Here is a 72,089-nt window from a genome sequence, read left to right on the forward strand (position 1 = left end):
AAAGAGCGATGCGGGTCCACACTGCAATTCGCTGTTATTTTCGACTGAGAGGCCACACCTCCACAGCCCTATCGTTTGCTCGTCGGCATGGCCGTCTCGAATACAGTCGGCAGCATTCAAAGTAGTTCCAAACGTTTCATTAGACTTGACAACGCTGATTTTTTCTTCATTTTTTGTGTGTGTATTTACTGTGAATACAAGTATAGTCCCAGTGTAGCCGGCGCTGCTTGAACGGCAATAAGACTGCATTAGCGCGCTGCTTTTGCTCATTTTGGTCACGAATATAGGTCAAGCTTCTTTGGTCACGAATATAGCTCGACAGCTAATTGTGGGTACCATTTCTGAAAAAAAAGTCTACCTATATAAGAGTAGATACGGTACCTTTTTCACTCTGAACTATGCCTAGGAATTCTACTTAGTGATGTCCAAAACAATGTTTGTTTTTGTTTAGCTTTACATTCTCTTTACACCCATGTTGCCCACATGATCCATAAGTTCAGCAACTTATGATCATGCTCTTCTTTCTTTCCCAAAAAAACCTGAATGTCGTCAAATTGAAGATTGGTTTTCGAATATTCTTGCCATTTCTTTTTGAAAGATTACTGGGACAGATGTTATTTGAAACAGTAGTTAACAGTAGCAGCAATGAGCAGCAGGCACAATGAATTTAGTCAATTCGTGACAATTTTCGCGAAAGACAGATTTCATGAAGTCCAGCCCTGGCATCCAGCTTTGAGAAAGCCTTGCATTCACCAAGATGGCCTAAAACTCGTCTGACTGTAGGTGAGACATTCCATTCCCTAAGAACTTCCTTGTTGAGCATCGCCAGATTCATATAGAGGCGGTATCTACCAAAAGCTTTTAGAGAACCACGTTTAGGCTAGGACATCATGGTGTAAGTTTATCGATATTTTTCACAACTCCTTGTTTTTCAAGGATGTCAAGCTCTTCCTTCACCACATTACGAGAGGCTGGGATATGCTACAAGGTATGCTAATTGGGAAAGGCTTGGTATTTGGCTGGAGTCTGATAGTGTATTCTGCACCGAAAGTTCCTAGGCCATCAGATTTCTTGCATTTGCAACTGAGAGGGATAGGCACCCTGACTTCCTTGAGGAGAATGTTGAAGTGCATCTGCAAAATGAACAACTCCAATACCTGTTATGCTGAGTAACCAAGAAGTGGTGAGCGACGACAGCAGGACATAGATTCTCTGTTTCGAAGTGCTACTCTTCCATTTGAGAATAGGGAAAAATTGACCAGCAACCCTCAGCTGGCAGTTGTCTGGCCCGGTCAGAGTCCCCTTCAGCGTGCCCAGCAGCGACGGAAAGCCTGGAAAGGTGTCGGGAACTGCAGTCACTTCTGCACCTTGGTCCACTTCAAATTTGGGAGGAAGTCTGTTGACCTTCATGCGCACAAACTTCCTGTGAAGTCTTTTCCGCCTTGATGGGACAGACATTGCGTGCAAGTGTCTTGGAGATAAGCGTTGCTTGGCGAGACGGACAATTTTGCGGAGACGCTCTCATAAGGTCCTTTCTTTTTGCAAAACCTACATACAGCATTGTGCACAGGGCAGAAGGCATGCACATGAGCTTTGGGTCCACAAAAGTTGCAAAGCTTCATCTCTTTTTTGACGTGTGTCTGTTGGAATGCATTTGTGATGCACGTGCCTGCGTGCACAGTCAGAGACCCATCTTATGCCCTTTCCTTTCTTTCCTTCTGTGCGTCCTTGTGCAAGCAAGCATGCAAAAATGCTTTGTCAAGAGTCAGATCTGGCATGCGACACAGCTGTTCTGAAAGCTTGGCGTCGAGCAGGCCAACAACAAAGCCGTCAGTTTCCAGCCTGTCCTAGACAGTTAAAGGCCCAAAGTTACAGCTTCTTTACCATCGAACGCAGGGCAAAGTAGAATGCGTCTACGCTCTCGGATCGTTGCCGTATGTGCTTACGAAAGCGAAAATTTCTGTAATAAGCTGTGAAGTGTTGCTTGACTTGTGTGTACTCACACGTTCCACCTCTGAGTGCCGAAGTGAATTGAGGACATGGTGCACTTAAACTCCCGCACACTAGAGATGCATACGAACCTTGACTTCATTCATTGCCAAAGACACTGCCGTAGCAACAGAAAATCTTCAAATTGTTCCACCCGTGATGACCAGGAAGCCAGCTGATCGAAGTTGGATGCTGGTTGTGGTGCTAGGCCTACCAAACCGGTGAACTGAGATTACATGTCAGACCGACAGTGGAGTATAACGATGAAGCGTGAGCCTTCACTACGAAGAAGATGGTCTTGAATTAATGTAGCTTGAAGGAACTTGATCCTGGATTCCAAGCAATTGTGACGCCATGTGGAAATGGCAGTGTTACAGAATTCAGTTGGCCGCTAAACCTAGCCTTGATTTAGGCTAGCAGATGGAGCCACAGGAACCGAGACGCTCTCAACACCAGAATGCAAAAAGCATTTTAGCCAGCGTGAGTAAAAAGATTTTGCTTGGTGCACACGCAACTGGTGGAGATGAATTGAATGCGCTCCATACTTTGAGCAGGCACGACGTTTACAATGTAAAGTGCAATTTTCATATTGGATATGAAGAGCAGAAAGACGAAGATGAGTTTGTCAGCATGAGAATGTGGATTGATGAGTTTCAAGAAACCTCAGCTTTGCTGTATGCTGCTTATAAAGAGCTTGTTACAGAACAAAGCATAGGGAAGTTTAAAACAGCTCTTATGAATACCACACGGAGGGAATTCCTGCTCGATAATGGTAAGAAAAGTGTGTGCACAGGCTCTACTCATGGCAACCAATTCTCATTGCTGCAACTAACAACATTGCTGGTAATAAGCGACGACTGGTCAGGTATTCCACGTGCCTACCTGCTCTCAAAAAGTACTACGGAGGAAACTATGGTTGCTTTTTTCAGGCAATCAAAGACAGACTTGGTGAGGCACTTTGCACTGAGCTCTTCATGTCAAATGATGCACCAGCATATTACAATGCTTGGGCAAGGGTAATGGGGAGCCCCCAGAAACGCGTGCTCTGTACATCGCATGTGAAGCGTAATTGGAACTTGCATGTCAGTAAAGTGACCAAAATGACCTTCGTGCAAAAGGCCCAAAATTTCTTTCCTGCACGTGAGTGGGACAACAACACAGGCTGCGTAGAGTAGCAGATCGTCCTCTACTGTGGACTGTTGACGACGCTCGTAGAAGGATCTCACTTCAAGGGGTAAATCTCGTCGAGAAGGCCTTTCTTCTGAGCAGAGTTCTCGGAGATACAAGCACACACAATCTGATTTTTGGGATTCTTTCAGCCACTCAAGGCAGTGCTGCTTGATGGGAGTGGTTGTCCTCACCTTCCTTGTGACGACGCTGACAAAGGCTAGCACCTGCAAGTCTTTGATGGCGGGCTTGCCAAGTAAAGGAGTGCGGACATCTTGCAGGCATTTCTATTAATCAGGTGTGGCCGCTGCGGCAGACTATGACGCTTTTTATTGGGACAAAAACTCTGAATACAGACCCTGGTATTCTGTCTATACAAGCCACCTTCGATTGCTCCTCAATGTCCCTTTAAGAATTAGTAAACTAAATGGATAGAATGACCTAATAAAAAGGCTTGTTTTTGTGTGATCGCATGCACTACAGCTAAAAATAACATCTGTCATCATAACATCAAGTGTTCCTCAATGGCCTGTATTAGGACCTCTCTTCATAATCTATATTAATTATCGTGATGTCATAACATCATCTTAGTATGTTGCAACCATTGGCAAACAGCCTGAGACCTGTGCACCCCATCCCCCAACATTAATAACATTTCTGCTTTGTGCAACACTTGGCTTATGAAGCTTATTGTATTCATATGTAAAGCACATCGTGACATGAATGCCTCACGAAGCTAATATACATTTTTCATTTTTAAAGGGCTCTACAAGAGTGCTCTCAATAAAGGTGCAGTATGCCTTGGATGTTAAAGGTCGACACAATGAATATCCTGTAGTAAAAGTTTCGAAGTCCATGCTCCACTGCATGGGGCCGCATGCAAGAACAGTTCTTGCATTGACATTGCAGGCTGAATTAGACTTTATGGCCGCATCAGTTGTCGAGAAGGCATTCACCGACCACTTCGTACATCACCTCAAGCTATATGAATCTGCCTATTTCCACCGCCGGATGGAGCAGCTGGGCGAGACCGTTTTTTTTCAGTGCTGTCCATACAGTGGTTAAGCACTAAGAGTACGCACCATCTGCTACTGAAGATAGGCTTGTTCCGAGATTGCTTAATCATCGGTTTGCTTGACTACAATCTTTCAGACCAGCTCTGTTGGAGCCCGAAGTTGTGCGAGGCATTTGTACAGGGCGCTGCTCTGTCCCATTATTTTTTAAATTGGCTTGGTGTGTGATTTGAGAGGGAAAACACAGAGGTCGTTTTTAATTGCAGATACCTGTAGAGCTACACAGCTTATATCCTCTTTAGAGGCCAGTCTTGCAAGTGCAAGTGTCATGACGAAATATGCAAAAAGGAGTCGCGAATCACTGAGGCTGACAACCATGCATGAAAGTTACGTTTTTTAAAAAATATCGAAGTTTTGTTCTGAAAAACTGCTAATGCACCTTTATCATGCGGGGAATATGGTGAACAAGACATCCTGAATGTTGTAAGCCAAAGAAAGCCTGTAATTGGTTGCACAACAGGTGGCCAGCTGAGTTTCGGTACGTTTTGAGGTCCCTCGCGGCTATGCGCTTTGTGTGCCCACGTGGTTTCGTTTCACATTCCTCAGTTTACAAGGGTGGGGCAGCAGCGGACCTCCAACTGCCTCTCTAAGTGCTCCTTGGACGAAGTTCATGCACCATCAGGCACCTGCGACATGGAACACAGCTGCGGTTAGCTGATGTTGCAAACACCTCGATGTTTGCAAACACACCGCTCAGCACGTCTGCTTCGTCACCGTACCGAGATGCTGGATTGCATAACCAGCCCTACGAAGACCATTATAGCATGTGCCAGTTTTTACACATTTGTCATGGTAGTCGTGGCTACCGACTCCTCTGCTTGGAAAGCTCTGAAAGCCACTGCTAAGCCACTTGGGATGGGACTGCCCGTTCGATGACTCCCACCGTTTTGTTGCTATTTAATGTTTTATTGAAGGCCACGTAGCTTTCCTTGCGGACACTTATCACATAGATTTTCGGGCATACCATGCAACTCTGTCTTTCGACTGTACGGCTCCAACGGACGCAACGTCTCACTCTGGTAGCCATTGTTTTACTAGGGTTGTTAGATGTGGGGCTCCGACCCCATAGCAGGCCACTGGTGTTGGGGGATTGCGCTTTGATCCCACAACTGCCACCAGTGGTTAGGTGCGGGTCCCTGGTTCGCCTGTGCTGTCTCTCGCCAAGGTCGGTGTCCGCGGGTTCGGGATCGGGAGACTGCTGTTGTGGGAGTGACGAAGAGATGAGAGAGTCTTCTAGGTGAAGAACAGACTGAAAGGGTTTATTTACATTTTTACATAGTTCGAAAGAGTGAATCGGGAGCTGGCTGATCACACGCCAGATCGCTGCTTAAATAGGGTCCGCTGTCCCCAGGTCCCTAGTTGGGGAATTTAGTTCATTAAAAGTGCGTCCAATTACTGTGACGTAGGACACGTGTCCAGTCTTTAGGGTCCACCTTCCAGGACGCCCCCAACAACACACTCTTGCCACTTCTGGCAGATTATGGTCCGCGCTGTCCAGGCAACAGTGATGAATAGCCCGAAGGGGGTCCCATGGCAGCGTCGAAGGTCAGTCACCTGCACTTCACAGCGGTAGCATGGGGACTAAAGGTTGCCACTGCATTTTGCAGAAGCTTCCAAGTGTAGCGTGGGAACTAAAGGTTGCCACTGCAGTTTGCAGAAGGTTCCATGTATAAGGAAAAGCACTTAGTCTAAGACGAGGTTGTTTTCGAAGCACGAGGATCCGGCGTCGTTGGCTTAGTCAAACACGACCGCATTTGCCACGGCTCATTTGCTGCCCTGCGCCGCTCGCCGGTTCCCCCGCCGTCCCCTCCGGGAGAAAGACTTTATGTCCCGGGTGGGTCCGGCGTTGACAACAAACGACATTTTCACCAAAGCCATTCTCAGGCAGCGGACGGCCGTTTCACCCCGTAAACAGCAAGGGGGGGGGGGGGGGGGGGGGGAAGGACCCTTGTAGACGCCACCACCTGCACTCGTGGCGCTGCAACCACGTCGACGGCCCTTTGAAGCCTCTGTAGATTGATGCTTCTCAGTGGCTTGAATATTCTTGACATGTTGGCGTCTCCAAACGTAACAGGGCATAGCATGCAGAAAAAGTGTCCCCAAAAGGGACGAACTGCAGTACTCCCATCCTTGCTTGTGTAAAAAAAATGGGTGTGTTAAGATGTTCCATGACTTGTGTAAGCTTAGTAAAACCTGAACAGTTCGACATCCTTTAAAAAGATTTTTAGCAGTGAACTGAAATGTATGCCTGGTGCTACTAATGTGAAATGGTTTAGAACTTGTGTGTATAGAAATGAGACTCTTACTTGGTATGAATTGTCGACCTCGTATTGCTTTTGTCATATATGTGCACTTTTTTATGTTATGATTTCTGCTCCCAGTCACGTTGTGTGATGTGCCAAAATTGACAGGAGCAGTACTTCTGTTTTTGCTTGTTTTCAAAGGGTGCAAGATGTTGGAGGTGTTACACAAATAAATCAAGCAAATGTTCTGGGCCTTTGTCAGCATAGTCAAACTTTAAATCGCTTTACATGCTTTGAAATAGTTATACTTGGAGGTAAACTGGAATGTGTGCCTTGTGAGTACAGTGTGTGAATTTTAGCACTTGTATTGTATTTATGGAAGTGAAATTTCTTGTGGCATGAATTGCCGACTATGTTGGTGCCCCTTTATGAAGATGCTCAATTTTGTACTATGGTTTGTGTTTGCAGCAATTTTGTTTTATGACAAGAGTTAAAAATTCAATAATTTGAGTTTTTCCTATTCGGCAATTTTTTTGGAATGAATGCTAATTCAATGTACCTCCTCATATTTTTCTCCAGCTCCTCAAAGGAAGAAGGGTGGTGCAATGTGCGATTGTAGTTTTGCAGTTTACTGTGAATTTGATGTATTTATCATATTATATGACGTGTCGGGTTCGAATGCCTAGATCTGTAGGGTGACTATGACGAACTGAGATCATGATAAGGAGTATGGTTACAGTGGCAAATACAGGCGTGAAGCAACAGAGGTTGCCGCTTCATTGGTTTGGTTACGTAATGAGGGATGAAGGGTACATTGGAAACAGGGTGTCAAAGATGAACAATAAAAAAAACGATAAGCATGGGTATGACCAAACATATATAGATAGCTGGTGGAAGTAGACCTTTTGGAGAGGTAGTCAATGGATGCTTTTGAGGACAGAATAGTACGAACTGCACCTCAACCATGAAATTTTAGCTGCTAGTCTGCCATGGAGTCTTGGCTGTTCCTTATACCTCCTTGAAGCCAGTATTGCACAACGTTTACTGCCTTGTGTAGTGTGTGTGCCTGTGTGTCTCTCTTCGTCTTACCCTAAAAAGGTGAGGTGTGCATGCAGCCTTTCGGAAGTATGTAAGGCTGCATACTAAACCTATCTCGCATTTTCTTCAAACATGTTGTGTACTCCCATTTGTGCTGTTTGTTTCGTCTGGCGTTAGTTACATCTAATAAAGTAAGTGGCATTGTGCAGGCTACGTCTCTTCCCTCCTTTTCGGCCACGTCGCGTTAATCGCGTTTTACGCAGCGACTTTGCGTGTCACGCAGGAACCAGCATTGCTTTTCTGGAAATCAGCTGTACGAACGGCAGCATGCGTTTGCTACATAAATCAATGTGCTTTTCTTGGCAGTCGTTTTACCCAAATGACATGGAGGTCACAGGACCAAAGTACTTGCAGAATTCGAGGTGCGCAAAAGAAGCTGTTCATTTTGACATGCAAAATTGTCATGCGACTGGCATGTAATCACACGGGAAGATGCTTAATTTTTCTCCGTCTGCCCGCAAGTATCACACTCATTCAAAGGCAACTGTAGTAACCAGCGTATCGTATCGGAGAAATGCAAAAAAACCTTGTAGTGGGCCTGAAGTTGTGTTGCTAAAAGGTCGTTTTTGCATTAAAGAAAAAATATGCACTATCTCGTTGCAAAGTTACATCCATCGAGGGCCAAGACTAGCCACAAGCCTAGCACAAATCCGGTAAACAAATACCAACATGGCGGAGTAATAGCGGCGCGGAGTTTTATCAATTCCCCTGGTTAACAGCAGAAGCTTTCGTGAACTTGTTGAGTATTGAGCGAGAGTGGCTACTGTTACCCAGCTGGTGATTCAGAATTGCATCGCCGAGAGGATCGAATGCAAGAATCCGTGATGGCAGCTGTGGTAGCGTGAGTGCTGCAGAGCGGAAGAAATCTTTTTTGGGTTGCTTACTAGGGTTTAAGCATGCGTTTGGCCGGAACAGTTATACGAACTCGAATTTCTTACGTGTTATCATTCACCTTAACATTCGGCGCGAACACCAGTGCGGCCATAAAAAAATACGAAACACGTCATAACACGGCCTAGCTGGCGCGAGTGCTGAAAGCAGACTGCGGAACGCACAAGAAAAGTAACATGTTGAAGTGCGCTCTATATTTTGGTCGCGCCTGTACAGCTGTTTAACCGAGAGAACCATTTTAAGATGCGTGTTTAGGGTGGAAAGTAATCTAGTCCGACACCTATCCAATGCTCAACTTATTCCTTCTTTCCATAATAGATTGCAGCAAACAGGGAGACACCTTTCTCGTTCTTGACATGTCTTCCGTAGGGGTGTTTTCGCTTTGCATGCACAAATTGAGTATAATTTTGGCGTTGTTGTTTTTACGTCTTTTGCCGCCCGTCTTGCTCAGAGTTGCATGGAAAAATTTTTAATATTGCACTGCTGTTGTCACTGTCGTGTGCTACTTGCAAGCAAGCATGTCTCTTGCAGTATGGGGCTCGGGGTGGATCCCAGAAGAACCTAGACGAGTCTTGAAGATGAAGAGTGTACGTTGAGCAAACTGTTTTCGTAGGATGCCACGGTTTGTAGCCACGTGCACAGCACTGCGATAGATCATGTCTATACTATCAACCAGCTGATAGAAAAATACACTGAAAATAACCCCTTTGTATAGCAGTCAAAATGTCAGTAGCCACAGAGATATTGTGGAACTAAGGTGCAGAAGACGCATATGCGACAATACTGCAAGATATTTACAGCGGCTGCGCAACGAATTAGGCCTCCATAGAGAAAGCAATAAAAGGTCAATAAAGAACGATGGTATACAATGAGACAGTCTCTCCATTGCTATTCATTTGCATGCATGAATTATTGCGAGACCTGAAATGGGAACAGTTAGGGAAAAGTAATAATGGACAATACTTTAGTATTCTGCGATTTGCTGATGATGTTGCCTTGCTAGGCAATTGTCTGAATTGCTAAGCATCAATGTTGCAGGTAGACAAAGCAAAACATTGGGTCGAAAAATTAATATGCTGATAACTCAGCCAATGTTGAGTTCAACAGGAAACAGCAGTTTACATTTTGCAGCAAGGTGCTGGAAGTGTTAGGGGATATGTCCACTGACGGGTAACGAGCACGTTGTGCAAGCGCGGTAGTAATATTCAGTGTAGAAAAAACTCGGGGTTTTTTAAATTTAAGTGAGACTCGAACTTCTGCCAAGTATTGTTATGCCAGGCTTTCTGCAAGTTTGGTACAGCAGTAAAGCGCATAAAAATTTGTACTGTTGAAACTGGTCGAATTTGTATTCATTTTTAGTTAACTTCCCAGTACTTGTTCCAATTGGCCTCCCTTCATGACAGAAAAATAATTTCAGCTCTGAAAGCCAAGTCGCCCCGCACCCCTTTAAAAGGTGCAGTTATGGTTAATTACAAAACAATGGAGATAAATTTGTGATGCATTCCAGGTCTTCCCTTCATTCAAGGGATACGAGGCTGGGCCCGGTCCTCTGAATGCTTTCCTGTACGCACAAAAAAATTCATCTCATTTAAAAGAGACAGGATTGCAAATGAACAAACTCTCCCACTTTATGGTGCACTGGCCGCCTTTAGTGTATCTGTACATTTACAGTACTTTACTTATTTACTCTCAATTCCTGAAGTGCTTGGTGAGGGCTAATCTCAACCAGGAAGGAACAGAGAAAAACGCAATGTCTGATTTGGTCTCCAGATGTTTCCCGTGCAACAGTGGGTGCACCTGCTCCTGTTCATGCCTGTGGAGTGCATCTGTAAATACCCAACTATTGTATCATTGCTCTTTCCTGCAAGCAAGATTATAAAGGAGGCAATTCGATTAAATAACATTAAAGCATTGTGCTTGCCAATTTGCTTGAGGGTAGTATATTGAAGAGTGGCCGGGTTTGCATGACTTCCAAAAGAAACTCTAACCTCCATGGTGATTACAAGGGATAAGAACTTAGCCTCTGGCCACCTTGGGGAAAAAAAACTGATATTTTGATGTACATAGATGGGGCTCTTTCAAATTGGTGAATTGGTCTCCGCAGGTATGCTATAGAACAGTACATCTGCAAATGCCCAAACATTTTACAATGGCTGTTTTCAACAAGCAAGTTTATAAAGAAGACAGCTGGATGAAATGCTATTCAAGCATTCTACTTGGGAATCGGACACCATACTCTGGGACTGCACTGCCCGTTATTCAAATTTTGAAACAATGGGCCTTTTGGTCTAGAAAGCACAGGGACACTGCACAGTACGGGCCCTGAAGTATGCAATCCTTGTAGAACTGGAAGTAAAAAAATCCCGAGGGGCACTTTGCTTACCTGAAGTGCGGTGAGGCAAAACCCTTTAGCGCGGTGTTGATGCTTGTGTCACTGATGTGTGCTTAAGAGGTTAAGTACACAACTGTTTGTGAATTTTAAATGCTGGAGACACTGGAGGGCATTTGGGAGGCATCCGTCTGATTCCACGCCTTTCCACAAACACTCTCCAGCGTCCTGGACAAGTAGAATTACATATGCATTGGCAGGAGGTAGCGTAGTCGTTAGCACGCTCGGCTGCGGAATGGAAGGATGGTGGTTCGTATCCCACCGTGCACAAGCTTTTTTTTTCTTATAGAGGTGCTGAATGTAACGGACGCCGGACAGATCCATGGCTGCGAGTATGAGCCATTAAAGGCTTTCTCCTTAAAATTCAGGCTATAGAGACAGTGCCAAGCAGCCAATTAGGCAAGCAAATCAAAGTTCAAGGCACACTGTTGTGTACTTCGTCAGATCCTCTGCTTCTACCAATCAAACTGGACTCCAATTCAAGTTCTCTCGGTAGTGACTCATCCTTCTTGAACAAACAGCGCGAACAAAGACGAGCACAAAAGACAAGAAAGCGAACGACACGGCGCTGACTAACAACTGAGGGTTTATTGCTGATCACACAAGTATAAATACATGGATGTCGGCAATGAGGGAAAGGTTTACAAAGTGCAAAAAACCAAAATCAAATCGTAAATGTGACAACAGCAACATAAGCACGCTAGAAATCAGCAGAGATTATCAACCCCCAGGAGTGTCAGCTCTTTTTGCAGAAGTGTTAGCGAAGGGGTACTTATACATGCATTTCCCTGCTTGAATATGTTGTATGCCTCGATAATTTCCCTCGCAGTTTTTTCCCGATTTTTGGCAATGACCTTGGTTTCATGATATAGCGGTACGCACTGTTTTTTCTCTTTCTTTGCCCATTCACAATCCCGGCAATGAATGCCGAGATGACCTGAAACTACTTTTGACACTTTATAGCTGTGTTCGCTCAGCCTTTTATTTATGCAACGTCCCGTCTGTCCAACGTACTGCCCTCCACAAGGCAGAGGGATGTTATAAACAACCCCCTTATCACAAGGAACGAAGCGTGACTGGTGCTTAGTTGTGCAATTCGCCACTTTTCCTTTGAATTCATTAACAGATCGGCACAAACCGGCCAGACGATCAGGCGCGGAAAACACAACATCAACACCTGCTTTTTTCCCCACTTTTTTCAGGGAGTGTGAAATTCCATGTAGATATGGAATCACAGCGACACGTTTGCGGTTGTTGTCCGATCCCTGGCCGTCTCGTGTAGCTGGTTCTGACTTGCTCTTCTTTAGGGCCGACTAAGCTACTGACGTGATAAGTTCTAATGGGTACCCTGCCGAAAGCAATCTTTTTACATGGTGCGATACGCTGGAATGCATTCTGTGGTGGCAGGATTTTGTTAATGAGCTGTTCAAACAGGATCCTATGATACCCCTCTTAGTGAGCTTGGAATGGCAAGAACCATAGGGAAGAAGGGGCTTGTTACCTCGGGGTTCGAAAGCCCAGCAAACGTGGCTAGGAGTGAAGTACAGGCCAAGGTCTAGAAACTTGATGTGGTTGTGAACAGGGGTTTCATAAGTAATCTCATGGGGGAGAGAGTGTCAGAAAAAATGGACAGACTACGAGACACCTCCGTTTCAAACTCCAGTCCAGAGCACTTGACAATAACAAGGTAGTCGTCGACAAATCTAAATGTTTTTACGACCTTGGTTTTCCCAAGGCGTCCGTTGAGAGCACGGTCGCATCTGGCGAGATAAATGTCACTGAGTATGGGAGCGATACAGGAGCCTATGCATATGCCGTTTTTTTGAATGAAGATGGAAGAGTTCCACTCAGTGAAAGTTGATTGCAGGTACAAGGAAAGCAGATGCAGAAATCTTGCTACGGAGATACCGGACGCGTTTTGAAAGGCAACCACGCCATGTCGGTCAATGCATTCACTGACACTAGTTAGCAGTTCGTCATGGGGAATCGAATAGTACAAGTCTTTCACGTCAATAGAAAAAGCTAAAAGTTCATCAGCATTGTGCGTCGTCAGGAAATCAGTTACTTGGTTCGAATTTTTTACCTGGAAAGGATCGTCAACAGAGATTACGGCGAGTTGCCGCTTAATGAATTCAGAGAGGCACTTCTGCCAAGTACCCCGCTCTGAGACTATCACACGAAGCGGGCATTCAGGCTTGTGCGTTTTGGCGGAAAAGAACATATTAAGACTTGGTTTATCGCTATTCGCAATGTCCTGAGCAAGCTTATTGAGGTTGTAATCGTTGCAAAGTTTTTTTGCACGGCCCCTTGCCTTCTGTAAAGATGCCGTACTGCATTCCCTGAACACGACACACACAGCTTCGCCTGCTTTTGACAGGAAACGATCGTTGGGCAATACAACAAACCCCCCTTCCTTATCCGACTGTAACAGAGTTAGAGACTTGCCCCTCAGAAAATCAACAGTCTCTCTTACGGGCAAGCGCCTGGGATCCTTCCTTGGTCTTGACAGGACGTCCACGCCATCCAGAGTGCACCTGTCCCGATCAGCTGGGCTGGCTCTGGAGGAAACCGCTCGGACCATGGAAAGCAGCTCAGGGATGTTCTTCCGTGGTTCTACGGCGAACTTGGGTCCGCACCCGAGTACACAGCGGACGTTGTCAGGAAGTTCAACATCGCCAAGAACATGGACGGTGCTCTCCGGCTGGGGCCGCCTATTGTTCTCCATTTGCAGAAGCCGGGGAAGCAGCAGATGCCATAGCCATTCTGTGGTCGTGTCAGCAATCCGGAGGTATTGCCGCCACTGGTGTTGGAGCGTAGGCCGAGCGAGCAAACTGCGTAGCAGTTCTCAATACAGGCGAGCTTGGCGCTGCCATTCGGAGCGCAAAATCCTGCGCCAAGCTCGCCTGTATTGAGAACTGCTACGCAGTTTGCTCGCTCGGCCTACGCTCCAACACCAGTGGCGGCAATACCTCCGGATTGCTGACACGACCACAGAATGGCTATGGCATCTGCTGCTTCCCCGGCTTCTGCAAATGGAGAACAATAGGCGGCCCCAGCCGGAGAGCACCGTCCATGTTCTTGGCGATGTTGAACTTCCTGACAACGTCCGCTGTGTACTCGGGTGCGGACCCAAGTTCGCCGTAGAACCACGGAAGAACATCCCTGAGCTGCTTTCCATGGTCCGAGCGGTTTCCTCCAGAGCCAGCCCAGCTGATCGGGACAGGTGCACTCTGGATGGCGTGGACGTCCTGTCAAGACCAAGGAAGGATCCCAGGCGCTTGCCCGTAAGAGAGACTGTTGATTTTCTGAGGGGCAAGTCTCTAACTCTGTTACAGTCGGATAAGGAAGGGGGGTTTGTTGTATTGCCCAACGATCGTTTCCTGTCAAAAGCAGGCGAAGCTGTGTGTGCCGTGTTCAGGGAATGCAGTACGGCATCTTTACAGAAGGCAAGGGGCCGTGCAAAAAAACTTTGCAACGATTACAACCTCACTAAGCTTGCTCAGGACATTGCGAATAGCGATAAACCAAGTCTTAATATGTTCTTTTCCGCCAAAACGCACAAGCCTGAATGCCCGCTTCGTGTGATAGTCTCAGAGCGGGGTACTTGGCAGAAGTGCCTCGCTGAATTCATTAAGCGGCAACTCGCCGTAATCTCTGTTGACGATCCTTTCCAGGTAAAAAATTCGAACCAAGTAACTGATTTCCTGACGACGCACAATGCTGATGAACTTTTAGCTTTTTCTATTGACGTGAAAGACTTGTACTATTCGATTCCCCATGACGAACTGCTAACTAGTGTCAGTGAATGCATTGACCGACATGGCGTGGTTGCCTTTCAAAACGCGTCCGGTATCTCCGTAGCAAGATTTCTGCATCTGCTTTCCTTGTACCTGCAATCAACTTTCACTGAGTGGAACTCTTCCATCTTCATTCAAAAAAACGGCATATGCATAGGCTCCTGTATCGCTCCCATACTCAGTGACATTTATCTCGCCAGATGCGACCGTGCTCTCAACGGACGCCTTGGGAAAACCAAGGTCGTAAAAACATTTAGATTTGTCGACGACTACCTTGTTATTATCAAGTGCTCTGGACTGGAGTTTGAAACGGAGGTGTCTCGTAGTCTGTCCATTTTTTCTGACACTCTCTCCCCCCTTGAGATCACTTATGAAACCCCTGTTCACAACCACATCAAGTTTCTAGACCTTGGCCTGTACTTCACTCCTAGCCACGTTTGCTGGGCTTTCGAACCCCGAGGTAACAAGCCCCTTCTTCCCTATGGTTCTTGCCATTCCAAGCTCACTAAGAGGGGTATCATAGGATCCTGTTTGAACAGCTCATTAACAAAATCCTGCCACCACAGAATGCATTCCAGCGTATCACACCAGGTAAAAAGATTGCTTTCGGCAGGGTACCCACTAGAACTTATCACGTCAGTAGCTGAGTCGGCCCTAAAGAAGAGCAAGTCAGAACCAGCTACACGAGACGGCCAGGGATCGGACAACAACCGCAAACGTGTCGCTGTGATTCCATATCTACATGGAATTTCACACTCCCTGAAAAAAGTGGGGAAAAAAGCAGGTGTTGATGTTGTGTTTTCCGCGCCTGATCGTCTGGCCGGTTTGTGCCGATCTGTTAATGAGTTCAAAGGAAAAGTGGCGAATTGCACAACTAAGCACCAGTCACGCTTCGTTCCTTGTGATAAGGGGGTTGTTTATAACATCCCTCTGCCTTGTGGAGGGCAGTACGTTGGACAGACGGGACGTTGCATAAATAAAAGGCTGAGCGAACACAGCTATAAAGTGTCAAAAGTAGTTTCAGGTCATCTCGGCATTCATTGCCGGGATTGTGATTGGGCAAAGAAAGAGAAAAAACAGTGCGTACCGCTATATCATGAAACCAAGGTCATTGCCAAAAATCGGGAAAAAACTGCGAGGGAAATTATCGAGGCATACAACATATTCAAGCAGGGAAATGCATGTATAAGTACCCCTTCGCTAACACTTCTGCAAAAAGAGCTGTCACTCCTGGGGGTTGATAATCTCTGCTGATTTCTAGCGTGCTTATGTTGCTGTTGTCACATTTACGTTTTGTTTTTTCGTTTTTTGCACTTTGTAAACCTTTCCCTCATTGCCGACATCCATGTATTTATACTTGTGTGATCAGCAATAAACCCTCAGTTGTTAGTCAGCGCCGTGTCGTTCGCTTTCTTGTCTTTTGTGCTCGTCTTTGTTCGCGCTGTTTGTTCAAGATGCTTAACCAACTAGCCCGCCAAAACGTGTTAACGCGACTCATCCTTGCCTTCAACTAAACACGTATAGCCGTCACAAAAGTGCACAGCAAACCTTCCACTCGCAAGCCTGAGTGTGAGGCAGAATGAAGGCATTTGTGAATATGCTGACCTGTGTTCCACCATGCATATGTGCTCTCGCAGCTCAGCAGAAATGCGAAGCACCTTGCCAAACCATGCCGGAAGGGGGTGGAGTTTGACGCGTTGTGAATGGGACACAGCCACAAATTCAGGTAAAAACAACACATATATTTCTATGAAGACACACACGCAGGCAAATAAAAAACCATACTACATTAATCAAAGACTGCCATGTGATAGATACTGTAAACACGTGTATATAGTGCTCTCTATCGTCTGTAATTGTAATCACTTGTATGTGTGTAATCTGCATACGTACAAGTGATTACAATTACGGATGACAGAGCACTATATACATTTACAGTCTGCCGCTGAACTAGATGCAAATTGAACACATACACTAGTGGTTAGGATTAAGAATGTCAGATAATAATTAGAATGAATCGAAATGTTCGCACTGAATACGAATTTAAAAACACACAATGATCGCGGCGCAGCGGCAGTCCATGCACACAACACAGCGGTTCTCAAAGGCAGTGGCCCTTTCGGAAAACAAGTTGTGAAGGGTGATGTGGTGTCGTCACCAACTTATAGTCCCAGGAGTGCTTGGCAGTGGCACACTTTCACACAACTTTGCCACTCCTTGGCCTTCCAGTTGCCGTGGGGTGCAGGTGAAAATGGTTGGTGATCGTGGTTGCGGTCAATCTTGCGCCAGCTAAATAAGTTGACTCTCGTGGAAGCTCTTTTCCCCCAGTCACCTCACCCGGAACCCTCACGCACTTTCACACTCCACTCTGCCAATGCTTCTTTCTGCTGCAGCGGTGTGAATGTCACTTTGGTTGGCATCCGTGTTTGGTTGACTCTCTTCCCTCAATCACCTCACTCCTGATGCCTTGCTCACTTTCACACAGCACTTTGCCACTACTACTTCTTTCTGCTGTAATGGGGTGAAGGTAACTCCATTAGGGGAGCCATGGTTGGGGTCAGCCGCGTCCAAACCAAAAAGTGCACGACAGATACCTAAATCATAAAGCTTAGGGCACATATGTTGAAAGCGAATGATGCCTACATATGTTTAAATAAACATAGCTGGATAAATGATGCGTTTATGACATGTAATGAAGACAAAGTGGTCGATCATTTCTGAAACACCTGTTGGTCCGCGGGTGCAAGCACCTCTCCTACCGAACAAAAGCTTGGCAAAATCAGTTTGGCTTCGTACTTCAACTTGAAAAAACCAGTCACAAGAGACAAAAGGAGTGTTCACGCCACAATGACCAGTCGTGGCGTGAACACTCTTTCTCTTGTACCTTGTGACTGTTTTTTTTTTCAAGTTGCAATGTACCGACTGGCCCGCATTTCAAACCTTTTTGTACTTCAACCGCTTTTAAGCTCTTGTGCCAGATGCAGCATTATGCTGGGGCACTTGTAGTGCCTGCTGAAATCGAAAGCACACCAGTATAGCACACAAGTATTTAGAGGCCTTACTGAACACAAACACTATAATGGCAGAGGTGCCTCACTCACGCACCATCCATGCTACCACCGTACCAGACTTCCTCGCTACTCGACACAGCCCCATTCCGAGCAACACTAGTCTATAAACCTGCAGACGACTAGCTTAGCAACACACACTACCAGCATCCAGAGCAGGCCACCATTATCCACAATGTACAACAACCCACTGTTTTATGCTACAGAACACTTGACTGCACGAGCGGGCCATACGAGTAGATATGGAGGGCTCTCACTCACGCACCATCCATGCTACCACCGTACCAGATTGCATCGCTACTAAACACTGAGTCCCATTCCAAGCAACGCTAGTCTATAAACCTGCAGACTACTAGCTTGCCAACACACACACTACCTGCGTCCAGAGCAGACCACCACTATGCACAATCTGTAACCCACTGTTTTATGCTACAGAACACTTGACTGCCTGAGCAGGCCATACGAGAAGCAATGGAGGCGCTCTCACTCACGCACCATCCATGCTACCACCGTACTAGACTGCATCGTTACTCGACACAGAGCCCCATTCCATGTAACACTACTCTATAAACCTGCAGACGACTAGTTTAGCAACACATACTACCAGCGTTCAGAGCAGACCACCACTATGCATAATCTGCAACGCACTCTATTACGCTCGAGAACACCTGATTACCACACTACTGGAAGAATACGCAGCCTGAAGGATATGACTGTTCCTATTGTTTTATTCAGCACAACACTATTTCTACCCAGACAGCCTACATGAGCAATGTTGGCACCTTACGTGCGCACCATCCATGTTACTTCGTACCAGAGCAGTGTGCTCATTTACACTGTGCAATTACATGTTGCAATAATGGGCAGACCTGGTGGTTAGTGGAATAAACAAGAGCTATTCCTAATAAAATTTACAGCTACACTGCATCATCATTATATGCTGCACAGGAATGCACAGGCAGTCCGTACCGAAAATCTGGAGGTTGGAGCAACACACGACTACATATATCATAAAAAACCTCAGTATACATTTCCCCCTATTTAATTCCCAGTAAAACGAGGCGCGATGTAAGCCGAAACTACTTCCTGCAGCATGTGTTATAATTAGAGCAAAGTTATTATGACACTGAACTGCATGCTTGAACTGCGTAAAGCACTAAAATTCATGGTCACTGTTGGTATGAATAACAGGAACCTCTACATCATCGAGAAGCATTTGTTTTAAGTAGTCCTGCTGCAAAACCGTCGGTGCTGGAAAGCATGCAGACGAAGCAGATGCAGAGGTGCGGTTCTTTCTGGGCCAATAATCTGGCTGCTTCTCTAGTTTTTTGTTACTAGGAGTGGACTTCGGTAGTGATGGCTGCTTGTCTGGGAATTGTATAACAGCTTGCCTAACTTCGTGAAGTTTCTTCATCACAAATTCTACCCTTGACGGATCAACTGGGGCCTCTTTGTTCATGAGGTCTTGTAGAATAGCTGCAGTCAGGGTGCAAACGCCTTCCAGGTTAGAATTTTGTGGCTGAGGGATAGAATCAGCCTGAATGCTAACAGGAAGTGCCTGAGGCTCGTCCAATGGAAATGAACTAGTAAGCACAGAAGTTGAGGGAGGGGCTCCATCTTCATCATGTGGGCCCTGAAACCCAAAATTTTGTTCCAGTTCCCATTGTACAACAGCATGAATGTGCTTGCACAAACTCAAGCTGTTCCCGAAGTAACTGCATGTACAATGGAAACTGTGGATACAAATGTTGCATTCCTGGCAGCTCATCCCGCAACCTGTGCATGCCGTGCATCCCTTTACTACTGTGTACTGATGTTGTCTTAAGGATTGAGACTCCACAAGCCAGGCACCGTCAAGTGTTTTGCGAACGCTAGATTTCGATATAGTTACACCTGCACAATGCCTCTTGAAGTTGTCAGCTGTGCGGTGGTCTGCCTTGGGCCTCACCTCAGAAACAAGCTGCTTCAGGAGCCGTTCATTAGTGAATTGCCGCAAAGTAATCAACAGCTTGTCTAACCGCTTGCACTGCAGCCTCTGCAAGTAAACAGTCTTCAAGTCATTATGCATACTCTCCAAATGGTTGTTAGTAGTGAGGTTGCTACCCTCCCTATAGCAGAGTGCCCATTGCTCTGGACGGTTTGCATAATATTTTTCAAAGTGCTCAATAAAGGGACTGAGCTCAACCACAGATTTTGATGCCAGAAATTTTGCAAGAATAGCCTCAAATTCTGGCACGCTTGGGCAAAGCATCAATGTTTGCAGAGTTTCCTTGACCACTTTCTGGTTTTCTCTGCCACTTACTTTACTGACATGAGAGTTCCAATTATGCTTCACATGCCAAGTACAGAGCACGCGTTTCTGGGGGCTCCCCATTACCCTTGCCCAAGCATTGTAATATGCTGGCGCACCATCTGACATGAAGAGCTCAGTGCAGAGTGCCTCACAGAGTCTGCTTTGATTGCCTGAAAAAAAGCAACCATAGTTTCTTCCGTAGTACTTTTTGAGTGCAGGTAGGCACATGGAATCCCTGACCAATCTTTGCCAATTACAAGCAATGTTGTTAGTTGGAGGCCATGAGAATTAGTGCCATGAGTCGAGTCTATGGACACACTTTTCTTACCATATTCGAGCAGGAACTCCTTCTGAGTGCTATTCATAAGAGCCATTTTAAACCTCCCTATGCCTTGTTCTGTAAGCAGCTCTTTATCAGCATACAGCAAAGCTGAGGTTTCTTGAAGCTCATCTATCCACATCCTCATGCTGACAAACTCATCTGGGTCTTTCTGCTCCTCATATCCAATATGAAACTTGCGCTTTACATTGTAAACATCGTGCCTGTTCAAAGTATGGAGCACATTCAATTCATCTCCACCAGTTGCGTGTGCATCCAGCAAAATTCTTTTACTAGGGACTCCTAGGCTTAGTTTTGCTGCTATGGCATTCTTCTAGGTGGATGTCAAGCGCTGATGCTTCACACTTTTATCATGACCATAATGCTCAGCCTGGTACTCAACAGTTACGTTTTCACCTTCTTGTGTGACAGCCATAGTTGCAAAGCAGTGCTTGTTGCACTTCACACTGCCCACTAACTTTGGCTGCCGCTTCCCTTCTCCAGTTTTCACATGCATTCCTGACCTATTGCACAACAGGTACATCTGCATTACTCCTGAGAATGAACTCTTAGGCACACTAGATGCTATGAAGTTCACTTTCTCCTTCATTTCTTCCATTTCCTTCCAGGCTGCAAAATCTGCAAACAAAAATACAAATGCACATATTTAATGAAGAGATATTATACACTGAGCAAGCTTGATTTGCTAACCCTTTAGCTGAAGTTCAAGATGTAAGGAAGCCATCAGAACATGGGCTAGAAGTGATCGCTCAAGGCTCACTCAAAGTGCTTAAGGCCCACCTACCCCAGCACCTGCTTGACTTCATATGTGACATATTTTAACTGTTCTGGTGTTACCAACTATAACCTACCTTGCCTTTTAAAAGCGGTGCAGTACAGTTGTGTGAGTTATGGCTGCCATACGTTTCAAAAGTCTAGCAACCTAATGCAAGCTATGAAAAATCAAAAGCTGAAAACGCAGGCATACAGCACGATATACTAAAGGCAGCCACCATATAACTTTTAAGCACACCAGAAATCCTTGCATCAACTACAGGCACTATTGCACTGAATGCATAGTGCTTGAAAAAAAATTCCGTTACACACAGACGTGCGGGCAAAATTTCTCTTAATCTATAGGTAGTGGATATGGCACTTGGATGTGCCGCTGGAAATGCTTATCTTTAAATAATGGTGTTTGGCTGAAAAGCATGTCCAGCCCTGCCGTGATGGTTCAGTGCTTAGGGAACTGGGCAAGGCTGACTCGATGCCAGCCATAGTGGCCACATTTTAGGAGATGTGAAAGGCGAGATACCATGACAGCAGAAATTATCAGTATTCCACTGTGTCGTGCCTCATTGCTAGAGTTGCCTTGGGACAATAAGCCCCACTTAAAAAAATGGGGACGCTTCACGTCTACCTTTAAAGGATCCCTGAGAGTGTTTAACAAGGTGGCTATGAAATGCGTGCAATTATGTAGGGGATATACTTGGGTGTGCAGGGTGCACTCAAGTCCTCAAAAAGAAGCTGACTGTTTACAACACATCATTAAAAATCCCAGTTTTTGCACAGCACGGCAGTCAGGGAACGCCGTCACTAGTTCACCAGAGCCGCAGCGAAGAAGGCGAGGTGCTTGCCTGGCCCTGGCGAATGCATTGTGTGCCCTTCCCACTCTCGTTTGCTTTCTAACCGCAGTGGGGCAGCAGGCGGCAAAGAGAAAAACTAAAGAATGATTTACCAATGCGAAATCAAATGAAGAGCATTAGCTAAGTTGCTTTCACCTATGCTTTCGACAAATTTGGATACCAATGTGTACACCAAGCAACGATGATTCGTTCGGTGCCGCTCGCATCCTTCTGCAACCACTGGTTCACCCATCACCGCCCTCTAAAAGCTGCCTCCAATATGGTTTCGAAGACCAAAGGTTATGGGTACGAATCCCCCACATACACCGGGTTTAAAATACACTAACAACTTTGTGTGCCGACTCATGCCATTCTATTTGCCACACTCTGAACCCTCTGTCTCAAACAGGTGGGCCACGATTTTATCGCCAAAGGTGATCCCAAGTAGCATCAGTCTTGGCGCCCGCTCAGACGGTACACATATAGCAGAACGCCAGTATAGGATATAATCCAGCCGCTGTGCCGGCTCGGCAACTGCACGCGCGCGTGATCACGTAGTGGGGTGTCACATTTTGCTGAATTGAGGTGTTACAGCTATGATCACGCTATTTAGCCCCGCATCTTGAAATCTGAGAGCAGACACGAAACAAGCAATTGGAAGTAGTAAGAACTAACACTGTTAAAAAAATAACCAAGTGTGCAGAATTGCCTGGTAATGCATTGCGGGTGGAGTGCAGCACATGTCTATAATGTGATTATTTCTGAACTTCACTCTGCGCGTGATTTGAGAGGGAAAACGCAGAGGTCATTTTTAACTGCAGATATCTGAAGAGCTACAGAGCCTAGATGAAACATTTTCAGGGAAGGATGATACGTGATTCAGTATACATCATTACGATCACCTATTTTTACCCCTTTTCAGTTACCGTTTAAGGGTATGATGCAACATTAATGGCCACTGTCTTCACAGCACCTTGCCAAACCATGTTCGCATACACGCATTTTGCTACTAATTTAATCACTAATCTCTTAATTTGTGCCTCTATTATCTCACATACTCGTAGTATACGCTCGTAACCTACATCATATGAAAAACAGCTCAAACAGATATAATAATAATAATAATTGATTTTTGGGGAAAGGAAATGGCACACTATCTGTCTCGTATACCATTGGACATCTTTAACGCACAGTAAGGGAAGGGATAAATGAGAGAGTGAAAGAAGAAAGGAAGAAAGAGGTGCTGCAGTGGAGATCTCCGGATTAATTTCGACCACCTGGGAATCTTTAACGTGCACAGACATCACACAGCACACGGGCGCCTTAGAGTTTTCCCTACATGAAAACGCAGCCGCCGCAGTCGGGTTCGAACCCGGGAACTCCGGATTAGGAGTTGAGCGCCCTAACCGCTGAGCCACCGTGGCGGGTACCGAACAGATATGGAACCCCGTTTTTCACCAGGGATGCATACCAACGTGCCTAGGCCACACTGTTGTGTTAAAAAAGTATGCCTCTTAGTAATATGAGAATATGATTCCCACTGCTAGGAAACATTTGATCGCCTCCACCTGAGACTCTGCTTGCACATTGATAACAACTTGTGGCGTAGCGAGCATTGTGATCTTGTACTGCTTTCAAGCTACACCCCCTCCGAGGACTTGGAGCTACCCGAGGACTTGGACAAGCCAGGCTCGTAGCAGGCCGACAGCCATTTATGCTTCATGACTATGCTGTTTCATACATCAAGTGCAACGAATCAAAGCTACCGCTCTTCTTTGCAGTGCCTACACCCACGACCAAAAAGTAGTAGACACTATAACATAGGAAATGCTTTGCCTGCAGGCTTACTACATCCAAGAAGAGCTTCGAATGGGCCTAGTTGGTTTGTAATCTTCGACATTGCTATTGCGCTACTCATGGTTTACACAAACAAGAACGACACATACAGACAGGGCGCAAACTATCAACTGATTTTATTGCTTGGGAAATTCGATTTATATGAACTGTTAAGATGAGAAAAGAAGGGACACAAAAACAGGTAGCTTCATAGAGATGGGTTGTCTAATCTTCTGCTGACAGGCATGTGTGGAGGATGCAGTCTTTTCACTTCCTTAAAAAGTCAATCTCTCGCTTCGTCAGCGCTCCCAAAGGGTCGCTTACGCAAGTGCCTTCCTTCTCAGACGTCATGCGAAATGCTTCATAAAGCTCCCTTTGCATTTTATCTTGGGATCTAAGGATGACAGTGGTGCTATCAAGCAATGGCTTACAGTTTTTGCACTTGGAGCAATGCGCTGCCAGATTACCCGATGCCGTCTGTATGTGTTGTTCTTGTTTATGTAAATTATGAGTAGCGCAATAACAATATCGAAGATTACTACATCCCACATTCGCCATGAACCCAATTAAATGCACTATTACTGCTGACGACACAGTGTCATTTTCTCATGCCTTAGACCACTCGGTCACAGAACAAGTGCGGAGTAACACACCTCCCTTATTTCTACGCATGGAATACTTCTGTACCTTTCACAACGTTGCACCTGATGTATGAAACGGAATATAATCCACCTCGTCGTATGCTTTGTGGCCCTCCTTTCTGTGTCCGATTTGCACCTAGTACAGCTTGTCGAACACAAATTTCTTTTCAGGCGACATACGGTTCAGCCAAAGACCATTTTGGCTGAACTTTCAAAAGGCAAAAAGATGTCCCAGAAACTAAACGAGAACCTAGGTGTTGGGGTCCCGCACAATGCAGGACTGCTGGAATTCAAGCCGCACATAACCTACGTACAGAAAGGATTCCGGTGCAATGTTTAACATTGCTTTCAGCTGGCTTGAAATTTCTCTTAACAAAGAACAATTCACATCCTGCCTTGAGATCATGATGCAAGAACTATTTAGATCTTGATACCACGGCCAAAAGCGCGACCAGAGCTTGTTTGCCAATCATGTTTTTTAGTGCGGAATAACGGTGCCACAAGAAGCAGGCCCATCAAGCCATAGTGGCCGTCACCACTCGGTGCAACAGCGTGTACATATGTGTGCAGCACGGACATTAGTCAGTACCTTGTCATTTTTCTTTACTTTGTGTTCTACTTACTGGGACTACATGAATGGGCAGGAAAACAGCAAGAAGAGTTCTCGTATTTCGATGCTTACCGTCGAAATGCATTTATTGCAAATTTTTTGTTTTATCCTCATATGGCTGCTAAGAACATGATTAACTATGCTGCCAAAAAACATTTACCGCAATGCATGCACTACTACATTTATTCAATCAGTCAGTCTATATTTTGCCCAAGCAAAAGGCAGATGACAGAAGAAAAGTCTGTGATGAGCATGACTAAAAAAGCTAGATGAGCCAAAGAGCCTTTATGTACAATCAAACAATGCTTGAGCAGTAAATGCACCAAAGCCATGAGGTGCTAAGGCCTGCCAAGCACAGAACATAGTTATCTTTAGCCACCTGGGGTCATTTTCATTTGTTCACGACATAAAAGCAGCCAGTGCATGCTGCTGCAGTAACCGCATCGTTTGCCAACACCATGAGCCGCCGTAACAATTTGCGCAATCTGATTCGCACCATTGTGCGTGAAGAGCTTCGCAAGTTTCGCAGCTTACGCTGGGTTTCATCTGCGCTCGTTTGCAAAAAGGTGCAGCAGGCATCCCGGGCTCTATTGTGGAAACACCACGTCCACCGGGAGACTACCACCTATGGTAAGGTTGTGCAGCATTTGGTTCCCACTTCATCAGCACCGATTCATGCAACCCATCCTGCTATGCTGCCCTCAGTGCCAACACTGATCGCGAAGCATCCGTGTGGAAGGCCGACATCTGGTGCACACCTGACAGCTGGCCACATTGCTTTCAATGCGGAGAACCAGACCACCTGTACCGCTATTGCTCTTACTGACGCCTCAGCCTGCAGGGTTGTCGCACCAATTCTCCGAGACCCCAGTTTGGCCACCAACCCCCTGCCATTGAAGACTTCCTTGCGGAACAGCGACTGACCCTTTATATCAATTCAGTGTAGCATATTTCTATCCCGTGTACCACGTTAGTTATGATCATCTTCGCTGACCCCGCACAGCTCTCTGGGAGCGGCACAGGGTCCATCGTCCAGACCTCGCCGGGAAAACTGAGACCATCAACCTTCAGGGGGCGAAGTTGCTAGGAGTCGCTGCGCTGAAGACCTACCGCCGTCGCTGCTACACTGCGAACACGAACTGATGGCACCCTCGTCCAAACCAGACAATCGTGTTTCTTTAGGCAGAGGTTATTCTCAACGGTCACATAGACTGTGCATTAGTGGACACTGGGGCTGACTCTTCGATTCGATAGTGGTCATCTCGTTACCGTAAAGGGTATTTGCACAGCTGGCAATCAAATTAATGGATCTACGTTTTCAGTTGCGTCGTTCTGTGCGATTGCTCCTGGGATCTGATTATCGGCTTTGACTGTGCAGAAGTATGGTGCAATCATCTACAACAAATTATTACCTTTTCGAGCGGCATGACCACCCAACTGACCAGCTCTTGCTGCCATAGTGCCACGCTTTGCATCTCTGGAGACATCGTCACATTGCCACCACGGAGCAGTATTTTATACGAAGTGACCTACGACAACTTGCATGATGCTGAAGCAGTAAGAGGCTAACCATTCACTCCTGCTGACTCAGGGCATCTGCGCTGCTCACAGCCTACTGACGCTTCATGGTGGCCAGTCTGCGATCCTTTTCACTAATCTTTATAATGAGCACCGGCACGCTTTTCCTGGAACTAGTATCGCTTCTGCTTTGCATCCGCTGCAGCAGGCACTGACGAGCCCTACCTTGATAACGTCTACATCAACTGCCACCTGTCCGGGGAACAACGGCTGGCCTTGGAGCAACCACTGCTCGAATTCAAGCTGTGATTTGGTTCTTCGCAGGTTCGCCAAACACCCATCACTTCATGTTTCCGCTAAGGATCGCAAGTTCAGGAGATGCTCGACAATGGAGTAGCTAAACCTTCCCAAAGCCCGTGATATTTGCCTGTCATCCTGGCTAAAAAGGACGACGCTGCTCTGCGGTTTTGTGTCAACCATCAAAAACTGAACAGTGTGACCGATAAGGACGTCTACCCGTTGCCGCGCAATGACACGCTGGACAAATTGTGTTGCACTAAGTGTTTCTCAGTCGACTTGGAAAAGCGGCTATTGGAAAACTGAACTAGGTGAAAGGGACCACAAGAACACCGCTTTTGTGACACCACATGGCCTCTATGAATTCAAAGTGCTTTCTTTCAGCTTGTGCAGCACCCCTTTCATGTTTCAACGTATGATAGACACTGTCCTCACAGGTGTCAAGCACCAAATCTGTCTTGTGTACTTGGGTGTCATCGTTTTCTGAAAACACTTGATGAGCATCCCCAGCGACTGCAGGCTGTCCTCGAAGGCCTCCGGTCGGCAGACCTGAAGCTCCAGAAGTGCCCTTTCAGTTAGAAAGACCTCAAACTTCTTGGTCACGTTGTGAGAGCTGAAGGAATGCGGCCGGACCCCCGAGAAGACTGCCGCCATCGCACATTTTCCCATTCCTACTGACAAGAAAGCCCTCAAGCACTTCCCGAGTCTCTGTGCGGATTACTGGCACTTTATTGCTGACTTCACAACTACAGAGCCGTTGACGTGCCTCACTAGTAATATCTCCTTTGTGTGGGCCACCAAGCAACACACTGCTTTCACCATGCTACGCCAGCACCTTCAAGCATCTCCCGTTTTTGCACACTTCAAAGAAGATGCCAACACCGAGGTTTACACCAATGCCAGCAACATCGGTTTTCATGCTGTCCTTGTCCGACACCAAGATGGCCTTGAGAGGGTTCCTACATATGCTAGCCACACTCTTTCTTACGCCGAATGCAATTACTCTAAGTCTGAGAAAGAATGTCTTGTGGCCATGCGGGCCATCATAAAATTGCCCTTTCGTAACTGATCATCACTATCTACGCTGGCTGGCAAATTTGCGAGAACCATCTGGGCGCCTGCCACGATGGAGCTTACGGCTCCAGGAATTTGACATCACTACTGTATAAAAGTCAGGCCGTAAACACGAACACGTGGAAACACTGGCTCGCACACCATCTGATGACCCAGCAGCAGGCGGATGCGGACATTCACCCTATCATTGACCACCTTGAAGGCAACAATACGAATCTATCTTGACACTTCTCTCTATCTCAGCTCCTTCTGTCTGCGGCATGGTCTCCTGTACAACTCGAGGCCACAATAGAGCTTACCATCTCGTAATTCCAGCTGATATTCATGCTGACGCACTTTTCACTTGCCACAATAGCCCACATGTGGCCACTTGCGTTTTCTCACGAACGCTCGTCACAGTGCGGAGCATGTACTACTGGCCGGGGCTCACCGGCGCTGTCAAACGTTACATTAAAAGCTCCAGAGAATGCGAGCACCGGAAGACGCCATCATTTAAGCCCATTACAGCCACTCGCGCTCCTTTCGACCAAACAGGTATGGACTCCTCAGCCCTTTCCCTTTGTTGCGGACCAGAAACAATCGGATTATAGCTGGCACAGACTATTTCATTCGCTATGCCAAAGCCATGGCAATCCCTCGTAGTACAGCTTCTGATATCACGGAGTTTTTCAAGCACAACGTCTTGCGGCTTGGCGCCTTTCATACACAATTACTGACAGATGATCAGCGTTTAGGCCGCAGTTAATTGATTTCTCAGTCGACCTATCATTCATTGAACACAACCATCGCGGACATGCTGTCAATGTATGTAGATGCACAAAGCTTGGGATGAAGTCCTGCCTTATGTCACCTTCGCCAACATCACCCCCTGGAGGAAATTATGCGCTTCACGCCGTTTGACCTCGTGTACAGATGTGAGGTAGATAGTATGCCTGATCTTGTGCCCAGATGATGCCCAACTCATCCCAGGCACCCAACAATTTGCCCAACAAGCTGAAGAAGGCAGTCGGCTGGCCCACGTGCAGACCCGGCAACATCACAGCACAGGTGCACGCCACTACAACCTTTGCTATCGCCGGGTTGACTGCAAACCCGGCGACCAAATCTGCATATGGACTCCTGTTCATTGCCACCGCTTGTCTGAGAAACTACTGTGGCGCTAGTTTGGCCCTTAAAGAGTGCTACGGTGCGTCAGTGATGTCGACTATCAAGTGCTTCCGGACATTGCCATGCAACCATGACGCCAACAGCTCAGCTCTTGGCATTGTGCACTTTGTGCGGCTTAAGCCGTTCTATACACGGTAACGGCAAGCAAACATGTTGAAGTCGTAACACGCTTCAGCTGGAATCCTTTGCTCACTCTCCCCCCTCCCACCGGTTATTTTCAATTTTAGCCTTCTGTCGACCGCAATGCTGTCAGCATCACGACAATGCTTCTCTTTCTCGGAAGGGGCAATAGTGCCACCTATAGTCGGACACAACCTAAAAAAGAAAAGAAAGCGGTTGCTAACAGTGGGTCATGATCCGCGGTGTATTGTATTACTCCGCTGGCCAATCAAAATAGTAAACTAAATCAGCTTTTCACTGACTACAGCAAACAAGCCACGTTTTCAAAACTCTACAGCTTACAATTATTTTCCTTGTTAGTAGCTTTTTCTTTATGTAACGAGAAAAGTTTTAACGACAGATTACGTTTTGTTGTGGAAGAATTGTGTGGAGAGGTCCTGAATGTGGGCCGGAGCTTCGCGCCAGACTTGAGTTGTATCCGACTATAGTATTGCCAGGTGGCATGTGGCTGACCTGGAAGACGGTGATTTAGCGCTCATGCTGTGCCGTCTTGACCAGCACCATGTATTAAAACACCCTCCAACAACAAGTACGTTACAATATCGAGAGAATTGAGCATGCTCTAAAGAATGGACGTAGTCTAAAAGCAGTGACGAGGAAACTAGCCATAGACAAAAAATTGGAAGTGGCATAGCTCATCTATGCCAGAATATATGTATCGAGAGGTATACGTTTCCCTGGCTGAGCTTGCTGTGGTCATTGTATGTTTAGCAATGAGATACTGGGCTCCATGTCGGCGGCTTAACGCCATCTATTACGCTCGGCAGTCTGGCATCTCAGTTTGGCAAGCCGTTCCTCTATTCGGGCGTCTCCGCTGCTTTCTCCGCCTTCTTACACTCATTCTCTCTTTGCTGAGTAGCCAAGTGCCAGGCGACAACCTCAAGATCGGAAGAGTTAATTTTCTCTTGTCTATACCGCCATTAAAAAGCAGCTGGACTCGCATTCTCTGCATCCATGTCAAACGTTGTGATAGAGACGCCCATTACATCTCCGCCTTTTATAAGCAATGCTGCACTTGCGACGCACGGTTCGGGTGATAGATGGGCGTGTGGCAAGGCGGCGACTAAGAACGCGGCGCACCTTCTGCTCCTCTCCGGTTGCCGTGGTAACGGCACATGCGCACAACTGGCCTCTTCTAGCTACCGCGAAATGCTCGACTGGTAGCCCAGTGTAGCTCTCACTAGAAAACCAGATGTATTCGTTAAGAGACAGTGTCATTCTATACAGTAACCAATCTATAGAGTAGCCAATGCAATCAGGACGTTAATAATGAGAGGCAGTAGCGGACAGCACTGTGACATACCACCAGTAACAAAAGAGCAAGTGAAGAAAGCCTTAAGAGTAATGCAAAGGGGGAAATGAGTTGGTGAGGATCAGGTAAGAGCATATGTTTTGGGAAGGATGGAGGGGTCATGGTACTTAAACTAGATTGAAAACTAAATATTTTGACAGATTTGCCTGTCTGGTTGGGTTTGAAGACATAATAAACTGCACAACTCCAACCAAAAATTTTAACTTTAACCCAACGTTTCGAAGCCGACTCGACTCCTTCATCAGGGGTGACTGAGGGCAGTAGCTAAGCGTCTTAAGTATGGAGGCACTAGGCACCCTGAGTACATAGGGTTTTTTTTGTTTTTAGGTAAAACCTGACTTTCATCATCATCAGCCCTACTCCACCCACTGCAGGGCAAAGGCCTCTCCCATGTCTCTCCAATTAACCCTATCCTTTGCCAGCTGCATCCACCCTTTGCCTGCAAACTTCTTAATCTCATCCGCCCATCTAACTTTCTGCCGCCCCCTGCTACGCTTACTTTCTCTTGGAACCCACTCCGTTACCCTTAAAGACCAGCGGTTATCTTGCCTTCGCATTACATGCCCTGCCCAAGCCCATTTCTTTCTCTTGATTTCGACTAGGATGTCATTAACCCGTGTTTGTTCCCTCACCCACTCTGCCCGCTTCCGATCTCTTAACGTTACACCTATCATTTTTCTTTCCATGGCTCGCTGCGCTGTCCTTAACTTAAGCTGAACTCTTTTCGTTAGCCTCCACGTTTCTGCCCCGTAGGTGAGTACCGGTAAGATTATGCTGTTGTACACTTTCCTCTTGAGGGAAATTGGTAAACTGCCACTCATGATCTGCGAGAATTTGCCATATGCGCTCCACCCCATTCTTATCCTTCTAGTTATCTCCCTCTCATGATCCGGATCAGCTGTCACTACCTGCCCTAAGTAGACGTATTCCGGCACAATTTCTAGGCTCTCGCTGCCAATTGTGAACTGTTGTTCCCTTGCTAGGCTGTTGAACATTACCTTGGTTTTCTGCATGTTAATTTTTAGACCCATCGATCTGCTCTGCCTGTCTAACTCATTGATCATGATTTGCAGTTCACCTCCTGAGTGACTCAGCAAGGCAATGTCATCAGCAAATCTCAGATTATTTAGGTATTCTCCATTTATTCTTATTCCCAACTGTTCCCAATTCAGGCCTCGAAATATCTCCTGCAAACATGCGGTGAACAGCATTGGCGAGATCGTGTCTCCTTGCCTGACGCCCTTCCTTATTGGAATTTTATTGCTGACTTTATGGAGGACTATAGTAGCTGTGCAGTTGCTATATATATCTTCCAGTATTTTGACATAAGGCTCTTCTACCCCCTGATTACGCAATGCCTGTATGACTGCTGAGGTTTCCACTGAGTCGAATGCTTTCTCGTAATCAATGAAAGCTATATATAGAGGTTGGTTATATTCTGCGCATTTCTCTATCACCTCATTGATGGTGTGAATATGATCTATTGTAGAATATCCTTTACGAAAGCCTGCCTGATCATTTGGTTGATTAAAGTCTAACGTTGCCCTGACTCTATTAGCGATTACCTTAGTAAATACTTTGTAGGCAACGGATAGTAAGCTGATCGGCCTGTAATTTTTAAAGTCCTTGGCGTCTCCCTTCTTATGAATTAAGATAATGTTTGCATTCTTCCAAGCTTCTGGTACAGTCGAGGTCATAAGGCATTGCGTATACAGGGCGGCAAGTTTTTCTAGCACGATGTCCCCTCCATCCTTCAACAGATCTGCTGTTACCTGATCCTCCCCAGCTGCTTTTCCCCTTTTCATTGCTTCTAAGGCTTTCTTTACTTCATCTTTCGTTACTGGCGGGATGACGCATTGCTGTGCACTGCTGTCTTTCTCATTAGCGTTCTGATTACATTGGCTACTGTACAGGTCTGTGTAGAACTCTTCGGCTACGTTAACTATCTTATCCATATTGCTAATGACATTGCCCTGCTTGTCTCTTAATGCATACATCTGGTTTTTACCTATGCCTAGTTTCCTCTTCACTGTTTTTAGGCTACCTCCGTTCTTTAGAGCATGCTCGATTCTCTCCATATTAAACTTCCTTATGTCGGCTACCTTGCGCTTATTTATTAACTTTGATAGCTCCGTTAGTTCTATTCTATCGGTAGTGTTAGATGCCTTCATGTTTTGGCGCTTCTTAATCAGATCTTTCGTCACCTGAGATAGCTTCCCGGTATCTTTTCGAACTGCCCTACCGCCTACTTCTACTGCGCACTCCGTAATTATTGATGTCAGGTTATCGTGCATTGAATGAACATCAAGATCATCTTCCTCAGTTAAAGCCGAGTATCTGTTTTGCAGCGCTATCCTAAACTCCTGTGCTTTCCCTCTTACGGCTAACTCGTTAATGGTCTTCTTCTTCGCTAGCTTCTTCCGTTCCCTCTTCAAGTCTAGGCTAATTCTAGACCTTACCATTCTATGGTCGCTGCAACGCACCCTTCCGAGGACGGCCACATCCTGAATGATGCCAGGTTTAGCGCATAGTATGAAGTCTATTTCATTTTTAATCTCACCATTGGGGCTCTTCCAGGTCCACTTCCTGTTTTCTCGTTTGCGGAAGAAGGTATTCATGATCCGTAAATTATTTCTATCCGCGAATTCGACTAATAACTCTCCCCTGCTATTTCTAGAGCCTATCCCATAGTCACCTACCGCGTGGTCGTCAGCCTGCTTCTTGCCCACCTTCGCATTGAAGTCGCCCATCAGTACAGTGTACTGCGATTTTACTCTATTCATTGCTGATTCTACGTCCTCATAGAAGCTTTCAACGGTCTGGTCATCATGGCTGGATGTGGGTGCGTAGGCCTGCACCACTTTCAGCTTGTACCTCCTATTCAGCCTAATTGCTATAGCTGCTACCCTCTCGTTAATACTGTAGAACTCCTCTACGTTGCCAGCTATATCCTTATTAATGAGGAAACCCACACCTAGTTCTCGTCTACCCTCTAACCCGCGATAGCACAGTATGTGTCCGTCCTTTAGTACTGTATACGCCTCACCTGTCCTCCTAACTTCGCTAAGCCCTATCACATCCCATTTAATTCCCGCTAGTTCCTCGAACAGCACTGCTAGGCTAGCCTCACTAGCTAAAGTTCTAGCGTTAAACGTTGCCAGGTTCAGATTCCAATGGCGGCCTGTCCGGAGCCAGAGATTCTTAGCACCCTCCGCTGCGTCACAGGTCTGACCGCCGCCGTGGTCAGTTGCTCTGCAGCCGCTGGGGACTGAGGGCCGAGGGTTAATTGGTTTGATCATAGAAGGTTGTGGCCAAGTACTACACCAGGGTGGCCAAATCCTGCTCTGGTGAGAGAGTGCGTTGTCGGTTCTGGTCACCGAGATAAGGCCGCACTCCAGGCCTGGGTATGCAATTCCATCGACACGCGGATTTTTTTTTTTTAAACCCGGTGGAGAATTGCGCGGCACCAGGATTTGAACCCCGGTCCTCTTGCACGCGAGGCGGATGTTCTGTTAATCGCTCCCTGGGGACACTTCCCGCTTCTTACATCCATGGTTTGCAGCCACTGACCCGGATGTCTTCAACACGAGGGCTTAAAAAGCCGAGGTTCGAACCATCCGAGGGTTTGTCGACAGCCCGGCGCCGAGATGCGGCGATTTCCCTGTTAATCCCCGTCAGCAGGAAGCGTTCATGGCGAGGCAAGCGGGCGTAGACCGGCGAAGGCAAAGACCGAGCCAGAGGAAAGGAGCCAAGACGTTTTCCCGAAACCGCCCGCCCCCCTTCGCCCGTCTAAGGAAACCACCGCAGTGATAGCGTAGCATAGCGCATGGTCAGCGCGGACGCGGCAAGCAGACGCCGCGTCTAAGCCGCGACGGCGTCGAAGTCAGAGGATGGGGCATACCAACGGGTCCCGAGAAGCGGGCCTGCTTAACGAAACGCTGAAGCGAGTTCAGAGGCAGCAACGACAGGCTGGCGCCTCTTTCCAAATTTTGCGGGGACGCCTGTCAACAGTCGTCCCGAAGACGAGTAGTCTACTACTCGCAGCGGTAGCGATCGGTTGAATATCGGTAATTGGCGTAAAGCTGGGAGCCGCATGGGAATGTTTTGATGTATTTTCATCTGTTTCTCTTTTTACTTTTTAAGGGAGAGAGTTTGAGTAATACTGTGGAAGAATGGGGCGTGGCACGTAAACCTGTTGGCCCAAGCATTTCGAGGGTTCATTCCCGGAATTACATTTTCTTATAGCAATTTAGATGTGCTGTGTATTTCAGGGAGAGGGCTTGAACCTTGCCGAAATTGGAGGGCGTGCCATGAAGTTTGTAAACCAATGATGGGTTAGTTTGCTGTTGATTGGGCGATGCAAGAGGTGGGCCGGGTTTCTAGGTCTTTAAAACCAGGGTCCGGAGCCATGGGAGATCGTTCTGAGCTAGATTTAGATCCCTTGCATCTTCGGCGGTGCCAATGAAGGAAGATTTTCCCTTAGCCAGTTCCATGTAACCGCCATCGCCCCCCATACACCTTGCCCTCGTCTCCCGCATCCTTTAAGCTCCTCAGGACCTGGCTGTCTCGCTACTGTCTGTCATCAGCTGCATCTGGTTAGCCAGTTCCCTGCGTCCATTGACTTTCTTCTGCTGAAGTTTTGATGTACCACCTGGTCGAGAGAGTCATTGCCAAAACGGTAAGTAACAACCTTCCCAAGCCATTTCTTTAAGCACCTCGGTCCATGTTACGTTTTGTGTTTGTTTGCATGTCCTGATTACACAATTCAGGGCGGTCTGTAGAGCTTGTTGGTAACTTTTTTTTAATTCCTACAGCATGACAAGCGTAGAGCTTACATGCGTGTGCAATCACTGTGGATTTGGTTTGTGTGGAAGGATTGTCACGGAAATTCAGGGTGGGGTCATCGTTTCGATTAAAGAAGATAAGAGGCTTAGGCAGAATTCGACACAACCACTAGGTTGCGAACCAAACGCGCTCGAGGCCACAAGCACGCTTTGGTGTTTTGGGGAAAGGAAATGGCGCAGTATCTGTCTCGCATATCGGCGGACACCTGAACCGCGCCGTAAGGGAGGAGATAAAGGGGGGAGTGAAAGAAGAAAGGAAGAAAGAGGTGCCGTAGTGGAGGGCTCCGGAATAATTTCGACCACCTGGGGATCTTTAACGTGCGCTGACATCGCACAGCACACGGGCGCCTTAGCGTTTTTCCTCCATAAAAACGCAGCCGCCGCGGTCGGGTTCGAACCCGGGAACTCCGGCTCAGTAGTCGAGCGCCTTTACCACTGAGCCACCGCGGCGGGTAATGATCTGGGAACAAGAACAAACAAAGGACGCGTCTTCGTTTGGAGCTATCCACGAGGGCCACGATTAAACAATAATTCTTTCGCATTCCATGATTTCACAAGCAGTCTTCAGTGTCCTCAAAATTTCTTCGTTTTTTTTCTGACATATAACTGCGAATTTGTAAAGATAATACTTGTACATAGTTCCTGACCACTCTCCCTCCTATAGTTTATGGCTATAGTTATTTCATTTCTCTAATCTGCCTGATATCTCTTTATTTGCGCTGCCCCAGCTCAGGTGCTCGCAGCAGGAAAAATCTTTCCCTTCTTTTCTTTTTATTATTTGGATAAAATCACCGCTACTACTACTACATAAAATTGCCACCCATCACAGTTAGCATTCAACATTGCACATGCGACACGTGACATGCCGCCGCGGTGGCTGAGTGGTTATGGCGCTCGGCTGCTGGCCCGAAAGATGCGGGTTCGATCCCGGCCTCGGCGGTCGAATTTCGATGCAGGTGAAATTCGAGAGCCCCGTGTACTATGCGTTGTCGATGCATGTTAAAGAACCCCAGGTGGTCGAAATTTCCCAAGCCCTTCACTACGGCGTCTCTCATAGCCTGAGTCGGTTTGGGGCGTTAAACCCTCATAAAACAACGACCATAAAAAATGTACGCAACGACCGGTCGTTCATGTTTATAGCATGCAAACAGCTTAAGGCCCTTGCTTACATGGTGCTAATTGCGGTTTACGTAGTGCTCTCATATTTTATTAGGTAAAATTACAACATTTGGCCAGAAAAAAGCAGTACAGGGAGACGTCGGAGCAAATGTATTATTATTCCAAAGGATATGCAAGGCACTGCAGATAATTTAGCGAAGCTTAAAGAGATAACATGCAAAGGTCCGAATAATGCAGAAATACAGCAGGCGCCTTCTGCTGGACATAATATTTCTGAAGTACGTAATTAACAAGTAGCGCTATCTCTCTTGTCATTCATAACTTTAGCTCAACATTTTCAACATAAATGTAGACCAAGTGAGGACTTTATTTACTAATGTACGCATGCCAGTGTTACCGGATACGTTGTCATTCACAAGTAAACATGATGCAAAGCATGCAAGGCGAGCGAATTAAAGAGGAATCGCTCGTGGGCGATGTAAAACGGTATAGCATAGCTACTGACAGAGGAGTGAAGCGGCAAGATTTGACACATAAAAATAAAACCTGCAGCTGGTTCGCTTTCCCATCTCGAGGAATAAAAATAAGCGCACGACAATATGTTTGGATAGAACAGATGACAACCTAAACCTTGCAAGTGCAGAATATTTGCAGCGCGCGCATTTGTTTCTTCAAGCTTTCCTAAGCATTAGCTGAGCGACTCTGAATACCAGGTGTTACCTGGAAGACGTTTCAAAAATATGCGTTTTGGCTTTAATATACGGCTTTTACGGCACAGTATTACCAGTGTGAATTGTTTCCGCTGAATCGTTTTAACTATTCAGCTGGTTAACTAGATTTTAATAATTAACTTTTAACAATTGTAGTTAGGCGCTTAGTCGTAATTTTAGATTTGTAGCCGGTAGTTAGTAATAGCCATATAAGTTTTTAGAATTTCCAAAACATGGTTACCTTTGGCCATATGGATCGACAAAATTTGGCTGTTTCGACTAGTTACGCGCACTGGAAAGGTTTCTTTGCTTGCATGCTTTCGAAAGCGCATGTATTTTGGCGCTAACTGGTTCTTGAAAATTGGCTTTTGAGGAGAGGAAATGACACAGTAACTGTCCCGCCTATCTCGGCGGGCACCCGAATTGCACCGTAAGGGAAGAGATGAAGGAGGGAGTTAAAGAAGAAAGGAACAAATAGGTGCCGTTGTGGAGGGCTCCAGAATAATTTCGACCAACTAGGGATCTTCAAAGTGCAGTGATATTGCACAGCGCATGGCTGCCTTTTGCGTTTCGCCTCCATAGAAGCGCAGCCGCTGCGGTTGAGTGCCAACCCGGGTACTCCGGCTCAGCAGATGAGCACCTTAACCACTGAGCCATCGCATGATGTAGCCAAATTTTGTCGAGCCACTGCGATGAGGGTAATCGCGTTTTCGAAATTCTAAAAACTGATACGGATATTAGTAACCTACCTCTAACTGCAACTAGGCGCCTAACTAATAGTTAAAAGTTAATATCAGAATTAGTAAAACAGCTTCCTCCCGGTTTACTGCCTGTTAACTACTGGGTAACTACCGGTTAGCTACAGTTTGCGGGCACTGGTATACTATGCCGCAAAATCCATATTTTAAAAGCGAAAGCTTTTCCTGCTTTCGTCGGAGCGATTTCGCCGTCACCTCACGTTTGATCTTGAACGTCCTTGCTGCGCCGCTGCCATAGCAACCCAGCAAGTGACTTCGCCGCGCCGCCAAGCCTAGTCTTCGCCGTCTCTGCGCAGGGGCTCCACAGCCGTGCAGCGGCTGCTGCCTGACCACGTTATCTAGCCGAGTATCAGCTGGATAAAAAAAAATATTAGCTTTTGCTCAACTACTGCTGAACCTTGTTAGAGAGCGAGAGTTGTGATGTATCGTGCAAGCAGACGCGGCTTAGCGTCTGTAGCGTTGAGTGCGTTCCGCACACTGGATGAGCAGTGCGCCCAACCTCCCACCCTGGCAGGTGGCATTTGAATTGATGGCTGATCGCGAGAGTTTGGTCAGGCTGCGGCCTATTGCTGCAGTGCCGCGTGTCTGCCACAACGTTGTCAGCGCTAATGCATGCAGCCCACATCTTTCTCTCACCACCATCACGTACCTCAAAGCGCTATTGAGGCGCCCACTTGCACAGGTGGCCAGTTATATGCGCCCTTCCTTTTCACAAAATCACCAAGAAAGTTGTCAACGCCAACACCAATGAACACAATGAACGCCGAGGACTTTCGCTTTGTTAGCTGAGCTAATCCGAGAAAGCTTAATTTTGATGATGACTTAGTCTTCTCTGTAACACCTGGTATGTGTTGCTGCTGTTATCTGTATAAGAGAGCCCAGAAAAATTCAAACCTTTTTCTTTTGCATTTGTTTATTGATGTTTGAAATAATGTTAGCTTGCATATAAATAAGCTGCGAGGAATATAAACTTAAGAGGTGTCTTGATCACGTTTTCTTTAGGTTTTGAGGTTTTCATTGACTAAAATGTGTTAGAGAAATTGGTAAAATTGCACAGTAGGAGGCCCCAAAGCGCGGCAGTCAGGGAGACTTCCTATAACGAAATGTCTCCGCAATTGGTATACCGCCAGTTTTCACTCGGACTCACAAAAGGGACGACGAAAGGCGCGAGTGGACTACCTGCGCCGCACACACCGACAGGCACGAAATGCTGTATACGTCGACGCAGCCATGTACCCCAATTCCACGAACGCGGTGGCGGTAGTTTTGGACACCAACTTCAAGGAAATCGCCAGCGCCTCTCTACGCAACTGCTCTCCCACAGTAGCAGAAACGGCCGCAATCGGTCTCGCCATCCAGCACGGCGATACCACGCGAAACGGACTAAAAATTGTTACAGACTCCCAGTCGGCGTGTCGGCTCTTCCTCACTGGCAGACTTCCACACTCCATCGCTCCCATTCTGACTACCCCACATGTTAAAAATTCCACATGCAAGCACCAAATCACTTGGGCTCCTGGGCACGAGGGGCTCGAGGGAAACGAGGCCGCGGACAGTCTAGCTCGAGATACACCAACCGAGCGACTAACCTCCCCGACGTCACCCCTCTTCCCTCTATGTACGGCGAACGCCTCCTCCTTCTCCGAACGCAAAGGCAAGTCTATCCCCCACCACACTCAAAGCTAACGGCGGCAGAGGCGAGGGGCTGGCGACAACTACAGACGAACACCTTCCCAAACCTACACAAATACCATATCATGTTTCCCGATAGATACGACGGATTCTGCCCCTGGTGTGGCGGAATTCCAACAACATACCATGTAACATGGGGCTGCTCCGGTAGCAAGCCCTCCGAACTAGACAAACATCAATCCGAGGAACAGTGGGAGTCTGCCCTGCTCAGCTCCGATTTGGTGACCCAGCGTAGCCTGATATCCCAAGCAAGAGCAACTGCGGTGGACATTGGGGTCCTGATATAAGGACTCCACCCAAAATCTGTTTTTTCCCGCCTCTTTATCCTACCTTTCTATGAATAAATGTTTTCTACTACTACTACTACTACCGCCAGTTTTGAACACTCGACTTCCAAACTTAGTGATGATGCCAGAGACAAAGCATTTTTCATAAATATATTTTTTCGCGCTAAGCGGGCAGCCTGAGTCCAGTAAGGTAGATAACGCGGTCAAGATTTTGAGCAAACCCTTCAATCCCCAGTAACTTAAGTCCTCTAAGGCACTCATTTCGTCACAAATGGATATGTTAACATTTGCATAAATTACCATTCAAGTTCATTGGCTCTTCATTTCGTAGTGACATATCTTTCCTTTGTCTTTTCCTTGGTTCACTTGTGCTTCGTTTTGTCGTTCCTCGGCGTGTGTGAGTTTTCTTGCGCTAAATGTTTCACCATGCCACCTTTTTTTTACAGAGCAAGGGATACCTTATAAAATGGAAAGGATATTCCAAGTGGCATTGCTCCGTTGAACCAAGAAAAAATCTGAACGGCGCCTGTCTCCGGGAATTTAAGCACCCAAGCAAGCCATCGCCACAACGACTGGAAGCTGCTGCTGAGGAATTAATTTACGCTGTGCAAAAGAAACTTTCCAACAGCCGTCGATCCAGCGGGCTTGTCAAGGTGAACATAGACCTGGACATCTTTAGATGGGTTTTCAGTAGGAAAGGAAGGCCGCTCGAAAGGGGTTGGATTGTTTGCAATGAGTCATACTTTTCAAAGCTGAATCTTCCCTTGGGTGGCATACTCGAGAAACGAAACTTGGCAGTGTAGTGGCAATTGAGTTCCCAGTGCGTGTGAAGGCTGCTGTGACACGACAGAAAGCTTGCAAGCTCTTTCCAAACGGCTATCCTGTGAAAAATCTGCAAATGTTCCTTGTGTCGAAGGTTGTTGCATGCAGAACCTAACCCACAGAAATAGTGAGCCTTCCTCCTTTCACATATATGTTGCCAGCAAACGTTTTGGAACTTTGTTTTTTTTTCGATATAGTATTGATTCTTGCATTTCAATTTGTGTTGTTTAGAATTTCTTAAAAATGAGTTCGGGAGCTTTGCGCTTAGAGATTTCTGAATGTGCAATTTCATTTACATTGACAAATAAGACAGTTCTGGAAATCTTTAGCAACAAAACGGTTTTGGAGAAATCTTATTTTGAGACAATAACATCTTTTATTCCACTTGGCATGTCCATCCCAGAGAGTTTAAAGGTTGCAGTAGAGACAAGGTTTAGAAGCCTCTGCTCCTCGGTAGATACTCAGTACAGAAAAATTAATGGCCGAGCAAAAGAGGAGTTCCTTAAAAAAGAGCGCCATGTAAAAATTCCCTTCGATAAGGAAAGTTCTGTTCAAAATTCAAATAACAGTATCAAGGACATCACTATTCAAGCTTTACAAGAAGAAGTGAAGCGAATGGAGGGTGTATCAGAACGGTCTCTTTCTGAACTGCGTAAGTCCATTCAGGATTTTGAGGCAAAATGCCTACAGCTGCAAAAAGAAAACAAAAGCCTGTCATCACAGGCAAAAAACTGCCGCTTGCTCAACAACTGCGGAAAAAGGGTCGGGGAAGTTTCGAAAAGCACCGATAGAAGAAAGCTGCATTCTGTAGGCAGCGTGATAGTTCAAGGGCTAGAAGAAATTTTGGAAAGCTATGGCTTGAACTTATGCCAGTTGGTTGTAGAAGACCTTCGAGGGCTACTGCACAAAATTACTTTTTCTGACATTGACGGAATCTCCGTGGAGCGAGGAATCAAAAAAGAATACCGCAGTAATGGTAAAACTGACTATCAGGATCTTTCTTCCCCCGAGAAGAAAAGCGTCCGTGCAATCACCGCGCTCTTAGACAACCACTTTGTAAGCAATGTTTTTTGGGAAAAAATGTCTTCAGCTGTCCCTAATTTACCCTCGCTCCGTGTCATCAATTCATACAGGCAAAAACTAGACGAAAGCACTGCTGTGTTTAAAACCCTAGGAGAAGCAGCTGGCGCTAAGGTGTCTTTTGTGCACGAACTTGAAACTGCCGTTGCGGAGTACGCAGTGAATAGAGGTATGACAGGAGAACAGCTCAGGTCGCAGCCAATTTTGGTCAAAATAGAAGGAGATGGCTGTGTAGTCAGCACACGAACAAGCTGGACAACTCTATCTTTTCTCCTGATTGACAGCAGCCGGAGGCTGCAGAGCCATACCTTACATCGCCTGCTCGCAGTCGTCAAAGTCTCTGAAAACTATTTTCAGATTAGAGAAAGTTTGAAGGATTTGATAGACGAAGTTAACAGTGTTGTGAAAAGGGGCAGTGTCAGCTTGGAAGGACAGGAAGTTCCCGTCATAGTCTGTCTGGGCTCAGATCTAAAATTCTTGCTCATGGTTCAAGGATTGCAGTCAGCGTCTTCTAGGCACCCATGTCCTTTCTGTCGTATTAATTTAAAGGAACGAAGCAGAGCAGGGGCAAACACAGAGGAGTGTAATAAGCCGCCTCTTCTGCGCACTCTAAAAAACATGAGGGAGGACGGCATTGTTGAAGAATTCGGAATGAAAGTCGTTCCCCTATTCAACATTAAACCTGCATTAGTGGTTCCAGACATTTTACACATGCGCATTAGAGTCGTTAATCGCCTGGTCGATGGATTGATTGTCGAAGCAATGGACAAAGACAACCGCAATAAAGTTACGAACTTAAACACCAAGAGCACTCACGTGGAAGCAATTGTGCAGGCAATTAATAGCTGTGGTGTAAAATTTGAACTGTGGCAGGACGAAAGAAAGGGAAAAAATTTCACCTGTATTCAAGGAGACCCCTGCGAGCGCCTGCTCGAAATGCTGCCAGAGAGGCTCACTGGAAAACTCAGCCCGGAAACAGAAAAAAAAAATCATCTCACTTTGGAAAATGCTTAGTCGCATTTTTGATCATTTTGAACATAACACGACCGGCGAAAGCATCGAGCAAGAAATAGCCAAATTCCATAAAACGTACTTAGAACTTGGAGAACGAGGGCATAAGGGTTACGGGGCTGAAAGAATGACGCCATATATGCATATTCTTGTCTGTCATGCCTCAAATAAGCATAAAGAATTCAAGTGTTTGGGGTGGTTTTCGAGCGAAGGCATTGAGAAAAAGAATGATATTCTGAAGCATTTGCATCATGCAAGATCCAATAAATGGAATGCGGCCGCCGATGCGCTGAAGCTGGCAAAACGCCTTGAGAATAGCGCGCACGTAACAACAAGTCGAGCGTACAAAAAACACGATCGTTCATACTGGGTTGAGGGTATGATTGAAGAGAGTCGCACAAATAGGGCTCGAAGCGCTCCTGAAATGGAGCGCGAGGATACACCTCCCGCTTGCATCGAGGATATGGACGCGGTTGAACTGCGGACCTAATTGAAAGCTGCTGGCATTTCAACGAAAGTAAAATCAGTTTCCAAACTGCGTGAAATGCTTCGCAAAGAAAGAGAAAAACGATGTTTTCAGCAGTCGACTTGACTTTTATTAGCAAAAATTGCCTGCAATTAGCAATTGCCTGCTCGCGATGTTCCACAAGTCTGTATGCCTCAGTTTTTATCATTTCTTACTTTTTTAATGAAATATTCATCAAAAATTTTTGTAGTGCAGTATGTGCACACTTGCAGCTTGAACGGTTTACTATGTCTCTTCACTCAATGCTAAAACTCGCATTCTCGCTGGTACGACTAAACGAGAGTGAAATGCTTTGTTTGTGCTTGTGGCGACTTATATGTGCAGTAAATGTTCTTCGTTCTTCCCCATATTTGTGACAATCTTCCTTGATGTGCAATATTTACACGCTGTATCTGTTTCATGTATGATATGTTTATATTTTTTGTATCGCGCCACGCTGTGTTTTGTGTTTTTTGGGTTTCATCAAGATTAGGCCAATTGTGTTTTATAATTACTGCAGTGCACGCTTGAAATGCCTTCGCAGTACACCTCTGGCTGCCTATGTTCCCTGCGAAACGGCGCGGTTCATGTGGCTGACCTCATTGTAGCGCGAATGTTGCACCTCTCCTTTCCTCAAAACCAGCCTAGTGATGTGTGGCGGTTGCAAGTGGTACACGTCTATGCAGAAAGTGTAAAGTTTTGCCATACTTAATATTTACTACCGACACTTTCTCAAGCTGGTTCTGTGCATAAGTGCATTGTGTATTTCTAGCAAACTGTCGAAATCTATCGTTTAGACTTTTTCTGCGCCATGATGTGATGCGATAATAAATGTATTCTGTCATGTAAAGTAAACTGCCGCTTTGATTTTTTGTACGAGTTTTTGTAGCGATTATTACGGCAGCATTTCGAGCCTTCAACGTGGCGGCGCCGTGGTGGTGGCGGCACCGCCACCCTGTGGCTGCATTGACACCCTGTAGATGCGCCGCCACCCTGTCACGTGGTTGGTCACGTGGTGCGGCTGATCACGTTGTTGGTCACGTGTTTGGTCACGTGACCAAGTTCCACTCGGGCAGCTGTAGCTATCGCGTCACTCCAGGTTTAACCACAGCTAAACCACCGTTATTTTTTTTTTTGCAACTTGCACAAAAGGACAGGAACAAAGAATTGAGCAAAACACTCAACAGGTTAGGAAATTCGGTAGGCTGAAGAAGTTAAACTGAATGTACGCATTGCTACATTTAATTTTCGCTATTTTCAACTTCCCTCCTGAACCTAATATGGCCTCCTTTTGGAGATTCTCATTTGCGATGGCATGTTCTGTCTGCGGCCGCCTCAGCATTCACAGTTGACGGCGAGGGGACCGAATTCCCGGGGGTATTCAGCGTCGGTCGTAATCGAGTCACGTCACCATGCTGGTGAGTAACGTCATGTAGGTCCGGGCGTCAGGGTACGTTAGTAAATTTCAGCTTTAACATAAGTGATGTGTCTCCACTTGGATCCCAATTTAAATCAGTTACGAAAAACAACAGAAGGAACGAAGAGGACCGGGTGGGACGCATTGCTGCCGTTATATGATCTCTAATCGTCTTTGAAGCATTTGTCAGGCAGTGCTTTCAAATACGTGAAAAGGTATGTTTGGCGCATCACAGCTCCAGCTGCCGCTGAGCGAGTTCTTACAACGTGAAAAAGCAATGCTTGCTTTCCGATCCCTCATAGTTATGTCACACCCAAAAATAATTGTGGAATCTCCTTCATCACGCTTTTCCATAAGCCGTATAATATTTCCATGCGTTTTGGTTTATGGTTTATCGTCCCAAAGCGACTCAGGCTATGAGGAACGCCGTAGTGAAAGAATCCGGAAATTTCGACCAGCTGAGGTTCTTTAACATGCACTGAAATTGAACAGTACACGGACCACTAGCATTTCGCCTGCATCAAAATCCAAGCGCTCTATAGCAATCGCAAAGTACAACATTGATGACTTGACTACACAACTCCTCATTGCGGCAGCACTATGAGCAGTACTTTTGAACAAAGAAAAGAAATCGCGCTGAAATTAAGAAATTTGGGGAACACTTAGCTCCGCCTTTTTGCTATGATGCTATAGCATTAACAGGTCTTTTCTGCGGCTTGGTGTCCTCTGCATATTTTGTATTCGAAATTTCACGCTATTTCGCATGGTCTCATGACGTAACATTTAGCCCGGCGAGCAATGAGCACTCGACCGTATAACCAGCCAACAGCCACCCGCTAGTGCACCTCCCATCTCGGACATGTGACGGCGCTTGGTCATGTCACCAGGTATCGTAATCTAGTATCTTAACCCCGCTCAGCCACAGCGTTTAATGCCGGGATGCATGAGGCGTTTTTAGGGCGTGAGGCCGGCGATTTTCACCCGATGGTGAGCGCCGCCACCAATGTGGACCTACCAGATAATTTTCGCACGTCGTCCGACGACGGTTGATGAGGCGGCGGCTGACGCGAGCGAATAGGTGCGCAGAAAGCCCGCTCTTTTCCGATATGACTGCTTGCGCACGTCGCCGTCGACGAGGCCGCCATGGCTGACGAGCACGTGGCGACTTGGGGGGCGGGCATGGAAACGTGACTGTCTTGAAGATAAACGATTCATCAAGCATAGCATGTCTTTTTATTTATGGGGACATGAATTACTGTCGTATGAAAATGGGCGCGCGCGTTTCCTCAAGGCCGGTGGAAGAAAACCACGCGCGCAAAAGCCTGTGTTGTCTCGAGCGTGTGGTTCTCGATATCTGGACATGTTCATGCGGAGTAATGTGATGAAAAAAAAATCCGAGGGATCTGGTTGCATGTTACATTCTCGAATTTCCCGTTTACATTATCCCTACGTCATAAGACAGGCCGGTGATCAGCCATGGAACTTAAAAGCTTCACATCCTGAGCCGGCCCTCGCCCTCCTAACCAAGCCAAACTTGCGACAAGCCAAGTGGGAGCTCCGCGTTTTTGCGCCACTGCATGCAATGGACTCTGCCGTGGCGCGCGCGCGCACACCCACACACTCAGCCCAACACACACACACACACACATGCAGAAAAAGGCAGTGAACTACGGCGCCAGAAAGTCACGTGCATGCAGGTACAATTCCTATACAAGCGCATCCCGAAAATGGTTACACGTTTAAATGGTATTATTCAATAATTTGTACGCTGAGCAACCTGTCACCATACTTGTGTATAAATGCAGGAAACACATGTTGTGTGCAAGCAGCCTAGGTAAAATGATCAGCGCCGTTCGTAAGTAGAAGGCAGCATATTTTCATTTTTGCGAAAGCATAGCAGCTCATAAGGAGGAAAATCAGGCGTTGTCCTCCCCAGAGGTTTGGAAAAACCACGTGACCTAATCAGAAAAAGAAAAATTAAGTTTCGTAAATAAAATACTTTCCGAAGTGGGTTCCGCACCCACGAAGGGAACCCACCGCATTGGCTCAGTGGATAGGGCGCGATGTCAGTGCACGCTAAACATCCCCAGGTGGTCTAAATTATTCCAGAACCCTCCACTATGGCACCTTTTTCTTCTTTTTTTTTCACTCCCTCCATTTTCCCTTTACGGCGCTCGCGGTTCAGGTGTCAGCCGATATGAAAGACAGATACTGCGCCATTTCCTTTCTCAAAAAACCAATTTTCAATTTTTACTTTCAAGGTTAGTTTCTAAAATTGGTTTTGAGGAAAGGAAATGGCGCAGTAACTGTCTCACATATATCGGTGGACGCTCGAACCACGCCGTGAGAGGACTGACCTCTGGCCCACTTGAAGGTCAAAACCGTAAGCACCGCGAAATCGTTACGAGGTAGCATAGTGAAGCTTTCGCATCAAAAGTGAAGGAAAATAATGTTGCCGGCCGTGGCAATTGCTATCTAATATCTTAACCACCCGAGCTGCAGCCGGCGGAGGAGAAAGGGAAATGATATCGAGGAGAAATATAAAGGGGAGCGATAGCAAGGAAGCACAGGATCGAGTATTCGGGTGTGGCTCAATCCCCGGTCCGCTTTCGAAGGGGGATACCATTCACATACCTGGCTTAATATCTCATATGGGCCCTTGAGGCTTGGGTGTTACGCATATTTTTGAAAGTATGGCGGAGTGCTTGGCGTAACGTACTCTGGCACAGGTCAGCCCGGTATTGCACTGCCTCCGGGATTGGCCCGTGGCCTACGGGCTATTACGTGCGCTTTTCTTCTGTCTCTTTGCTCCCATCTTTCACCTCCTACTATCAGCACGCAGGCAGCTGGGCGTGGCTCCGCGTTGAGCCAGTAAGCAAGCCCGTGCTTTTCCTTTCGTCCTTCTGTCGACAACTCAACTCAACTCGAAAAAAGGAAGCACAGGGGCTCCAGCTGGGTTTGGGTATCGTCGCCTTCATCAACTTCCATTCGGGCGGCGTGAACTGATCAGCTTGGCTGGCCATTGCATTAGAGCAGCACGCCATCGCCGCAGCCGAACACCACGCTGCAAGCTTTCTCCTTCACAGCTCGTCAGTAGACTTAATTGTTGTCCGTAATTTTTTCCCCGTTGCGAAAAAACTTGACAATTATGGTGAGTCAGGTTATAACTGCAACCTCTTTCGAAAAAATAAAAACACTGACGTGTAAACAAATGCGCAACACAAGGTTCTTACTGATGCTTATACGGCCGCTAGTTCTGTTCTGTCACCAGTCATCAGATTTTCTGTACAGCAAAACACCATTTTCCATGAAGACACAGACCGTCCCACGGGGAGAACTTGGGTGCAGCGCTAAAAAAATTCTATTCCACGCATTATGCTCTGGACTCACTGAGTGATAGCTGGGCCTTGGCACAATTCTGGAACGTTTAGCCATAACTTGTGTGATGTGCATATATACCGCCAGTAGTTTTTGACAAATGGCCCCTCAAAGTCGGACAAAGACGGGGCGTGTACACCGCTTCAACCCCAACCCGACTTCTTTCTTTCCTTGCACCGCAGTAAAGGAACGGACTAGGGGAGCCGCACAGTCAGCCCGTTTCGAACACGCTGGGTGAAAAAAAAAAACAGAAACGCGAAGGGTGCCCCCCTCCCGAGGAGCTTGGCTTGAGGGGAGGACACACAAAGCGGACAATGGGCGAAGCTTACTAGCGTCTCTCTCTCAAACCGGGAGGAAGAATGTAAGAGAAGGAGGAGGAGCTCAACTTCATGCGGCCCGTGGTGGCGGCGTTGTGAACTAGGAGCGGATGAACCAGAATCCTGGCCATGGGTACGTGGAAGCGATTTAATCTGTTGCTGTGAAACCACTGCCTGCTTTAAAATTTCGCTCCCTTTTCCTCCACAGAACATTACGCGAGCGCTCTAACGCAAGCCTACTCGCGTTTGTACACAAGCTTACATTTCTTTCGTGCATGCAGTAAACGCTACGCGAGCGCTCTAACGCAAGCCTACTCGCGTTTGTACACAAGCTCACACTTTTTTCGTGCATGCACAGACACAAAAAAATGGCGCCAAGAACACGTGCATCTTCCTCACCTGAATAGGAAGAGAACTGATGCGTACTGAGCCTCGACACGAACCCGTGATTCTGCTCGTGGTGCTGCAACAATTGGCCACGGCGGGCAAGCACATTAGTACACTGATCACAACTGTAGGAGGCTTTCGCACTACCACTAAGAGAGCTTGCAGCTTCGGGATGCTGCTTTCGCACATGCCTCTTTCGAGATTGCTCCAAAACAAACTCAGCTTGGCACACAGGACACTGATACTTATCTCGTACAGGTGACTCTGCGGGTGGTGCGCTTGGTCCCTCCATTCCTAGAAGGGCACCTCGGCGACAGACACAAACACAATTCACACTGGCAAACAAAGAACGCGCAACGGAGCCAACAAGGACAAACTCTCAATAGAACAGTGCGCGTCCAGCGCAACACAGAATACGGCAACGGCCAAAAAGAAAGCTCAACGGAGCTGTGGCTGGACAATGCAGTAATAAAACAGTGCAATTACTGCAAAGTATACAGCAATTAGCGCAACAGCAAGACCGCAGACCGAGGGATCAGCGACGACGCTTGCACGATGCAACGGGGGACAAATCTGCGGAACAAAGGAGTCACGTGATCATCTATAATACAAAAACAAAATTCAAATCACATAAAGACAAAAATATAAAAAGTTTCTGTAAAATTTATAAGCATTGTTTTCAAATATGATACTAAAATTATTTCAGCTGAAGAAACAACACAAACAAATTTAGCCAGGGGAAGGGAATTACCCATAGGGACGGGGAAATCTAAGGGCGGAGTCAGACCTAGGGAGGACTGGGACGGGTTGAACCACAGAAACAAAAAAGAAGACTTTTCCGCCGCGGGTTTTACGCGCTTCGACCCCGATCCCCACCTTCAACAATGGCTATCTCCACCGTTTATCACAACGCGCAAACCGTCATCTGCCTCCATGGCGGCTGCAGCTGCACTATTTCGGCACTAACCACCGAGAATGTGCAGTTTTCCTGAACTAGACTCGCACTTGTTTCAAACGAATGTCGTGGTTCAGAGGGCGCCATGTTCCACCGCTGAAATAAATCCATGTGAGGCGCAGCGCCGCGAGAACCAGTTCATGTGGTGCAGGTGAATCGAACGGACCTATAAGTCGGGTACAACTCAAGAACGAAGTAGCACATTCCCATCAAAGGAGGCCGTCCAGCCAAGCGCGTCGACCGAACAGCTTTCTGTTCGGTCTTCACTGGTGCGCCGCGACAGCATTGGTGGAGACTGAAGCCTCCACGACCGACTGATGCCGAACACGACCCCACCGTGAGCATTAAGCGCTCTTGCGCAAAAGACGCTCTCGCGCTGACATATGCGAAAAGTGAGCGCCTCCGCCCCCTCGATCCGCCCCCCCCCCCCTCCTGCAGAGGCCAGTGCAACTGAGACAATAAACGGGGGCGCCACGCCTATTACTACCCTCTACTTTCTCCCTGTCTTTTCACACTTTTATTTCCCTCCTACCTGTCAGCTCGCTATCGCTTTCCTTTCTGCTGCCCCAGCCAATAGACCATATGCAAAACTGCTTGGTCATCTGCCAGCACTCGGCACCGAAAGCGTGTGGTAGGTGTTTTTATTCTTTAAATTTTATTACCTTCTTGGCTTGATCCGGTTTTTAGTGCCGTTGATCTCCCGATACAAAGGGATAGCCAGTATCATCATCGGTCGCCATCTTTGTTGCGGCGAGTGTTCAGCCAGTTCAGCTGCCAGCCCATGCGCCAGTCTGTTCGCCGTATTGAGGTCTATTTGTATTTGAGCGCAAGTTTTATACGATGGCAAGACCTCTCGTCACGTATTAGCCGCTATGCTTTCCGATTCTGAGCAGTTCAGGTTCGACGACGAACTTGACCGTCATTCCGCATATTTCGCAGCGCACATTGGAATGGTTGTGCGACCAAAAAGGCCCCTCTGCCCGTCAACGCAAGAAGGCATACAGCTATGCCATCGAGGCCTTACTGTTCGCCGTCATCGCTTCGCACGGACACATGTGACTCGGGGTAAGCAAACTTACGGTAAGCAAACTTTTTGCTGTAGACATACTCTGCGAACGGTGTCCGACGCCAGCGTTGCCAGGGCGCTCTGTACTCTTCCATTACGCGCTTTCGCTCACTTGATATGGAAGTTTCGTCGCAACCGAATAGTGGGCGCTTCTCTTCGTTTCAAGGAGCGTTTGTGGGCGGAAGCGACAAGCGCGAGTAACGTTATGTTAAGATGCGACCGATTTCTATATGTTGAAGGGGCGGACGCCGAATCTTCGCAGAAACATTTTGCGAAACAGAAGTACCGATGCAATCGAACGGCCGCGTGCCCAGAGTGGTGCATATTGCTTTGCAAATCGGTTCTTGCAGTTTTCTCTCAACAACCGCAGTGGCTTAGTCGGCTAAGGCGCTCTGCTGCTAAGTGCGAGATTGGGGGATCGAGTCTCGTTCGCGGCGGCTTCGTTTCGATAGAGGCGAAATGCAAAAACGCCCTTTTACTGTACATGTACTTACGTTCTAGGGCACGTTAAACAACCCCAGGTAGTCTAAATGAATTCGGAGCACTTCACTACAGCGTGCCTTATAATGGTATGGTGGTTCCGGTACGCAAAACCCCAGGATTTGATTTTTAGTTTCATCTCGTAGTTTTTCGAGTGGTAACATTACTTATACAGAAACAGCAGTGGAGACGCCCAAGACAGAAAGGCGTCAAGCCTGCAAGTGTTCTTGACGTGGACTAGCGAGCCCCACGAGAAGGCGGTGCGCAGTTGCCAGTGACTGCTCGCCTTTCAGGTGCAAGCCTGGACTACCAGGATGAAGCTAGCCAAGTAGCCGCAATCCAGTCACTTGGTGCTGAGCTGGAGGCACTTGGTGACCTTCCTTTTGCCGCTGTTTTGTGGGACGTGCAGGTTCCCCTGGTAAAGACAAAGGCAGGCCTTGCTCCAGTAGGCTCTTCACTGACCTACCAGCAGTCGGACACTCCACACGATTTTAAGACCTGGATATCATCCACCATAGCCCCTGGTGCAGGCCCCAATCGTGCTGTCCCACGACTGGAGCTGTTTACTGGTCCAGTGCCGCACACATTTCCTGCTGTCTTCACAGCTGATGAACAACAAATTCTGATGGTTAGCACATTAGTTGTTGCTTTCGTTCACTGCATTTATCGGGTGCTTTTGCAGGTTTGCCATGTGTTTGTGGTAGCAAAAGTGTTTTGGCCAGCATATAGCGACTTCTTTTTACATATTACCGTAAGCATGCTTGTTGAAATGCTTCTGCTGTCCGAACTGTGCCATTAGTGCATACTGTCTATTTACATTCAGGTCTGAGTGAATAAGAGCACATATTGAGCACTATGTTTGGTAAATATTTGACATTCATTGACGAGGCTTTGCTGGAACTTACACACCATCTACATGCCAGGTCATTGGAAGTGTTGCTGCTGATCATGCTAAAAGGTTTGAAGTGTAATCTCTCAAAGTTCTCTGGCTGTGATAGTACCATCCAGGCTGCAAGGCCATTTAGTCTGGCGATGGCCGCCTGCTATGATAGTGTTCAAAGCATGCATGTCTGACTATACTATATATTTATACCTGCTTCTCTTAATCGCTGGGCATAAAGTGCTCTTTATCTCATGAACTGGCTTACGGAACGATTACTCGCCTCCTATGTGCACAGCTTAAACTGCTCACTTTATTGACTGATTCACAGCCAGCTTCGTGTTCTTGCTCTTTTTCTGTTGCGTTTCCGGTTTTTTATTGGTGCAATTTGTCATTCACATAATGTGCATTGAAAGTAATGAGCATCAGTCAGAGGTCACCTAGCTGCCATATTACTTTTGACGAGTGCCAGGGGCAGTCGTACAGGGTAATGAACCAGCGTGGTGAAAGGAATTTTATATGCTTATTTACCAACCACAGTGATAACCATGTTAAGCCATGCAATCAGCCCTTTGCTAAAGGCACTGTAGCTTAATAATTCACAAAAAATACCAGTTAGTGGTGAAAGTGAACTTAAATTCAATAATGAAGCAGCACTTTTCTTCTCTCTGGTTGCGGTCTTGTACTTTCCATTTACAGCCAAGGTGACCATCCCCTCAGTTCATGGCTCATGTTTTCTCTCAGAATGAAGTGTTTGATAATACTAAGCCGGGAAGCATGCCGCATGTTTGCACAGCCAACAGTTCGAACTTTCTGTTGCCATTGTCGCAGCCAAATGTTGCACAGTGATTATGATGCCTGCGACAGAAGGTGATTTATTTCTCTTGCTCCACCCCTTGTATATGGCCTAGTGTAAGGTGGTGTCTTGTTAACACTTCATAGAATAGGCCAAAAATCTGAAATAACCGTGAAGCATGATATAACACAAACAGCTGTGCGGCGGCTGACAAAAGGCATGAAAGATGACTGGCTTGCAGTGAATTGTAAAAATTTCAGTTTGGCCATTGAATCGATCAACATTTTGCATGCTCACAGCGTCGTGTGATGCACTTTTACTAGCAAAAGTCGAAAAAGACTGGATTTGCACGAAGCAGGATTATGAAGAACTGCTGAAATGGAACAAAGTGAAGACTTGCGGGAAATACATATCGTTTTTCTTTCCTAGCACCTTCAGCTTAGTCCTGAAGAAGCCCAGGAGCTAGAAGCAAATACCAGGCAGCAGGCCCTGAGCGACAAGTGGCACTGGGCACGAGGACACCGCCTCACAGCATCTACCTTTGGCAAGGTCATGAGGCGGAAAGAATGGACAGAGAAAGGTTTAAGGAATCTCTTGGACCCAAAAGGACCTGTCCCGGGTACGGGCTGTACAGTATGGGAAAAAAATGAGGCTCTTGCAGCAGAGCGGTATGCCGCTACAATGAGAGCTGCAGGACACAACGTGACCTTGCAATATTGTGGCCTTGCCGTGTACCCTGGCTTTCCATGGCTAGGTGCAAGCCCGGATAGGCTGGTTTTTGACCAGGAAGAAGGCACCTATGGTGTGGTGGAGATAAAATGCCCCTACGCTTTGAAGGACAGTGAAGCTAACACTGTTCCCAGCAAAAACTTGTCTTTCATTTGTTTATGGCACACCTCAGCTCAAGAGAGATGATGAGTATTTTTGCCAAGTTTTAGGACAGATGGCTGTCACAGAATGCAAATGGGCAGACTTTGTAGTCTTTTCTGAAAAATGAATGGCTGTGGAGCGCATTTATTTTGATCAAGGGAGGTGGGACAATGTTAAGGCATAGTTGTATGAGTTCTTTTTCAGTACTGCTGTGCCTTACTTTGCTGCTCACAACACTGCTGTGGTATAATTCTGAGATTGCATTCATCTGTGGTTTGAACACCCGTTTATCTTCATTGTAGTGATCTACACTTACTGCAGCTAGTGATTTTTCATGTATAATGCTTCTGTGCTATACAATGGCTTCCTTTGTATTCCTGGCCATTCATTATCTTTTCTTTTCATCACCCATTCTATATTTTTACATTTCCTGAATAAATAAAATAAAGACACATGAAAGCTATTTTTGAGTTTAACTAGATCAGCAGCAAACTACACCTTCAAAAACTAGCTCTAGTTGAAGTCAGGCTTTGCGATATAGAATAAAACGGTTGATTTTTGGGCTAGTTGGCAAGAAAGAAATGGGAAAGATGCTCACTTATTGATTACTTGAAATTTCATCAAAATCAATAAAATTTATTTCCGTATTACGGATACTGAGGAAAACCCTGACAAAAAGCCAAACAAGGCTTGACGAGGTCTGCACTCCCTTGCAAGGATACAGTGCAACAGGTACATTTCGTCATCACAATTCACAAACGGTTGACATAGACCATTGCAACTGACAAACAGCCTGCAACGCTATATATATATATATATATATATATATATATATATATATATATATATATATATATATATATATATATATATATATATATATATATATATATATATATATATATATATATATATATATATATATTAACATTTATGGTGCAATGCAAATTTATTAAAACAGGCACGCCTGCATAGCCTGCATTTTGTGGCCACTTCGCAAACAAAATGAACCAAAATTCCTACCGCCATGATGGCACCAGCCCTTTTTAAGGTGCAAAATTTTGGTCATTCATCTAGGTGCCAAGTGGTCGCTTTCATGATTGTGTCCCATCAGTACAGCACAGTTTAGTGCATCACTCTATTTTCCTTTTATTACACTTCTTTTTCGTACAGGATTGCACAGAATCTGAGTCGTAATACTCTAGTCCTTGTGCCCTCTGATTGTGGGGGTGAGGGAAGTTTCTGCTCCTGTGTTATCTTGCTGCATGGCTTGAGGCAGTGAATAGAGGTCATCCTTTAAGTTATTCATTCATTAGCTCTGTTGGAGGTGCCAGCTGTTGCCTGCTTGGTTGTGAAGGTTTGCTCAAAGGGATTTGAAAGTTTGTGAGAATAGCAGCCACAGTCCAGATTTGATTGATTATGGGAGCCAATGTGAGTGAGATCGGCCGATCAAATTTATGAAATGATTTGAAACTTCTTATTCTTCTTTCTACATGGATCCTCAATGAAGCAATCTCCTTAGTTTCCTTGACTTGTTCAGAGAGGGAATTCCTGTGCAGAAATGGTGGAATGTTCAGCTTAACATTTTTGCTTGCCAAAAAGTCCTCTATCAAGAACCCCTTGTCTGCCATGCCAATCATTTTTGTCAAACTTGAGGTTCAGAAATTCACTTTTCAGTATGGCCTCCCTGTCTGAGATAGAACCTGTGTACAGCTCTGACACAAAGCTCACTAAGCCGTTTGGTGAAACATCAATGAGGCCTTTAAAGGTATTTGAAGTCTTGTAAGTAGAGTAGGAGCTCGACTGGAGAGACAGTGAGGAGGGCGCCTCACACTATCTCTGTTGCATCCAAAATCACCCTTGTTGTTGGATACGTGCTGAATGCTGCAGGCATTGCTGCGTCTATTACAGCTCTTGATACCCAGAGTGGCAGTTTGCAGAGTCTTATGTACATGAAGTTAATCCATGACACACATATACGTGACACTGTTGACTGAGTGATCCCAAATCTGTGTGCCAGGTCCTGCTCGAAGAGGCCGAGACGAAGCCTTACAAGTACGAGGAACAGTTCATTTTCTGCCGTCAGCTTCCGCCGTCGGCCTCCGCTGGCTTTGACGCCAGCATTCCTCAAAACATTACTCCCATTCTTTTCGGGGTTGATGTAAGTCATCAATGCCAGGAAGTGCTGGTATGATGGTATTCCTGTGTAAGCAAGGAAGTCTTCATTTGAATGTTTAAAACGGTCAATGCCAAGGCTTGTTCTAATTTCTTTTTCTTCAAGATGTGCTGTGAGGCGCCGATTTTCTTGGAGTGAAAAGTGCAACTCTTTCTCCGTCTGGAGAAGCTGCTCCTGAGTTGCATGTGGTATAATCCTGGAGGACTCACAGTCAAATTTATGTCTGTCTATTTCATTTGCCTGTGCGGCAACCACACCCTCCAGACGTTCCACTTCACTGATAGGCTCGCCACTACCTAATAAAGGGGTTGTACCAGAAGCAGGTGAACAGCTGGCGGTGTCTCTCTCTGTTTCAGGTGCTTCGGACTCTAGAGCTGCTGCAGACGATCGATCAGTAGACTGGTGCCCAAAACATTCTGCTGCACTGTCTTCTACAGTCAGTGCTTGAGCAACAGCTTGATCTGAAATATGATGTGCTTGTGGACAGGCGCTCAATGTTCGCTTCTTGGGTGATTTGCGAAGCTGTTGCTTTTTGCCAAAGCTGAACACACTGGGGCAGGCTGTTTGTCGCAGTAAGTTGTTGCCGCATGATACACCAGGAATAAAGTCTGATGGCAGGAAATGCCTTGAACACATGCTTGTGCATTTTGTCACCTTGAAGTATTTCCCTTCGTCGCGCTTGATGGCGATGATCCTCTTTTTGTATAATGTGGCATCTCTTGGGAAGCGATGATAAGAAACCGGCAAGTTTCAAGAGTTGTACATGTAGAAAACCTGTATCAACAAATAATTCATCAGTCAGCTATATTTGCTATACATGAATATTTTGACGAGCGCGCAAAATTTAAAAATACTCCGCCTGATAATAAACATAGCTTAACCGCAACGGTGGAAGTGTTTGTTACCAGGCTGTGTTGGTCAATATGCATATTTGTCCAGAGGGCACTTTCGATCGCAATTTTTCGCGATGCGGATTATTAAAATTGCGATCGGATGCAATCGTAGGCAATTGTATTGTGCGCTAGAGCTCGGCAAACTCGGTGCGGTTCGGTTAGTTGGACCGCGTATCAGCGATAATTGATCATGATCGTAAGTCCCCATGTGCCACCGGCGCGAGAATGTGCGTCCACCGCTTTATCCGCACTATCCGGCATCTCAATCGCGGCGCGAAGGTTAGCCTGTACCTGAGCAAAGCTCGGCATTAATGCACGCCCTTGCGACCACGGCCTTACAAGAGCGAGCGCCATGTCCCTAATATTTACAGCCTTTGCACATTCACAGCATCTGAATTTGCTCTAACGACACGGCTGCTGTCACGGCTGTTGGGTAAAAAAAAAAGTCGTGCTGCTGTACATGCAGATAACACGGGCACACCGCGGGGTAGACGCGAGATGGAAAGGAAGCCTTTCACAACTTTATTAACATCGGCTAAGGTGCAACACGGTACTTCTTTAACCGGTATTATCATTTGTAGTCAACTCGAGGTTATCTTTTTTTTTCACTGAGATGACTATTAATAAGGGGTACTGGGTACGTCCGATGTTTCCCTACCTCCCGGGCACGGATTACGCGGGTGTGAAAGTAAATACCACGCTGTTTACACTAGGGGACACAGCAGTGCGTCGGCATTTTCGTTATACGATGTGGGTAGATCTGCTGCTTGTGAATCCGCGCGGGCCTTGCGCACAGTCTCCGCTTCCCATAGAATAATGGCGGTTATGCTGCTTTCTCGCCTTTACCAAGATGGCGGACCTAACTCTCAACTTGTGAACGAGACTGCGATGCGCATTTCGCGTATGGTCTATTGGCCACAGCTTACGTCCTCCTAGAGAGGATGGCAGATGCCGGGGGAGCAAAAATGCTTTTCTTTCTTTTTGTGTTATCATTCTTTCAATAAATTACTACTGGCTTGCAGCTAAGGCTACGCGCAGACTTATCCCGAATAAAGAACATTCCCCTACGGCTCCTGCGCGCCCTGGCCTGCTGCCTCGGCGGTACAGCGAGAGATCGTCGGCATTGCGGGAAAGCGGAGCACATCCCTCTGCTGTGCAGCAGCTGGCCAGAGCCGTCATACACGAGGAGCTCCAGGACCATCTCCTCGTGCACACCGACGGCTCAGTGGCCCGCGACAGCTGCTCCCTTGTTGCGGCTGCCACCATCCCCGCCCTGCGACTGCACAGCCAGCAACACGCACCATTCCTGGGCTCCTCCACCATGGCAGAGTTGATGGGGATCCGGCTCGGGCTGGACCGGCTGCTCACCCTCGGCCCTCCGCCGCCCAGGAGTGCTCTGCTGTGCGACTCCCGCGCCGCCCTCAGCCGCCTGCAATCTAACGGCCGCGGTACCCCACTAGTGCGGGAAATTCGCTCGCGTATCGAGCGCCTCGCTCAGAGAGGTTGTGCCGTGCATGCACAGTGGGTGCCCGGTCACTGCGGCATCGCAGGCAACGAAGAAGCTGACGACCTCGCGACCGCTGCACACCAACTACCTGCCAGCGAACTGTCCCTTGCGCTGGAGGACGTGCGCGCGGCCATCCGTGACCATCTCCGAAAGCAGCACCCCGACCCACGCATTGCGGGAGGTGAGCGGATCGACAGTGTCACCGGCTGTCGCGCACTTACACGGTCACAACGTGCAATGATCCTCCGCGCGCGCATTGGCTGCGTGTGGCCCGGGGAACGACGGGTGCGTCACGGAATCGCGACGAGTGATGTGTGTGACAGATGCGGTGCAGTGGAAACACTAGAACACCTGCTCCTTCACTGTGCCGCGTTCGCCGATGCTCGTCGCGATATGCTCGCAGCCTATAGGGCGCAGGGCATACTACCAGACTCCATCAAGACGCTATTGTGGCCGCAGGGCAGTGCGCGCACTCGTGAGCGAACTTTGGTGAGCCTCTGTGCATTCGTCGAACACACGGGCTTGACGTCCCGTCTGTTCTCCGTCAGGTAGTTACACGCAGTGACCGAACGCTCCGCGAGTTCTACCTTGAACGATTAATAACTGGACGCCCCACTCCAGTTGTAACCAACACAGTGCTGTGCGCGTGTGTGATTTAATTCCTCTAAAATGAACTAATCACGCGCACAACCTGGACACATTTCTTATTGTGTAAATAGTTTGTACATATTACTTCTGCCCCTATCCTCTCTTCCTGTCTCCTCACCTCTTTCATTTCATTTTTCCATTCTGCCTGCTATCCTTTATTTCCGCTGCCCCAGCTCAGGTGTTTCAGTATCGATGGCAGATGCTGGGGCTAGCAAAAATCTTTTCCTTCCTTTTTGCTATTATTTTTAATAAAACCACTACCACCACCACCACTCTCGACGACACGGGGAGAAAGCGCTGTTTCCTTCCCTCTTTTTCGCAGACTTGGCAGCATGCATAGCCACAGATATCGACGTGATTGGCTGGAGGGCTCCCTCTGAGTTGCACGTGCAGCTTCGATCTTTAGTTGAGAAGTCCCCTCCCCCGGAAAGGGCACAAAGGACCGCCTCCGTCCCTTTCCAGCTTAGCCAAGAGCTGCGCGCCCCTCCTGCAGGCGGGGTAGACTGCTATAGCGCCAGATACAAAGGCACAGATTGGAAACGTCTTGCTTTTTGACGCCTGTTTCATCTCTATCGTATAGCGACCGAAGAGGTCGTCGGGCGGTGCGTTTCGAGAATGAATCGGGCCCGTATCTCAACCAAGAACGGTTTCGTGCCATCCGGGTGCCAGACCCATCCGTCGTGTCAGCACCCATTTTGTTCCGCTTTCTATTGAAGCTTGATCTAGCGTGTCGCCTTGCTGTGTTCTGAAAGGTCGTCTAACCATGCTAGCAAGACTTGACATGCTAGACCTTAGGCGGATGTTCGTTTGTCGGTTTGTCCGCATGCGGCATGCATAGCCGCTGTACTCCATTTGTGCGGACATATTCATTGAAAAATGGGCTACTCCAGATCCGACAGAATGCGATCTGGTCGATGCGTCTAATCTTTTAGTATTTACCGAAAAAAATTGCTTCGCAAGCGTTGGACGGTGTTGTTTGAAATAAACATGGGAGCCAATTATTTTGCTGCGAATGTGTGGATGCATTGCGCCTGCTCTATTATCAAAATGATTTGCTAACAATTCATGAAATCAAACGGCGGGCTCAACACGAAAGTACACACGTTTTTTGCCTGTTCCCTGCGCAATAAATACAATACACTCTGGTTACATTCAAATAATGAAAAGTAGTCCACCCAATATACTGGTTCGAAAACTACCAAGGCATACACTCTCCTTTTAGCGCGTGCATTATCACGGGAAGCTGAAACACGACAGGAGAGCAGCTGCCAACGTTCATCCATAGCGTGCCACTCTTGGCATCGCGTTTAAGTGTCTAATAATATACCGTGGGAAAAAAATCTCAGAAATTGATTACAAGCATGTCATAGTTGCCTGACATCAGACGGTGTATAATAACAGCCGTTCCTTCAATTTCCAGGTACGCGCGCGCGAGCACACACACGAGCGCGCACGCGCTTTTTCCATCTTTGATCCAACCCAAATCTGGGCAAATTGACGCAAGGCGAGTGATATATACATTTCAGCACGCGATGGAAAATTCTAGTGGCAATAAGCAGCCTAATGATGTAAACTGGATGCAAGAAAGACGTATGTCTAACATAAATAAGAGCACGCAGCTTGAGGGTCCAAAAGGGAGAGGGGAGGGGGCGGGGAGTGTCTACAGAACTCTCTCTTTGTTGCCGACCCCTTTTTTGGCATCGTTGCTGCACCCCCCCCCCCTTTTCTTTGTACAATGTTTAGTCCGAGTTCGCCTCGTGAATGATGTTCATCTATACTGCGTTTTTGTGGACCTTGGCAAAATTCTGTCTAGGTTGATCGGAATTGGTTGTAGAATGCCGCCGCATGTACGACGAATATTTTTTTCTGAGGTGAACACATTTCGACACCCTGCGGTGCTAACCATCTCGGCAGCAGTTTCACTTCTCTTGCGCAATGTCGACTCATCTCAAGGGTACACAAATTGAAAATTGCCCACTTCTCTATACCTTATTCTTTACCCACCCTAGTTTCTAAGGTTGGACAGGCATCCTTCGAGCGTTGACTGATGTTGTAAAGGTGTCTTTGTTATAGTTGTATTATCATAGATGTATTATTTGATTTTAAAAATTTTAGCGCTAGAGTTGGCAGGTTACACTCTAGACCAGGAGTGTTCTGATCATTACTAATATTACTATTCATCAGCAGCGACGAAGTGATTGCACGCGCAAAACACGAGGGCAGAAGGAAGGACGTACGAAAGACACTGACTTCAACTATACGGTTCACTGAAAAAAAAAACGCCAGAGATATATACACGGGACATAAACAAAACAAATAATTTGCATGATATCACACTTTTCTATTGGCGTCCGCTTCCCTTTTCGCTTGCTTAGTAATTTGCGCTGTGCAATTATGTATCACTAACTCTCCCAAGTTTCTACTGTAGCGACGTTGTGCCTTAGGCGGTACGGGCTGGGCAGCAATATTTTTCTTTCTTTTTTTTGCCAACACTAATATATGCACAATTCAAGAACGAAGCGGCACATACCCTCAAAGGGGGCCCTCCAGACAGTAACGTCGACCGTACAGCTTTCTGTGGCCACGCAGCCAAGGCTAAACAAGGGATGGAAGGAAGCGGTCCTTTGTTCGCGTGCCGCGCATCCCTATCCCGAACAAAGATCGCCCCACCTCTGATGCCGTTTGGGCAAAGACGGCACACTGTTTGTCCCGACTCCCTAACTTTTTCCCTTCCCCCTTCCACAACCATAGCCCGAATAAAGGAAGCCCCACTCGCGACGACAAGGACAAAAGGGTCTTCTTGCCTCTATATACAAGCGTCATGTTTGTAAACAAAGGTGGCGCTGCGGCGGGCAGCGACGCGGGGTGTATGCAAAGCGCAGCGCGCCTACACTGCGCCAAGCAACGTTGCCTTCGAAACTAACTGGTGTATGCGAATATTTCAATGCGTGCGCCTCGCTTTTGGTTAGAAACATTTTTGTTGATGCTCGGAGAGAAGTTCTGTGCTTTTTTAGCCTGTTCGCCCGACGGAATTAGTAAACGGTGCGCTGCATCGGGTTCTCCTAGTTGGCTATTTGGCGCCAAGTAACAGTGCAGTGCTACGGCAGGTGAAAGCGCTAGGTATGTGGAGAAACTAACCGTCCAAAGTTCTCAACTTATGGGCTGATAAAGCATATTCGATCATGGCGCAAGATAGGATAACGTGATGCACGACGCGAATGAGCTTTCTCACATGACGAACCTTGTACTGTGCTTCCTGTTTTCACCTAGACACTTCACTCCGGAGACCTTGGAAATAATGAATACAGCTGCTTTAAATAAGTCAAATGCGATCCGAGAGCTCCACGAGCGCATTCACAGACGTTTTCCTCGAGCACCAAACGAAATTTACGCCAACTCTGCTAAGGTATAAAATTTTGCTTCTTATTTTAAAATTTATTCATGTGTGCGCATTCTGCTTGATTGGAGTGGCTTTTGGCGTAGAATTTGCTGTGCTTTCAAGGTTCTGATCGACCTACAATGTGAAAATTCAAATAATTTGGGAAATTACACTGCGCGACTTTGTCGAGATCCTATAGCGTCGTTGGACCGTGTTAAAACGACACAGCTGTTGAAATTCGCGAAAATGAAAACAGAGAAAAAACCGTCGTGCGTGCTACTACCCGAGTCTGGTGCTTCTTCCAGCACGGCACGGTGTGAACGCTGAAGATGATTGGCGGCAGTTTTCTGTCTTTACTTTTGCGCGAAGTGATGATCGGGACGTTTTACGGGTGATAAGCATCTGAAAATGGCCCCCTGAGTTCAACTTACGATCCCAAGCATACAAAATATCGCGCCTAAACTTATGCTGAGAACACGGCAGAATGGGAACGAGTTGCAGGCGTTACTTGGTTTTTGCACTGTTTGCGACGCGACCGAACAGCAACGGTGCGAAGTCAGAGACACGAACCAGCTTATTAGATTTGAATGAAGAAACGCAATATAATAACCCAAGGGGCCAAACGAGCTCGGCGGTAATAATTATCCGCGAAGCTGATCCGTCGCCGAACTTGTCTTGTTCCTCGGCCCCTGCCCATCGCTTTCGCGCCTATCTGACTGCAATAAACTTGGGGAAACTTACGCCGCTTCCTTTCTTCTGCATTGCGGCTCAACCAACCGCACTACAATTTGTCGGCATGCCGTGAGTTGTGCCCAAAAACACGCAAGCGTGGCGCACCCAATGCGGAAGGTCCCGCTTTTTGCCTACACAACGAAAGTCACTTCTGACGCCAGCGCCGCCGCATCTCTTTGGGGTCACGACCTGACGCTTGTCTATACCTTAGACTTCGCTTGGCTGGAGGGCCGCTTTTGAGGTGAATATGCTGCTTCGTCCTTGAGTTGTACCCGACTATAGTTGGTGATCCACGTCCTTCATTTGTGCCACGCGCATTAGGCAAGCTAGCAAGCCACAGTTCGGCTACCGTGTGTGTTTTTGGAAAACCGAGCAAGGGGCAGGCAGAGAAAGAAACATGCCGAACCACCCCATCCAGCACCTCCGTCTCCCCCACCAATTCTGAAAAAGTGCTGCTGGTGCCAGTGCGATGCAGAACCAGTTCCGTGGTACAGGTAGGTGGATGGATGGATGGATGGATGGATGGATGGATGGATGGATGGATGGATGGATGGATGGATGGATGGATGGATGGATGGATGGATGGATGGATGGATGGATGGATGGATGGATGGATGGATGGATGGATGGATGGATGGATGGATGGATGGATGGATGGATGGATGGATGGATGGATGGATGGATGGATGGATGGATGGATGGATGGATGGATGGATGGATGGATGGATGGATGGATGGATGGATGGATGGATGGATGGATGGATGGATGGATGGATGGATGGATGGATGGATGGATGGATGGATGGATGGATGGATGGATGGATGGATGGATGGATGGATGGATGGATGGATGGATGGATGGATGGATGGATGGATGGATGGATGGATGGATGGATGGTAGGAGCGTCCCCTTTGAAACGGGGCAGTGGTAGTTGCCATTTTTGTTTAACTCTGCTGTAAGTGGTTAAAAAAATTCGCCATTTTCTTTAGATACGTCTTCCTACACTTTAAAACTTATGTCACTCTGCTTTTGAGCCACCAATTCTCCAATCGCGTTTTGCTAATTTCCACCGCAGATTTATTTACATGACTATTGTTATTTCTAAACCCTAAGGCCCCAAGAAGAGTGACTGTGCCTGCATCGACATCGGGATGGACACCATCACATTTTAGAATGAGGTGTTCTATTGTTTCTACAGATTTACGACACACACCACATGTGTCATCTTCGTTAAATTTCTTTTTGTAGCTGCGCGTTCTAAGGCACCCTGACCTAGCTTCAAAGAGGAGGGCACTGCCTCTTGAGTTATCATAAAAGCGTTTCCTTCCGATCTGCCTTTTCCAGCATCTATATAGTTCTACACTATGCTTCTTTTCCATTGAATCTATCCAATTTTTACCTTCGACGTTTTTAACCTGTCGTTTTATGCTTTTTCTTTCTCCTTTCTCGTCTCAGGCAAGCTTACTGGCCAGCTTTCTAGTTCGTTTCCGCCAGTGTGTGTCAACGCTCTTTTTTGTACAGGTATTTAAATACCTTAGCTGCCCACCTATTATCGTCCAATTTCCTCCGGCGTTCTTCGTATAGTGCTTTACTCTGAGCTTCCCGTGCTTCGAACGTTGCCCAGCCCATATCCCCCTGTGCTGCCTCGTTTGTTATTTTCCCGTGGGCACCTAGTGCTAATCTTCCAACAGTTCTCTGATTTACTTCTAATCGCGACTGAACTTCAGCTCGTAAGCATAGAACCGCATTCCCGGAAGTAAGCCCCGGCACCATTATTCCTTTTCAAATACCTCTGAGGACTTCATACCTGTTGTACCCCCACAATGCCCTATGTTTCATTATCCCGGCATCTCTTCGCCCTTTTGCTATGAGTGACTGTTCGTGCTTTTCCGTGTACATATGCCCTTTGTCTACCCATACCCCCCAGATTTTGTATTCCGCCACTCGGGGTATTTCATGGCCTTGTATTGTAAGCTCCTGATCAGTTGTACCGTTGAAAACCATCACATCTGACTTAGTTGCGCTAAAATTGAAGCCAAGACTGTCTATTTCGTCTCCACAGCAATTCACCAAAGTTTGCAAATCTTCCTGGCTATCTGCTAACAGTACAGTATCGTCCGCATACATTAAACCCGGAAGTCGTTGCACAACAACCTTTCCGCGTAATGTGTACGACAGATCATAACCTAGATTGCTTCCTTGTAGCCTTCTTTCCACACTTATCATATAAAGCATGAACAGCAGCGGTGATAGAAGACAACCTTGCTTTAATCCTTTGTGTACCTGGACAGTTGTACTCTTATTTCCTTCCCTTGTTATTTCAACTTCATTTTCTCGATATATTTCCTGTAGAAAATTAATTACCTCATGACCGATTCCGTCACCATTTAATGTGTTCCACAGGAGTTCCCTGTTCACGTTGTCGTATGCACCACTTATGTCCACGAAGGCTAAATACAGAGGTCTGTTTTCCACCTTAGCTATTTTGCACTGGGTAAGCACGAACAGGCTATCATCTATGCGCCTACCATTTCTGAACCCGTTCTGAAGTTCTCCGAGTATTCTATTACTTTCTACCCATGACTGCATTTTTATTTTCACCGCCTGCATCCCCAGCCTGTATGTAACTGATGTTATCACAATCGGTCGGAAGGATTTTATGTTCGTCTTATTGCCTTTTCCTTTATAAATCAAATTCATTTTACTCTGTTTCCAGCTGTGCGGAATTTGCTGATTTTTTATGACTGCTTCCAAAACTTTTATCAGCGTTTCCTTGCCTCTTGGGCCAAGTTCATTGATTAGCTTGATTGGAATTTCGTCGATCCCTGCGGACGTACATCTTGGAATACTTGCTTCCGCCTTTTTCCAGCTAAGATTCGTCTGTTCCACGCTGTTTTCTATTGTGCGTTCCTGTGTTGCTCCCTCATTTGGGGTGATTACTCTATCGTCTTTCTTAAATGACTCAGCTATAACTGATGAAATGTATTTCACAGCGTCATCTCCCTCTAAACATTTTCCTTCGGAATCGTGAATCTGTTCCTGCTTTCTGTGATTCGCTTTGCCCAGCCAGCTTACATGGTTCCAGAATTTTCTTGGCCCCCCTTTAGTTGCGCGAACTTCAGCTAGCCAGCGATCAGAGGACTGCTTTATTTTAGCCTGGACGAGGACCTGCACTTGCTGTTTCGTTTGTCGATAAGATACCCATTTTCGGCCTATTTCCTCTTCAGATACTGCGCCCTCTTTGCTTCTCTGTGTTCCCGTGATGTCAACCGTCGTTGTTTGATGGCCTCCCTAATTTCCTTATTCCACCAACTTCGTGGCTTCCTCTTTCCTCTGCAGCGGTTTACTCTTTTACTTGTTTTATTTTTGTACTAATGAGTAGTTCTAACTTATTATAATCCTACTTTTCCATGGGATGTGTCTCTATTGCTTCCTCTATACAGGCCGCTATTTGCGCTATTTGTTCGTCATTTAATTTTGCGTACTCTTTTCGACTCCCCTTCATTTCTCTTTTGAGCATGGCTCCAAACTGTAGACTAATACGCTTATGATCACTACCGAGGCTGTACTTCTCCTCTTCGTCTATTTCCATTATTGCGAGCTTGATATACATCCCCTGCGAGATTAAGCAGTAGTCAATGGTCGTTTGCCCGTTACGGTGTTCCTTCGTGATTGGTCCCTTACACTTCCTTTCTCTATTTACAATAACTAGGTTGTGTCGTTCACAGAATTCTAGCATGAACTTCCCGTTGCAATCTGTGTATCCATCCAGATCCTCGATGTGACCATTCATGTCCCCAACAGAAAAATATCGGCGCCTTCTCCAAACTGCTTTATATCGTCATTGAGACACTTAACTAGATCCGTGTTCTCTTGCCTGCATTTGTCCCCTGTCCCTAAATAAACTACTCCAAGCCATGTCCTTTTACCGGCAATTGTACCCGATGCCCAGACATGTTCTTTGCAAGTTGACTTTATTCTTTGCCAATTTCTTCCTTGATGTATCAGCATACCTACTCCTTCTCCCTTCCTCTACGCTGTACAGGTCTTCATTAAAACGTTTCAAGGTAGCAAATTCATTATTGTCGCAGAGCTACAGCTATATCACTGATGCATGTGATCACCTTTTTTTTAATCATAAAGGCCAAATCATAATCATAAATGTGGTGTCACATGGTAAGTGAGGGTTGTACATGGGTCCCTTTTCTTCTAATTACATTCCTTCTGAAACGATAAGCAAATTTGCAATGTCGTGAAGAAAATTTGTGGTGTGGCGGCCGCCACCCCTCGCCTACCCTTGCCACCGTCACTGCCGGCGTGATTGTAGTGTGCTTTCTTTCAGCTTTTGAAACAGGAAAAGTAAATTTAGTGCTCACGTAACATGTACAAACAGCTGCAATGACTTCTTTGCGGTTTTATTAACCTGTGCCTCTTAACCATACTAGCCTTCCCCATGAGCCGTAATGCGAGCGATTGAACAAACAGCTATTGCAGTTTCTGTATGTCTTCGTGATCGCAATCATAGTCTGTTTACCCGGTACCTATAGTTGATTGCCACGTAGTTATCTATAGTTACCAATGTATGAGAAAATGCGAAACGCAACAATTTTGTTCTTTACCCCCTTGAAGGTGCAGTTGTGGAGTTTTGGGGGCTCAAGCCGATTTAAAATAGCCTTTTCCTTGCCTCCTATTGACTGTATACTGAAAGGAAATAAAGATTATTTATGTACAACATTTTCGAGTTGAAAGTAATGGTACCGACTTTAGCCGCGTTTTCTTTCATTTCTACTGCTCACATGTATACACTCTCAGTAGAGCCTGATGTGCGAAGGTGCTTTTATGTCTTCATTACTGCAATCTTTTTCTTCATGCAGTTCAGTGTATAACTTCGCCCATGTTTTTCAATAAAGCTATCCTTGTTGCATACGCTGCGCTGCAGTTCGGTAAGGCGGCTTGATTGCACTTCTGAGTTCACTCGTACTTCCACAGTGACTAGAAGGGAGTGTGCCCACTTTGTCGATGACCTAGCCGTCCATGCTTCGCAATCATGCAGCTCGCGCATCCATCGGCTGGCATATGTCTAACCGGTGGCTGTAGGACCTTTGACAACGCAACGTTCGCTGCACTGTGTGCTGTGTGCCGCCGACAAGTCTGAGCTGATCTAGTTGCGCTTTACTTTCCCTGTTTCACAAGCTGAAAGAAAACACTACAGTCACCTTGCAGAGGAAAACTTCGTTCAGTGACAGCGCACGTCTGCGTGACACGCTCTGTGCAGCTCGCAGACGTCAAGCTGAACGAAACAATTCCTAGCACTTTTTGAAGGGCGTGTTTGTCTGACTCATCTGCTAAAAGCACCGACTGGAGCTTGGAGAGTAACGTCGGCTGTGCTCTAAACGCGCATTCAAATTTGGCACTGCAGGTGGGACGGAGATTCCGGCCGTTATATTTTGACAACAGGAGCAGGGCGGCGCTGTACAAACTTCAGTTTCGGTTGTCTTTTTTTAGCTACCATGACCTGTTTAATATAATAATAATTGGTTTTAGGGGAAAGGAAATGGCGCAGTGTCTGTCCCGTATATCGTTAAACACCTGAACCACACCGCAAGGGAAGGAATAAACGAGGGAGTAAAACAAGCAAGTGGTGCCGTAGTGGAGGACTCCGGAATAATTTCGACCACCTGAGGATCTTTAACGTGCACTGATATTGCACAGCACACGGGCGCCTTAGCGTTTTTCCTCCATAAAAACGCAGCAGCTGCGGTCGGGTTCGAACCCGGGAACAGTTTGTTTTCGTGCAACTTGTTAACACGAAAACAAACTGTGATATACAGTATTGTGCGTTTTTATCGCTGACACTTTCAAAAATTTCCCCGCTTCAACCGCTGGCTCGTTTGCGGTGAAACTGCACACAGAGCTTGCGTATTAGGGTAACTTTTGTATCGTAGCAAGTTTGACAATGGAACTTATTTAGTTCAGGCGCACATGATGCGAAAACGTAAGCGTCTACGTAGAGATCGGCAACCAAAACCCGCAGACGACGCTTTTTCGCTGAAGGGCGGCAGTGGCGCCATCTGTTTGCGGTAGCGCAAAGTGTCACAACAAGGGCGTCGATGAGAGCGTTGCAAGGAGCGCGGGCCGTTTGAATATGCCGTTCCTGTCGTTTCGTCTGCTTCTACTGAAGCGCTTGCAACATTTTCGACTAATTAAGCGAAAAAATATCAAAACAAATGATTTAACGAGGCTTTACCTTTTAAAGAATATTGTTTGCAATGCTCGCATCGGCCGCCTTGTCGGTACGGTTTCCACTGCCCAAAACAGATGGCGCCACTGCCGCCCTTCAGCGAAAAAGCGTCGTCTGCGGGTTTTGGCTCGCCGATCTCTCGTAGACGCTTACGTTTTCGCATCATGTGCGCCTGAACTAAATAAGTTCCATTGTCAAACTTGCTACGATACAAAAGTTACCCTAATACACAAGCTCTGTGTGCAGTTTCACCGCAAACGAGCCAGCGGTTGAGGCGGGGAAATTTTTGAAAGTGTCAGCGATAAAAACGCACAATACTGTATAAAAAAAACGTTGTTTGTTCAGCGGGAATCGAACGCTAGCTTTCCGCGTCTGAAGCGAGATCACTAAACACTGCACTACGCAGCGCGCGTTTTGTGTCGTCTCTGAAAAGGTACTAAGGCCTTCTGAAGAACATGCCTGAAGCGTCAGGGGTTTTTCTGCTCGCCATAGAGCGCGCGTCCGCCGTACGGCGGCGCTGTCACATGACCCTCTCGCGACAGTAGTTTACGGCGGCGGGAGAGATAGCTAGTGCGATCCGGAGGCCAACAGTCGCAGTTAGGAAGCGAACGGTTAGAGCACAGGAGGGTTCTCGTGGTCGGGGACTCGAACGTAGCGAGGGTTGAGGGGATGCGAAGGCTTAGAGAGGCCTCTGAGACTGTGCATGTGACCACATGCACAATCCCAGAGGTCCAAAGGCAGTCTAGTGAAACGGGAAGGAGAGTTGTTGAGGCTAACAGTGTAATTAGGTTAATGGGTCGACGACCAGGATACGGGGTAATGGAAGGTAACAGGGACGTGTACGAGGTCAGCTCCAACCCTTTTGCACAGGATGGTATTCACTACGGTGGTGCCACTGGCAAGAGGGTGGGTGGTAGGATAGGTCGCCAGGCAACAACTTTTTTGGTGGGACCCAGAGCTCTGAGGGAACCAGTGTAGATAAGGAAGAATCAAGGCCAAGGGGACTATGGAACCATGGGAGAAGAAATATACACGAGCCCCAGGTCCTAGTTAATTCAGATATAGGTTTCATTAACATGCAAGGTAGCAGGAATAGACTGAAACGGGAGGAAATAGAAGAAGAGTTAAGGCAGGAGGAATTAATGGTATATGGTTTAGTGGAAACGCCTCTTAGAGACATGGAGCAACCACCCTGTAACCCATACTATGCATGGGAATATTGCAATCGAACAGAGGGCAGCAGAAAGGAGGGTGGAATTGGGGCATTTCATTCATAAAAGTAAGAATTTTCAAAGGGTTAAATTTGGATGCAAGAAACATTTATAGCTTAAAGCAAAAGTGGCAGGAGAGCAAACACTCCTTGGCTTTGTATACCTGTGGCAGGAGCTAATGCCAAAGAGGAAAACAGGAAAACGTTAGAATGTATTGCAAGCGACATTGATGAGCTAGGAAGACAGGGCGAGACAATGATATTAGGCGGCATGAACGAACATATAGAAGTCCTGGATGGGTACATGGATTCGACAGGAAGCATGTGGCAGGACATGAGTGACAGGCATGATTTAGTTGTATGCAACAGTACCGAGAAGTGTGAAGGGCTCATAATATGGGAGGCAGAGAGTCTGCACTTGACGATAGATTGTGCACAAATGTCACAGAGGATGTACAATAGATTAGGGGTAATGAGCATAGATGAACATGATTCCAGAAGTCTAGGTAGTGGCCACAAGGGTATCAAGTTGAGCTTCAGAAGAGAAACCAATGTAGGTCTGAAGCGAGATGAACAATGAGAGGGGAATTTTTACTCAGAAAAGAAATTGGAAGCAGCAGTCAAACAAATTGAGGAAGTAATTTTGAGTACAGTGAAACAGAATGGACTTATATCAAATTAACTCTATTACTGGAGGTAGAGCTAGCTAAGGTGCGAGTAAAGCTAAAAGGGAAAAGACGCAAACTCAAGAGTTAGTGGGATGAGGAAGTCAAGAGGGCAATAGACAAACGTCAGGAAGCGTCCAGGGAACGCAGATATTCCAAGAAGAGGGGGGAACCAAAATTTGAAGTAGACAGAAAATGGTATACCTTCATAAAGTGTAGAAGGGAAGTATCCTATTTGTTTAACGAGAAAATTAGAAGAAAGGGTGCCCAATGCATGTCAAAAGTAAATAAAAAGGATAGAAAAGCAGCCAAAAAATTCTGGAAACACCTAAATGCAATGAGTAATAAGACTAGGCTAGAACAAAGGTTTATTGTTACAGATCAGGGTATTCAACTAGACTGGGATGAAGCAATAAAACACATGGGAACAAGGATGACAGAAAAATTTAAAGAAAGGAATGTTGTACGTAATTTATGGAAGGAGGATAGACCGGTTACTGCAATAGCTTCACTTGAGGATGGAGAGTGGGAAAGGGCAGAGAAGAAGGTTCCTAGTGGCACATCAACAGGACCAGATGGTATTCCGATAATGTTGATAAAGCAGCTCGGACCAAAATCCAAGCAAACATTAATACAGGTAGTGAATAAAGTGATAGTGGATGGGAAATTCCCCGAT

General features: G+C 46.6%; 1 protein-coding gene and 1 pseudogene across 1 annotated transcript; both read right to left on the minus strand.

Annotated features, from left to right (window-relative positions):
* Positions 1–13,849: 13,849 nt before the first annotated feature.
* Positions 13,850–49,238, minus strand: LOC144112344 (uncharacterized). Its single transcript, XM_077645201.1, has 4 exons — positions 48,927–49,238; positions 20,692–20,966; positions 19,664–19,750; positions 13,850–14,098 (listed from the first exon to the last, which is right to left on the minus strand). Exons 1-4 carry the CDS (start codon positions 49,204–49,206, stop codon positions 13,850–13,852), a joined length of 891 nt encoding a protein of 296 aa, XP_077501327.1. The 5' UTR covers positions 49,207–49,238.
* Positions 49,239–55,205: 5,967 nt separating this feature from the next.
* On the minus strand, positions 55,206–55,915 carry LOC144112342 (uncharacterized; annotated as a pseudogene).
* Positions 55,916–72,089: the final 16,174 nt, after the last annotated feature.

This window comes from Amblyomma americanum, unplaced genomic scaffold, assembly GCF_052857255.1.
Source record: "Amblyomma americanum isolate KBUSLIRL-KWMA unplaced genomic scaffold, ASM5285725v1 scaffold_65, whole genome shotgun sequence".
Classification (NCBI taxonomy): domain Eukaryota; kingdom Metazoa; phylum Arthropoda; class Arachnida; order Ixodida; family Ixodidae; genus Amblyomma; species Amblyomma americanum.

Excerpts from the sequence above, each read along its gene's own strand:
- LOC144112344 (XM_077645201.1), bottom strand. The coding sequence starts at position 49,206 with ATGGAGGGACCAAGCGCACCACCCGCAGAGTCACCTGTACGAGATAAG. Across the intron at positions 19,751-20,691 it reads ATTATGGTCATGATAAAAGT|AGGCTGCAGTGCAAGCGGTT; the intron begins GTGAAGCATCAG and ends GTTTACTTGCAG. Across the intron at positions 14,099-19,663 it reads TGAAGCAGCTTGTTTCTGAG|GACGTCCACGCCATCCAGAG; the intron begins GTGAGGCCCAAG and ends TGGTCTTGACAG.